Source organism: Astatotilapia calliptera, chromosome 11, assembly GCF_900246225.1.
Source record: "Astatotilapia calliptera chromosome 11, fAstCal1.2, whole genome shotgun sequence".
Taxonomy (NCBI): domain Eukaryota; kingdom Metazoa; phylum Chordata; class Actinopteri; order Cichliformes; family Cichlidae; genus Astatotilapia; species Astatotilapia calliptera.
This window is the reverse complement of record NC_039312.1, coordinates 17090720-17162808: the sequence shown is the minus strand read 5'-3', so window position 1 is coordinate 17162808 and position 72089 is coordinate 17090720. Positions and strand designations below refer to the sequence as shown.

Below are 72089 nucleotides of genomic sequence, written 5' to 3'. Positions count from 1 at the left end.
AAGATGTGGGACTTGTTACCACAATAAATTTGACGTGAACATGCAAAAAAGATTATGAAAAGAAGTCTGCTGCTTCACACACACACACCCTCATCCCCTAAACACACGCATACCGAACTGAACTGCACTTGATATAAGGATGACAAAAAGAGGAAAAGAGAGATTTTTTTCTTCTTCTGAGCAGACGCTGATCTTCTCAAATCCCTGTTTATCTCATGTTAAATCCGTGTAATGTGGATTAAGACCTGTTGAAACATATATACACTTATATCACTGGAACAGATTGAGGTGGACTTCTTTGCCAAATCCTTAACTTGGTTGCCCTGGAAAAAAAAAGGCTTTACTGATACGGGTGATATCAGTTTGACATACTCTTATCTATTCCTTTTGACATCTGTGGATGTTTAGGGCACTATGGCTGGTGAAAGATAAGACGCTTTCATAGTACTAAAAATGTATACAAAGTAACTTTGACTGGTGACACTGATAGCCAACACATACCTTCTTTATTGATATTATTATCAATTAACAAACATTCCAAAACATTTTTGCAAGATTTTCACAGTTATACTAACCACAAATGGCACATTTAAACATTTACAGAGATAAACACTTACATATACAAAGATACATATATAATTTTTACATATAAAAAGTATAATGTATTAATTAAGTATAAAGTATTAATGATTCAAAACACTGGATTAACTTAGTAAAAGAGAGGCGAACACAGTGATTTAAAGGAGTGAGTGCAGTCTGACTGCTAGCTTTATTAGCATAAAATGGTTAGGAATAAACACAAAAGGTAGTACCTGTGCCATATTTTATGATGATATGATGATATATTTTGGAATGAAGCAGACTCAAAGTGAACCAGCAAGCACCTACCTCTTTCAGTATGATTTATTAAAATAGAAATGTTTTCACTGGTAATCCCAGCATAAGAACTGTTAAGGACTAAAGCATAGAGACCTCATATCCTGAGCACTACATTTCATAATTCACGTGATATATGAATATAGTATTTTCTTTTTTTGTTTAAGAGTGAAAGCTTCACATTTAGTTGCTGCTATTTTCAGATTGTGAAGCATCAAAGCTGTCTCTGGGTGCACTTAAATAAATATTAATTAAATATTAATAATATATCATTAGGTCTATAATGGACTGGAAACCTGTCCGGAGGGGGTACCGTACATTTCACCCTTTTGAGCGTTGGACAGTCCCAACGCCAGTCCGGTTATGTTTACTCCGAAATCTTTGAGCTTTAAACATAAAAGTTGGCAGAAACATCTAAATGCAACCAAGTTGGCCTACAGTGAAAATTGCTGTTTGCAAAGTTTACTTTTAGGCAATTCGTTGTAACAAAGCCACACTGACAGCTTCTTAGGATGTGGTGTTAATTAGTTTGGAGCTGAGTCAGAGTTAACGCAGTGCACATGTAAATGTTAGCAAGTTAGATTTAGCACTCTCCACGGGGTTGTGCAACATCAAAGCTGTAACGATATACTCCCCTTTTAAGCAGGTACGCTGTCCCCTCAGTGACAAAACTAATGGATTCATCCTGAAAAACTATTTATGACTTGCACTTTTCTCCTAATGAAACAAACACTGCAGATTGTTCAGCCAATGAGAATTTGCTCGACCAGCCTAATTACGGAAAAAATGTTTACTTATTAAAGTGTGACAAATCAAAACTTCTGTGTCTACAAAGGAGCAATACCCAAACTAATGCTTTGTTTCAGTATAAGAAAAAGTTTATATTACAATATAGCATTCATGCCTTTGTTTTGCATCTTTTCCCATGCATGCATGTCTTCTTTTGCCATATTTCAGGAGTACACAGGTCAGCAAAGCCATTAGGACAAATATTGGTGCAATGCCATCAAATGATAGTGCTTTACCAGGAGGTGCCTCTTTGTTTAGTTAATCTGCAATCTTTTACATTTCAAAAGTGACCTTCCCAACACAGCATGAAGGTATGCAAAATGTGTCTGCGTACACACACACACACACACACACACACACACACACACACACACACACACACACAGACGCACACACACAGACGCACACAAACATCTACAATGATACTTAATCTCTGCTCTGTGCAGCCTGCATCACCCACTGTCCTACTTTAATGGACAGCATTAGGACTTCACCCCACTCCCCCCTCCTCCTTTAGGTCACCACACTTACACCAAAAAAAGATGCATCTAATCCATTACTCCTTAATAACTCTTATCAAGGGACGCCGCTCACGCTCCCTAAAATAAAGTCTTGCAACACGTGATTTTTGAAACCTGTGTTCTTGCTGCTATTATCATATTAGCACTTCTACCACTGTTATGGCTACCTGCTGTAAAAATAGCAATAGTAAAGAAAATCTACCTTGAATGACAAGTAGAGAAAAAAAATCCAGACAGCAACATACTCCTGCTGCAACACACAAGAAAACACAGCAGCAAAGACATGTAAATGTTTTCCTAGCTAGAGAAATTAATAAATAACTAGCTAGTCCTTCCTTACCAAGTGTGCTGAACACCTGCTAGATGCTGCAGTGTCCCAATCTGTGATGTTTTCATCCCACAAATAAATAGCAGCCAGGTTGAAAATAGTGATTTCTCCCGACTCCATCAGGAGACTTCAACATACCAAAAGAGCTCGCAGCTGCCGGTTACAAGTGAGCATAAGGGTGGAGAGCCAGGGATGTAATGAATATAACACATCAGAGTGACTTGTACTTTCTTAGAGTTGCTTGGGATATTTGTATGTATATCACAACCCACATATATACACACACAAACACACACGTTCATACACACACTCCTCACTGTGCCTGATACCTTTTGATCGCAGTAGTGGAAAAATGAGTGAAACTGACAGGGTGAGACAGACAAGTAGATGGAAAAAAGATAGAAAGACTGTGTATGAGAGAGATGGAGAAAAAATTGAGAGTATTTATGTGCAGCTAGGCACTGTGAATATCTCTATTTGATCGGGCACATGGTCCCATTTGCTTTCTGATCCATGTCACGCACAATCTTCACTACACGTTGGTGTAATGCACGTACATTAAGCGTAAGATATGTACGTGTGTGGGGTGGTGGTGAATGAACTGAGCTATTTTGATACAACTGCTGATCCAGTCTTGGCAGGGAGAATGACCGTGCTTATTGAATGGCTGCCTGAGTACTCTAATGAGGTAATATTACCACACCAAATGATGAAAAATTCATGTTACAAGTTGGTGTTGGTGCAGATGGCTCTCAGGAATTTCATTTGTTGTTTGATATTCTGACTTGCCAGCTCAGCAGGCACTATTGTATGATTGGAGCAGGGAAAAAAATACACACTTAAAGCTGAAAGCCCAAGCTATTACCGTGAATAGCCTGTAGACACTGCAACACAAGTGGAAAAGTGTGTTTGTGTACGCAGCTCTGTGCTTTGTGTGTGTGTGTGTGTGTGTGTGTGTGTGTGTGTGTGTGTGTGTGTGTGTGTGTGTGTGTGTGTGTGTGTGTGTGTGTGTGACTTGACTGTACTGTAAGCGTATGCTTGCATTTGTTTGTGCCTTTGTGTGTCTCTGGGCAAGAGTGTGTGAAACACAGGGGCAGTGAGGGTGAAGGCATGCATACTGAATGCTAAGTGATTATGCTGCCCATCTCATTGGCATTGGAGAGCTTGTACAGCTCTGATAAGTGCATTTATGGAAAAGTCAGCACAGCTTTATCTCGTCATTGCAGGTTAGATCACACAGATAAAAAAGGATTGGACTGCAAAAAGTAAATAAAAAAAATTCAAACCTGAGATAAGACTCCGGCTTCTAAGCTATAGCAGCCAGTTTCAGACTCACGCTGCTTTGTGACTGCTCATCAGTATAGTGCCTATCACTAACCTAGGGCTGTGTATGGGGCCTCACTAAGACCTCCGGGGATAGCTCAGATAACGTTCCCCTGAAGAAACTACTGATGTTAGATTGTGCTGCTTAAAGTTGTCTTGGGCTGATTTCTGGCGTCTCGTGCTGATGAGTTTTCCACCCAAGGCTACAGCAGAGCAATCATTCCGGGTAACTTTTGATGTATGTAAATTTAGACAGCTTTACCTTCAAAGCATTTAATCACAGCTGATTTTTATTCTTACTGTTTCTGTTCTCTCGGGTCTCTATTTACCATCCTCGCCAAGCTCTATATCTGCCTTCTTTATCTTTTTAATACTCTGCTTCTCATTCACCTAACACATCCCCCTGAAAACCTCATTTTTTCCCTAATATCACCATCCCTTTGTATGTCCTCAAACCTCTCCGTACCTTCTCTTCTCTATGTGTCGAAATAAGGCTCCAACAGTGAACCCTTAGGGTGATGGTGATGGAATGCATTTGGGGGGGCCAGCAGCTTTCTCTCTCCAACCTGCATGCAAAATCATCCCAATGGGGAATCACTGGCTCCTGTTTACAACACAGAGAGGGGTGCGAGTACCATGGTAACACCATTGCTCTCCCCAGAACCCTTGGCAGATAGGTCTGCACAATCACTCCCAGTTAAAATGTTTCACTGTTGGATAAAGAAAAAGAAAAAAAAAGCTGAGGAGAAGAAAATTGGCTGAAAGTATGCTGGCTCACATCCAGTCACAGTGGAAGTCTGTTTTTTTAATTCCTTTTTCATGTTTCTTGACTTAGAAATTAAATTTATGAGCATGACAGAATGAAAGATGCCTTTATAGTCGCGTAAACACGTACTGTATACATAAATCCTACTCAGAACAAGTCATGCACTGTAAACACAGGCAGCCCAAAAAGTCCAATCAGTACTGCAAAATGCACACCAACTTGCTCACAACAACAACAACAACAACAACAAAAATCAAGAATACACACATTCAACCATGCATAAAAAGAAAAGTCTCTCACACACACTCAGTGCTGGCAGAAATTGCTATTTTTTTCACTCTGGCAGAGTGCTCAAGAGATTAAGCTCAGGGTAATTTATAGTATTTTTGGTGAAAATAAATGCTTTAGCCAGGTTTCCATTTAAAAAACCAATTTATTGATTTCCACTGTGGATTTTTGCTAAGTGACCCTGGCAGTTAAATATTCATAAGCCATTAAAAATAAAAGATGCACATTTTGTACATTTGACCTGCTGTTATGTACAGCACAGCCTATAATCTGTTCAATCCGGTATACTGTCCCACTCAGAGGTGAAGCGAGCACTGTTTTGCAAACAGAAAAACACCATTAGTTTCCCACATGTTCAGCGTTGATTAGAACTGGATGAAAGAGACTGCAATCTCCTCATTTGGTAGACAGAGAGGCCCACAAATATCTCCATAACATTATTCTGTTGCTGTTGTTGTTCCAAAAAATGCTGCTTTTCTTTTTCTTAAGATTTTGAAAATTGCCCGCCGTTGCAGCATTTAGACTGAAAAACTGAAGGGAAACAATGAAAAGAAACTTGGAAAACCCATAAAACCTTTAATATGTTTGAGAAGAGAGTGCATTCATGTGAATCCCTTTTTGTAAAATGAGGGTGATGGTGAGGGGAGAAGGATGTACAACAAATAAGGGATAGAAAAGCCCCAGCTCTTTATCCAATAATACACAATAACTTAAAAACGTGTTCCATCTGAGTGTAAGAGGAAAAAGGTCAAAATTTTTTTCTTCTTCTTCTCATCTGCTCAATATTGTCTTATTTAGCTCTTCAATAAGCTTCTCACATGTCTGCCATTGCAGGATTGGGATTCACTTGCTCAGTGTGAGTCCCCCCATCTTGAGAAATTATGCATTGGCTGCGATGCTCCCTGCTGAATCCCTGCTGGGGCTGAGCGGTGTTCTGGGATGCAACCCAAGTCTAATCATCCGCTACAAGTTTAAAAGTAGCCATGGGTAGTTTTTCAGTGGCGGGGAGGAGGGACCACCGTGAGGGGACCCTGCAGAGATGCTCTGCAGAGGCCGCGGCTCTATCCAACTGTCCTCAGATGAAGCAGGCCAGGTAATGAAAAGCAGAGAGAGAGACAGACGAGGGAACTGAGTGAGGTATTTGTTTCCGCAGTTAATAAAAGCTCTCATTCCACATCACATTCATCGCATTTTCTCAGAATGTCCCTATCCTGTGTCCATTTAGAAACACTTTGTCCATGTCAAGTGTCTCCCACGCAGGATGTGACCACTTGTGCATCCTGTGTGACCATGCAAATGTGTACACGTTTGCATATCCAGGAAACTGCTTTGGATCTTCTTTGAATCAAGCCTCTCTCCACCATTTACAATGTCATTTGAAGTAGGGTTTGCATACTTATTCCCTTAAACATCCATTCGTCCATTTTCTTAACCACTTAGGTCTAATTCAGGGTTGCTGGGTTGGGGTAGGGGGTTTTGTGGGAGTGGTTGTTTTCCCAACTGTCACTGAGGGAGGAGGTGGGGTACAAGTCTTTCTTCTTGTTATTGTAGCTGTTTGCCATGTTTTGTACTATGTTGTTTTCCTAATGTTGCTTTGATGGCAGATTAATGAGCTTGAAATGTGTTGCTAAACCCTGAGAAAGGTTTGACACCAGGGTCAACTCTGATTGCTTTAAATGTTCGGAGCTCACCCAACTGCTACACTTCATACTGGTGATTCTGCCCCTATCCTCGGTCCAGTGTTTATACTAGCGGTTTCATGCATTCCTGTGCGCGAAGCTCAGGGTTTCACTCAGAGAAAATAAGTATTCTAAAATCTACGCCCTCAAGATCTTTCAAGGCTCTTTGCCATCAAAACATCCAACTAGCCCCTGCACTGCCTGCAGTAAAGCAAGACAAGAAGACAACACCCTTCCCCATTACTCCCCAATCTCCTATCCCTTTATCCTCTTGTCATTTACGCTTGATCCCTGATTTCTTCTGTAAGCCGACTTCAGCTGGATAACCCCGTAAATGCTTTGAAATTCAATGAGGTTATCACTTCAGAATATGCTTAATTACAGGAACAGTTGTGGCTAACATGTAGGTGTTTACATGAAATTGGCAGATGAAAAAACAGAAAGAAATAGAGGAAGAAGGAAGTTACAGAGCACGACTTGATGAGAGATCCCTCACACGTTTTTAGCGGATCTAATAAATGGAGAGAACTTTGCACAAAACCCTTTCTTGACCACGAATGCAAATGATTCTATACAACAGTGAAGTAATAACCTGATGGGAGGTTGTGTTTGTTGGGAAATACAGCCTGTGTTTTGGGGTTGCTGTGATTAGAAACTGGAGATGACTGCTTATTCCCTCCGAGCTGGAAATTCAGTTGTAATAAAGCAACACGCAGCACTGCTTCCTTCTGCTGTCCACTCACCTCTAAGCTGCAAACACAAGCTTTTAAGGCTGAAGAATGTTTTAGCATTGAGGTGTTGGGGTACCTACATCCTGTTGTGTGCACTTCCTCAGAAATGCAATTATAGCACACATCAGGGCGAGAGGAATATGTTTGTGGGGCCGAAAGACTTGTGACTGACCTTCGTGAACACTTTTCCTCTACAGGTTTGCAGTGCTGCTGGTATTAGTTGATAGGTTGGACAACACAAAGCAGGTGAAGGAAGGGTAAGTAATTTTCTCCTTTGCTGCAACGCTAGACAGATGCCTATTTTCTTATTTAGCTAAGCTATTTCGAGCTCTAACCTTCTTTGTGCTGCATTTGTCATTCTCCATCGAGTGAGTGAGTGACAGTAAACACGATTAGTTCAGGTGCATAAGAAGCAGGGAGATAATGCACAATATATCAACAATGTCGTGGTGGCACATTCGTAACTCTATGCCTCTGAATGCATACGTATTGCTTGGATATTTACACTGTGGCTATTACAACAGCACTGCATAACTTAGCCTTTAGTTTGTTCATGCTGGGGAGGCAGCTGCTCAGTAGAAGTGGGCATGTTAACCCCACAAGTTATTTTGCTGTTTTAGTGACTTTGGTTTCTTTTTCACAGCAGCAGCCCTGACATATGGAGCTTTACTAGGGAGAACTAACAGAAAGTTAATCTGCCCCTGATTCCCATGGCTTGGCCAAACTACCCCCCCCCCCCCCCCTTTTTTTTTTCTTTTTTTTTATAAACTAGGTCACAACTAAGCACAGCCAATCTAGGAGAAGAAAAAGCCCCACCAACTAAAAATAAACAGCATGGTACAATGAGGAAAGGAAAAAAAACAACAACAACATTAAGAAATCAAAATTGGATCTCTTTGTTCTGAATTTGGCTCATTCACATTTTTTTTTTCTTTTTTCCACTATGCTACAGAGAGGCGGAAGCTGCTCGCAAGCCAGCACAATTGTCTTTGGACTAGACAATAAAAAAAGAAGAAAGCCCAGCACAGCCTACAAGCACAAGCCAACCCAGAGCCTTACACGTGAACACCGAGCTGGTGTAATCCACTATAGACATAAGCTGCAGAATGTAATTGAAACAGTGCTGACAGCAGTGCAAAAGATGAAAAACAGGCACAACGGAGGGAGGGTGAAAATGGCAGACGGCACTTTTCCTGTGGCTTGTGATGCAGTGAGAAGCTTGTGTTTAGTTTAGGTAATCCTCTGAGCTGGAAATACAGCCTAACTAGTTCCCCTCTCATCTCTGATAACGCAATAGTTAGGCTAGAGCCTCTCAGACTGCTGACCACCTCTCTTCTCCACGTCTATCCTTTCCCTCTCCTCTCCCGGGTCCTTTCTGCACTTTGTCGTGGCAACCCTGCAGGCATGTTGTCTCCCCTCCTGAGCTCAAAGATTCTGCAGCACCTAGGATGTGCCTCTCGTGGGAGAGCAGACTAAAAGAGGCCCTAAGAGCAAGAGGAAAAACTGAGTGCAGGAGATGCAGAAGATGGGATAGATAAGGGGAGAATGAGTTATGTTTTCATGTTCACAGCCTGTCCTTTTGATGTGCGCACCAAAACAACCTGAGGCCCACAGCAACCAGTCCCAGTGGCTAACATGACAGTCAGCTTGGCAGCCAGTCCGCACGCTGGAGACTTTACTCCGCCTTTATTCCCGCCCTGTCCTGCCGAGCACACTGCCATCCGCTCCCCATCTTCATGGCGTCCCCCACTTCCCACTTCCCAACCCTCCATCTCACATGCCAACGCACATTTGGCACCCCATAACCAAGCCTCCCATTTCTGCCAACCAGTCTCGCTGTTATGCCAATGATTTTGGAAGCGACCGTGCACCATGAAAATAGCACACCATATGCAACAGGAAATGCTGCCCACTAACACTAAACTTTCTAAATAAAAACGATAGGCGGGCAGAAGCCTGTGTGTGTGTCTGTGTGTGTATGTGTGAGATATCACGATTGGACGGATCCCAAAATGAGAAAAGAGAGAATGAGGAACCACGCTGGTGCAGACCCACATTCAGTGTGCAGTGTTGCTTTAGCACCTCTGCACACAACACACACATATAACACACTTTAAGCATTATTCATTTTCATTACAATGATAAGGCCAGTGCCACATAAAAATAATTACAACAAAGGAAGGAATACTAATGAAGATATGGATAATCATTATATGCATACATGGCCAGCAGTGCTGTGATCATGACTGTTGTTGTTTTTTATTGTCTTTCATCTCGCTTAAGAGGCGATGAAAATCAATGGCAGGCTCTCCCTGCGGCTTGGCAACCATCTACAACCCACTGTAGAGGATGGAGATGACTCTCTGTTATAGCTCCCTTCTTTAACCCACACTCACAAAATGTGCGCACACACACACACATACACACAGAGTCAGGCGCATCCGCATGTGTACACATTATTGTACACACATACACATAGACACGCACAAACTCCCCTCACCATAGGCTGCAGAAGGAGATTGCTATCGGGGTGAGGCAGGGTTTTAATTGATCTTGGTCACAGTTTAATGTGAGGCAAGGATTAGCTGTTATCGGTGGAAGGGAAGAGGGAGAGGGAAGGGCTTGGGGAGGAGATATCACAGTCCCTGACGTTAAAACCCGCCGCCCTTGATGACAGGAATTCTGTGATGTGACCCACAAAGATGCGAGTGTGCTGCTGGGAAAGTGCTTGTGGAAAGCTGGGCAGAGGAGAGACAGGCGACATCAAGCTGAACTTAATCCAAATTTCCCTGTGACGTTTTGGGCCAGATCTCGGCTATTTCTAGCCCCGTGCGGAACGAGGGATAGAGACGGTGCCAGAGTTGGGCCTGTGCTATTTAGATCCACAACTTGTTCTTAAGCCTTATTGAAGCATACAAGACATGAAAGTGAGCCACGTTTGATTATTGGCAGATGAATCATCAGAGAGCTAAAGGGCATAAGAGAACGGGCCGGCAAGAGGTATGGGACTCCCTTTGCATCATACTCGCACAGTATTGGCATCCAGAGTCAGAGTTTCTGCAGTCCTTGCGATTCCCTATGGTTCAATAAAACAGGAGATAAATAAGGCAAAGGGCAGAAAGGGTCAACATTAATCACCAAATCACACAGGTTCAAAACATAGCGGTGTGTCTTGTGGCCACCACATATCAGCAGGGATGGATATAAATTTTTTTTTTAAGCCACAGATTTCAGCGTGCTTTCACTGCAGCTTAAATGCCAGGGCAACATGAAAAAAAGCAGTACAGTGTGCCAGTTGGTGAAGCTTCAAACTGAATGAGGGAGAAAAACATCACAGCTCAATGGCTGCTTCGTTGTTTCTCTGTACAGTTTTTTTTCCTACCAAAGAGAACATTGTAAAATTCCTAATCAGAAAGAAAAACCAGACAACTTAGGAACAGAGCACAAAAAACAGAGAGCATAAAAGCTGCATAAAGCAGCTTCAGCACTCCAATCTCATGACTCTGTGCATGGCAAGGAGCTATGATTGGTTTTGTTCAATTGTATTTCATTGATAGTGGAGGCTTGTGGCTTCGGGCGGTATAGACAAGCAAAACAAATCATCCTAGCCATGAATCTGTTGCTTCTTGTGCTTCTCTTTTCTTCTCTTTTGGACAGTTTTCTCATTCAGCGCTCTTCACTGACAGTAGACTATAGTTCAAGAGCCTCTTAACAGTCTCCCTCACCCCACTCCACCCCCAGCCGCCTGCTTTTCTCCGAGTTCCCAAGACAACACTTAACCCAAAGGATGGATGAAAAATCAGAGGCAGCAGAATGTCCAATTTCTCCACAGAGGATCCGGTAAATGAGACGAGGTTTGATTTGAGAGTGTTGTCTCGCATCAGAGCCATTTGTAACTTTGTTGTATAAATGGTAAATGCAGTGTATAGTATTGCCATCCTATGGAAAACAAACTGAGGAATGATATATCATCAGCAATCAACGCCTTTTCTTACACTGAGCTCCTGATTTATGGTGTATAGCATGCTGAACATGATTGACATAATGCTTATTTTTACGTTGTATAAACTAATTAAATTAGCAGTGTTTTATAACCTCAGGTTTAAAGCTTCATACTGTAAGGTCTAACAAACACACACACACCTTTATGAGCCCCAAACATCTCTGTGCCCCCACTCATTCAGGACCATAAAAACATATTTATGAGAGCATCAGGCCATTGAGCCACAGCAATGTTTGCCATTTTCTCTGCGCTCTATGATTCCATCCAAGCGTCAAGATTGATTCTTAGAGCTCCTACTGTGTCACCCTCCATAAGGAATATGTATAATTCAACAGCCTGTTTTTTTCCCCTTCTGTTTTTTTTTTCTTTTTTTATAAACATACACTCATACTATTACCAATCCTCAGCGACGAAGCCATCCAAGGAAAAAAGAGGATTGTCTGCTTGGGGGACAGAGCGGAGGGGTGGCGGAGGAGTTGCTGGTGGATTGGTGCTGCTTTTTATTCCCCTCAATGCCCAGAGATGCTGCTAACACAAGTCCCATGTTGTTCTTCGTGCAGAGACACTAACAGACTGTCACATGGTAGGACACTGCCAGCTGAACACTCACCAACACCAATCCTGCCTGGCAATTGTCAGCCTGTCTTTCTAATGGCCACAGTGGGCCAGGTGCTCGCAGACGAGGCAAGGCAGTCAAACACACGCAGCAGCCCGAGCTTTGTACCTGAGCCTAGAAGGGAAGTTACTGTTGTGTCTATGTGGCTCAGTGTGGAGGCACTGGTGTGTACTCTACTCTTTAGGGGAAACAACTAAGTGTGTACAGTACAAGTCGTGTTTCTTTGTCTCTTTTGTGTGTGCATGTGTGCATGCATGGATGTGCAAGGGCTCTGTGTGTGTGTTTGTGTGTGTGTTTGCATGACTTTGTGGACTCCAGTATGTGTGCATTTCTGTCAAGCATTTTTTCGCGGCGACGGAGGGCTCGCTGGGCTAGGCAGGACTACAGTCATTACATCCACACTCTCGCACAAGCAGATGGCAAAACAGATGATCCTCGCTCATCTCACTCATGACCATCCATATTTATTTCATGGTTGCTGGCCCACAGACTCCCCATGCCTATCACTTCTCCATGAGTGCCTTGGCAGGGAGAGGGTTGCCGACGCACACAAGTGTTTGGATAACAAAATAGGCATGAAAAAGTAAGCGAGTGAGAGCGAACGCAAGAAAAAGCTGTGAAAACCAGGAAGGAAAACAATGGTACTTGCCAGGGGTTGCCCATCAAAGCCGTTAAATAACTTCACATTGATCAAAGATAGCAGCAAATCCATGTGTTGTTGTGAGCTACTGTTCATGACTAAGACTCTGGTCGATGCTCGTTGACGTGATTTATACCGCTTCTTGGAGTGCCAATAAATGAAAGGTCTGATTGGCTCAGTGTAGAACTGGACAGAATAGCTCTTCACTCACAGCCTTTGATCTTCTGCTACTTACTGGGGAAATGGGGAACCTTGCCTAAGATGAACTCTCAGAAAGCTACATACATTACCATCCTATCCCCTGGAGCTAGGCCAGAGCTAAAAAGCCCAAATTGGTCCGCACCAACGTTGTTTAATGGAACCTAGTCTGATGAGAGGCCATTTTTAAATCCACTTGACCAGCTCAATACGGGCTCTGTGACATCAATGCAGTATAGCTTTTGCTGAGACAGTAAAGTTGGGCCTTTTACCAGGTATCCTAATTATCTCCATTCTCTCCTCTCTGTTTTATCTATAGACGCGAGTATTAATGGGTGGATTTATTCCTGCGTAATCGTCACATCTTACCTTAGCCTCCTCCTCACCCCTTTTCTTTCCCTCTCCTTGCTCATTTATTGTTGATGTCTCAGCGCATACTTCATGGCCTTACCAGATCTGGCAGCAGTCCTGGACGATAGTTGAAATGTAGGTTAATCATAGGAAGTGACACAGAGGTGTCCCCCAGGGCCAGTGGCTGAGTGAGCAACTCAATTAAGAGTAAACAGCCTCAGACAGGGCCACCCATGTAGGCTGGATCTCTGTGAGCTTAAGGGGAAAGGGAAGGGAGATCTCAGCGAAAGTCTTTTGCCTTCTCTTTGCTCTCCCTGGGCAGGCCATGGATTCTGCGCTGGCACTGGGAAGGCAGAGCCAAGGGGCACTGTGGCCGTGTGCTCCAGTTGCTCCGTCGCAGATTATTCACCATAACTGCGGGGGGGCTTCGAGCGGGACATGTGACACACACAGATGAGTGGAGAGCAGCTTTGTTCCATTATCAGTCAGGCATGGGATTCTGAGAATGACGGCTGTAAAGAAGGAAAGGGCAGCAAGAGTGGGAATCATAAACATCATCCAAACCACTGTTTTCCATTTTCCCTCCCCTCCCTTATCCTTGAGCCAGACTCAGAGATGGGGCCATGGTGGGGATAGTGATAAGGACAGATTGTGGCCATACTGTTAGCAGGGGTATAGAAAGAGCCAAGAGGCTCAGAATAGATACCTAGGTCTATCAAGGCTAAGGAAGGGCCCTTGAGTCTAAGTGCTGTCATTTCCAATAGCAACAAGCAGATAAAACAGCTGGTGCCCATGGAAAAGTTCTGCTGCTGATTTGTTTAACCTCAGGACAGGAGACAGGTGAAATACCAAAAAGTTGTGTTGCCAGAGTAACCAGAAATATGTAAAATTTTCATCACTAAAGATGGATTTTTTTTATGCTTTGGTGTAATAATGTAGCAAATTTGAGCTTGTGTTAGAAAAAAAAATCACGTGTCTCATGAAGCTTTATAAAATCCTGCTCGTGGTTGTATTATTTAAAGTATAAGAATCAAGGAGTTGATTGAGCAGGTAAAGTCCAAGTTACAGGTAAAGTTAGCGACAGTCGTAATTAGTTTAGTTGGAGATGCTGGGCATGAGTTTTCTCATCATGACACATAGTATGCAGTGTTTCCAGCGGAGAGAATGAAGTCTGACTGCATTGCACAGGAGGCACGTGAACAAAGAGTGCAGGGTGCCCGGGATGAAGGAGCAGCAGGGGGTTTCTCCAGTAGAGGAGGTGCTGTGTTCGCCTGGGCTGATTGTGAAAGCCAGACCTGGAAAGTGCTTTGGCATGTATATTATAGTTTTTGCAGCCTCTTCATTGCATCCTTTTTCATCATCTGTGTGAGAATAATATTATATTCTCCAATGCAACACCCTCTGGAGCACAATCAGGCCTCTCACACCTATTACAGTAATAAACACACACACAGAAGATCTCCAAATGAGCAAGAACTGTGAAGTAAGATGGGTCCTGTTAGTCTTGGTTTGGGTCCTTTTATGTGCCTCTTGTAAGATATTTGTTTGGGTTCTTTCCTACATACCAAGAGCTTCGGTTATATGAGCTTAGGTTATTGCCCATGCTCCGCCCAGCCGCTAAGTTTCTGAAAGCTTTTGCTTAATCTTGCTGACAAGCAGATGAAACCAGCAAACAAACAGACAAATCATCACGTACATCCAGCTCACCTCGGAGGATGAAAAATAGTGTGACTCTCTGAAGCAATTTCTAATGGTATTTCAGGCATTCTTTGGACTGTCATCCACGTTAAAAATATGAGGAGCAAAAATCCTGGCTTTTGTTTTCCTTCGCATTAATTTCACTGTTGTTACAAAGGATTTTGAAGTCAATAACAATAACAAATCTGTGATACAATGAAAAGGAAATAAGTAAACAAACAATGATAGCAGGTTCCACTGTGGGCTCTTTCAAATAAAATGACTAAATATTGCCTGAGCCGGGCCTTTTATCAGCTCAGTTGTACCTGTCTCAGGCTGAGGCCCACCCAGCCACCTTAAACTTTGGAGTATTACTGAGTGTTTATAATTACAGACACACACAAATAAATTAAATTAATGTCAAATTGCAGTGGAATAAGTTTCCTGTGCTAGTCCCTGTAACCGGGACATTGAACCAAATCAGGACCAAGGGCAAAATCTTTAAAAACAGTAAGAGCGAAGGTGCGGATGACTTCATTACCACCATCAATCACCCACGCTCACAGTGACTGTCAGATGTCACCTATTCTCATCTCATTCTTGTCATCTCCTCCCTGCTTGTCGGCTGACTAGCAAATAAGATAACTGGGAGGAGAAAAAAAGTAATGTGCCATCTAACGTCACCTTTGAGTTCTGTGGGACGTGTTTTTGTGGCAGTTGTAGAGGGCAGGTTGTGGCGCCCTGACCCATAGTCTCTCCAAAAGGATAATGAGCCCCATGGCTGCCCAAATGAATGGCGTGGGTGGCCAAGGTTCAGCCTGTTTCCCTATAATGAGCTTCCGTCCTTTCAACAATAAGCCACAAGCCTTTTTTTTCCTGCGCTTTTTAATTCCTTCCATAAGAAATATAGACAAAAAGCAGAGTTCAAATATGTAAATAGCCTTGAGCATGATCATGCACACCATTGCGTGGAAAAGTGAGAGTAAACAATAAGAAATGCAACACCAGCTGACATTTTGAGGTCAGCGTCATTCCTCTCTTCATCTCTGGCTCCTCGGCATTCCTGATTAGTTGTAGTGGCTTTGAGGGGGTACAGTCTCACTGCTTGTCCGTGGAGCTAATTAAGAGCGACGCACAAAGCAACAAACAAAACAACATATCAGCTACATTAAATCTCTTCTGAAGGCGCTGAGCAGTACAAACATGCCACTCGCTCAACCTCCCACCCCCCACTCTCAGGTCGTGGTGTGCTTGGCGCTGAGGAGACAGAGAAAGTAGACAGTGCAATGATTTTGGCCATCAAACACATGTCATCTTCCCCGAGTGGGCAGGGAACAGAGGTGGCCGAGGGAGACAGTTTGTCAGCACACTATTGTGTGATGGGTGAATAAACGTAGTGTGTTTGCGTGCACGTGTGCGCTTGTGTGTGTGGCGGGGGCTGAGGGGACCAGATAAGCAGTAGACAGGAGGGAGAGGACAGTCACTCACAGTGCAGGGACTTTTCAAGTGCAAGTCTGTCAAGCATGGATTCCTGTGACAGCCACACTGAACTCCTGGTGAGCTACTATTTCCCCTTCCATGGTCAAGATTACAATGATTGTCCTGACTGCAAAGGCCACCCATAAAGTCACTGAACACAGATGTTTGGCAGTCTGGCTCAAATATCTCTGTCTCTGATGGTATAACATAAATGTGACCTGAGATCAACACATAGAGCTGCGTGAAGCTCACCTGGCTGTCCTGTGGTAAATTATGCAAGCATGCATTTGTGAAGTAAGAAAGTAACAAATGCTGAATTGGTTAATAGTACAAAGACAGAGAGATATTTCACCTGGTGTATTCTATGTCAGTAAAAGCTACTTCTGTTACTCTACAAGTTTGCACTTCGAGATGCAGCCGCAAAGGGATTTGGGTCCTGCTTTAAATGAACAGCTGACCTTTCAACTTGCCAAGCAAATGTGCAAATCGCTACACTATAGAGCCTCACGCATTTTCCCCACGTGTCTTCCGTAAACGAACAACTAACAGATTTATTGGAAACGTAGACTTCACTTGAAAACGTTCACTTGTCTTATGTGAGAGAAAATCATTATCAACCACAGAGGAGAGGACATAAAAGTGCTGAAGGCAGTTCCATTTTTGGGACATGAAGACGCATGTAGAACAGTGATTTTCATACCCTCGTGAATTTAAAACACCTCCCGGTTTCACTTTATTGTTCATTAATTAGCAGCAGAAGCAGGTGTGAACTTTGTCCAGCGGAATGAATAGCGAGTGGCGATTGCTGCTCATGCAGAGGCATCGGTTTCCACCAAGCACTGCGGGGTCGAGGGAAGGTTTGGAACTTGGCCCTGCAGAGTCTCAAACAGCCCTATAATGACAGCTCTCAGCAAGAGTCTAATTTCATTGAGTCTTTGATGCGACCGCTAATGGCTGCTGACAGAAGCCCCTTTCAGACCTGTACTCGTTTCTGTTAATCCGATGGCATCTCAGTGTGTTGGCTCTCTGAGCACCACGGTGACTTTTTTTCTGCAAAAGTTGCGATGGTGCTCTTAGTAGGTCGGCCTCGGTAACTTTTGCATAAAACTTTCAACACGATGGAAGTCTAAACTGACTGCACGAGACTGGCATGGCACACGTCATCTGTTTAACTGTTAACACTTTACAATACAGCCCGCAACTAAGGGCATAATACAGATACTTAAAGGTACTAGAATAAGGGGGTAAAAAGTTGGGTTTTTATAGGAAACAAAGAAATAATTATAAGTAAATTTAAGAAATACCTAAGTACTTCTGTTTGGTTTGATTGGTTTGATTTGATTTATTGATTAGCATTCAAATATCTCAGTGAAGACAGAACAAAGATCTACCACAAAGCAAGAAAGCATGAGACAAGGCTAATCAAAAGGTATTGGCTGAAGCATTTGCTTATTACGCCAACCCTTTTAACAAAAGATCTTTTTGCATGCAGCTCCTGTACACAGGGCTCGAAGCAAATAATAAAACAAAGCAAAAACAAAACAAACAAACAAACAAGAGAAAAAAAAAACTTTCCACCTTAGATAAGTAACTACATCAAAGCAAAAGAATCAAGAGGGGTTTTTTTTTTTTGCTCTTTTCATTCTTGATTTATATATTTTTCTAATACTTTTTAAACATATTTTTAAACAAGGAAAATGAACTACACCTTTTTAAATCACTGTCATAACTATTCCACAGGTTAACTCCTCTAACAGAAACACATCTCTGCTTTATATTTGTCCTCATCTTGTTTTTTTTTAAAGAAATCTGTTCCCCTTAAGTCATATTGACTCTCTCTGACTTTGAACAGCTTCTGAATACTGGGGCAAAGCAAGTTATTTTGTGCTTTATACATTATCTGTGCCATTTTATATTCAACTAAATCATAAAATTTCAGGGTATTCAGATTAATAAACAAAATGTTAGTTGGTTCTATATAGTTTGATTGATTTATAATTCTTATAGCTCTTTTTTGTAACTTGAAAATAGGAAGAGTGTTCGTTTTATATGCATTACCCCATATCTCCAGACAGTAAGTCATATATGGAAGCAACAGAGTACAATAGAGTGTGTATAATGATTTTTTGTTCAGGACATGCTTTGTTTTATAGAGAATAGCAATGGTTTTTGACATTTTTGTTTTCACATGGTTTATATGAGACTTCCAACTCAGCTTATCATCAATTATCACTCCAAGAAATTTATTTTCGTACACTCTTTCAATTTCAATTCCATTAACCCTTATTTTAGATACATTTTCTGTAAGTAAGTTGTGCATAATTTCTCGGGAATTTAACAGAAAAACAAAAAATATTTCCCAATCTTAGATTTTAAGTACATTGTACTTTTCAGGGCACAAGCAGGCTGGAGTTGCCTATCCATCTCCAAGGAGAAATGCACGATACTGTAAGTAATTTTAAGTATAGTGTAAGTAAACAACTGCAGTTGAATAACAGAAAATCAATCATGCACATTAACAGAGTGTACTACCTTGAAATATTTGTAGGAAAAATATAATCAAATTGCAATTTGAAATGATGTAATTGTATTTTTCCACATTGAAATAGAAGTTATATTTAATTCCAGGGGAATTAAGTCTTTAGTTGCAGGCCATATTATAAAGTGTTACTTTGACCATTTCCGTCTGATGTATTTTGTTAATACTGTATTTTTGCTGTTACTAATCTAGGAGACAGAGCTCTCCGTTTGAGCTGCTACAGAGTGCTACAAACAGAGTGACATATACAAACACCCACAGACACTGCCCTTAGTGGCAATGGCACAGCAAACTAAATTTTCAAAATTGTTGCAATGCATTGGAGCTGGTGCAGACATAAATGCAGCATTAAAGGGAAGCCTGGACTAACATTAATATAATTGACCTGTGTCTGAATCAGAGGAAAAGAAAAGCTCACACCTGGCTTATGTCTTAATCTTTTTACAAACACAGGATATGTGGCTTCTAGGGGTGCAACGATACTCGTATCGATATTGAACCGTTTGATACAGTGCTTTCGGTTCGGTACGCATATGTATGAACAATACAAAATACATTTTTAATTTATTTTATCAACTTTCCTTCTGACGATGCTGTCTGTGTTGAGCGCTCAGTGGATCTGCGCTCGACAGTGCAGCCTAGGCGGAGTAGTCGAACGCAGATTCACTGAGCGCAGGGTAAGCTAGCGAGACAGAAGTTAAGCTCTCCTTGCAACATGGCAAATTGAACCTCCCCCACCCTCATTCAGATCTGGCGTTTGGAATTATTTTGGTTTTCATGTGACGTATGACCCTGAAGGTAAGCGTGTCATGGACTAAAGTAAAACAGTATGTTGGATGTGCCACGCAATGCTCAATTACATGGGTGGGAGCTAGTGTGTTAGCGCAGTTAGCTGTTAACGTGTTGGCCGTCCAGCCCCATGCACGGGTGATCTGCGGTAGCTCGTTAACGGAGATTTGCGTGTTGTGGCGTTAACTCATTTCAACGAGATTTACGCTGACAGCACTAGTGGGAACACAACAAATATGACTGCACATTTACACCGACATCATCCTAGTGCAAAGACAAGTGGAAGCAGACAAAAACAACAAACATACATGCTACAAACTTTACCCGAGTCATTTAGTTAGACAGCCGTTAGCACATGATTCTCCTTATGGGGACCTGATATGTTTAATATGCTGCTGAGAATATAGCCCAGAAGAAGCGTATAGTATAGCTTTTATTTTGGAAAGAGACATTTCTCTGTAATAAACTCTCTTTTCCAAAGATGAGTGATTCCTCAATCAGATACAGGGCTCGCAAAATCGCCTGTCCAACATCCCGGGGCTAGCGATTTTTCCAGTCGGGCTACCAAAATCTATCTCTGCCCTGCCCGTTGGGCTATCATAGGAAGGAAAAATATATGTCAATGCTTTTGCATTCTTTCGGAAATGTAGCTGGGTAATTATGTCATTGGCATCGGTGAGCCACTGTCAATATGTGACATATTGAAATCGCATTTGAATTTGCGCTTGTTTTTTGCTTTCACTTTGCAATGTGCAACTGTGTATAGAGAGCGACAGCACTGATTGGTGAGTCATGATAATTTGCGCACCAATTCCTCTGACATCGTCTTATCAATCGTTAGCTTACTATGCAAATATGACAAGTGAAGTCTCCTGCAGCAAGCTTAAACATGTGAGAGGTTGATCACGCAGAGAATCACTGAGCGTTATGTGAGTGCGTGTGTAAAAGCAGCAGGTTATATATTGTAGAGGGTCAGGGCTGTTCGGGGTTCTGTTTGTACAGTTATGTTTTGTTTATGTTGCCATAGTGACGCCCTCTCGCTGCGACGGTGTGTCCTTCCGGGGTCAGAGGGCGCCCTGTGTGTTGTTGTTGCTGTGCTGTTGCCGCGCTTAGCAGTTAGCTAGCGGCAGTGTTCTTCTGCAGATGTCAATAAACGGCTGTGCTCCCTGGCTAGCACACGGGAAACAAGACCAAACGATACCTCCGTCTCCTCCTTGTCTGAGCTCGCCACATTGGTGTCAGACGTGGGATGATGGTGGTACCCCATGTTCTGACCCGAGTGACTTTTCCCCCGCCTGTCGTGACCGGCCGGTGCGCCAAAAGAAGGCACCTGGACAATTGCAGGACTTTGTGTGGGGTAATGGGGTCGTCGGGGACGACTGACCCCTTAGGTGGGGGCTATGTAGCGGGTCAGGGCTGTTCGGGGTTCTGTTTGTACAGTTATGTTTTGTTTATGTTGCCATAGTGACGGGTGACGCCCTCTCGCTGCGACGGTGTGTCCTTCCGGTGTCAGAGGGCGCCCTGTGTGTTGTTGTTGTTGCTGTGCTGTTGCCACGCTTAGCAGTTAGCTAGCGGCAGTGTTCTTCTGCAGATGTCAATAAACGGCTGTGCTCCCTGGCTAGCTCACGGGACGCAAGACCAAACGACACCTCCGTCTCCTCCTTGTCTGAGCTCGCCACAATATTTTAGTTCTGCTGAGCCAAATAAGACAGGTCAGGGTGAAGAAGTGACAGCCAAAGAAAAGCTTACCACAAAACGGAAAAGTTATGACAAATCAGACTATAAGGCAAAAAGAAAGTGCAGCTTTATGGTTTCATGGACAAAAGAATTTCTGTGGCTGCAATATGACAAGCGAAATAACCAGGGCTGCTCATAAGTGGTCCGCAGGTGCGCATTCGCTGTCAAAATAAAAAACGCGCACAAGATAAGAAGTTGCAAGGCGTGTTTGCATACATAAGATTTTCAGGAGGAGGACAGACATTTGTTTAGAACTCTTAAAGATGTCGAAGAAGCAAGCTCCTTTAAGCAATTACTGTGATGTTCCTCCACCTCCAAAGAAATGTCAGAAGGAGTCCAAACCACAAAAGAAGCGCGCATTCTCGGAAAAGTAGTTGCAGGAGGTGAGCTGGCTTCAAACAAATGATGAACGCACATAGATGTGGTGCGGAATGTGCCGTGAAAATTTAATAAATGACAAATTAAAAAGGCATGAACAATTTTTTTGTATCGAAAAAATATCAAACCGTGACACCAAAGTATCGAACCGAACCGAACCATGAATTTTGTGTATTGTTGCACCCCTAGTGGCTTCATAAGTCTGTTTAAATAATGCTGTTATTTTATTCATTCATTTTATAGGTTAGTTGTTATTTAATGTTCCTCTCATCTTCATTGAGTTGGTTTGGAAAAAGCAGCGTTTGCGTTATGAGATTGACCCTGTCGAGCGCACAAATTATAATGCAGGCAAACTTGAGTGCGTTCCAGGAAAAATTCTTGTTGCTGTTTAGGGCGTTCTCCAAAACAAGCTGACTTTGGTGAGTTGCAACTGAATACTTACGCAGTCTTGAAAGTGATAAGCAACTATCACTACTTCATAAGATGACCAGATTTCTCATCTGGACTTAAATCCAGTCAGATGTAGTCATAATCACAGGCAGGAGTATTTCCTCATACTCGGCTCTTTCTTTATTAAGAATAAATGTAATCTGACTTCTGATAATTTACTGAGTTCCCGTTAACGTGAATGAAGAAACGGAGCTTATTTGTCAGTGATCCAACAAAGATGACTCAAGCTAACAAAAGTTTTTATGTCACCATGTACTGTCATTGTTTCTTTGCCTTCAAGGTATCCAAAAGATACAGGGCTGTCTGACTTTGTGCTAGACATCTATGTTGTTTAAAAGTTGTGGCATCTGACACATCATGCTGCACGTCAGCCACAGAAAGCACAATCCATCACGGCATGCCTGGATCCATAAAAATGCAAACAGCCACGTGTTTGCATATTCAGACAAATATGGTAGTGGAGTGTTGCACACACCCTAATTCTCAGAGCAGGATGTTTGCTTATATCTTGCCTAGCCTACTTGAGCTGTGACCTGGTCAGCCAAACATAATATTTGCCATGTGGCAGTCAAAACAGGTTTGACTCTTCATTCGGGCTGTTCCATGCACATTGAGTTAACAGGTTTCAGGTGTAGTGAGGGCATGTCAACTGAAGAATGCAGTAATCAGTCATATTTCACTCCAGGCACGCTTGGGCTAAACCACAACCTACCGTCATCTTCCCTCTCCTCTACATTTCCTCTTTGCTTTGTCTGTGTCTCTTGAGCACATAGTGCGGGAAACGCTTAATGAATCAGACAAGCTGTTCACATGGACAATAATGAGCAGGTTTTGGTTGAGGGGAACCACAATTTCTGCTTTCCACTAAAGTGCTTGAGTTAGTGTTACAACAATAATGAATGGTACCATGGGGATCTCTGTTTAATATACTCTTATTAATAAGGCAGTACTGCACCAGACTTGCATACTGTACATTGGCAAATACAATCGCTATCTTGCTAAGATTTCCAGGAATACAAAGCTAAATCACTGTTTAGGAATTCCTCCTGACAGCCTAAATTAGATTATTCAGTGTAAACAATGAAAAAGAATATATGTAGCAATAAGCCACTTTAGAAGGCTTTGATGTATTCATGGATAATTTGCCATATCCCCCACCCCCCTGCAGTGGCCCTCAGGACAACGTTTAACTGATATAAATCAGCTTTACTGCAACTGGTCAAATTTTCCTTATTCACATCACAGAGCTTTCAAGTGATCATCTATCAGCAAAACTAATCTATTTTCCTCTCAAAAGGGGCCCTTTTTCATTTCAATTCATGGATCCACTTAATTTGAGCACGACCTTTTTTTAATACAACACATATTATGTGGAACAGTTGTACCCTTGAGCAATGTACTTTACCTGCATTTCACTGGTTCAAAGCTGCGCTTTGCAAATGGGTTCCAGAATTTGTGAGTCACTTGGGATGAAAGCCTCTGCCAAGCCATGAAATAATAACACTAATATTTACATAAGGTCTCAATTGCTGCTAATTCTTTTATTCCCCATCACGTGTGACAATATGTGATTGACAATTCCTCACACTATTCTTTAGCTTTTGACAGACAGTAGAGTACAACCTTCGCCTGTAACCCCCTGCCACCCACCCACCATTGTAAAGTATAGTGTAATTAAGTCGCATTGGTAATTGGGGTGTGTCTTGACTAAGGCCTGGGTGGCAAGGGCATGATAAACTTCCTCTAAGGCCCTTATTTTCTAAAAACAGCTCTAATCATGGTGAGGATGTGGCCTTACGCACAGACTAACAGTGAAAGTACAGAGCACACAAGAGCTGAGGATGTGTTTAAGACAAGGATGAAAAATGCAATCAGGAAATACTGGAAGGAAGGCAACTGCAGAGAGCAAGTGGCCAGCTAATAATAGAGCTGATAACAGAGCAGTGTAACCCAAACAGTATGCAGACTAACTCCTCTAAATCTGGTCTTGCAGGAAAATGAGTTAATGATTTGCACGACTCTGGCAATCCCCATGAGCTGAAAATGCAGACGCAATGAAATATAACCAATATTTCATACATCTTAGGGGCCGACACCACCACTGCCACCACCCCCACCCCCACCCCTGCTTTTAAATATGTAGCTTACAACAAGATTAGACGATTCGAATAACAGCTAATTCAGTTTTATATTGTAAAATGATCAAACACATTAAAGTTGTGTGATTTCAATGTGCGCAAATACATTTAGCATTTTGCTGTTTTCTAACCCCAGCAGTCTTCCAATGCAGCCTCCACTGAAAATCATCATTTGTTATTTCCTGCGCTAGGCGAGATCAGGGGACTAACAGGAAGGCTTTGTGGTAAATCAAACCTCCTTTTTTTTGTATCAAAACAACCTTTTCTTCATTCTCAAAAACAATCTGCTAGGCTGCTCTATCTCCCAAGCTGTCCCCAGTAACAGATGCTTATTCTTAGCCTATCGAGAAGAAACGAAGGGATCAGGTGAAAGAAACCAGTTCTCCCAGATGTGTCAAATCAAAACAAGGGCCGTGTTTGTAATGACAGGGGTCTGGTTCTCTTCTTATGTAGTCTTTTCTGAGCGATCCAGTCTCTTATTCAATCAGGAAACAAGCAAATTTGATGTGCAGCTATATAGTTAACGTTGCAGTAGACAATCTCACGGAGATGTAGCTGAAATGTGTTTATTTACATGCCATATTTCATCAAGTTGATTTGCAAGTACTGACCTGTCTGTTGAAAACAGTGGGGGTGGTAGGCTCCTTTAGTCGGATGGAAAAGATCTATCGACCCTCAAGGCAGCTGAGGTGCACTGGTAGATCTTTAGCTCCCTTTCTTGGCCAGTCTTTAGGCCTGAACACAAGGGACCTTTGTGTTTCTCTCTCCTTTCGCTGGCAGCTGTGGGCTAAGCACTCATCCATAGATCTACACATTTGCAATTTTGAAGAAGTAGAAGCAACACCCATCATTTTCCCTCTCTTCTTCCTTTTTTTCTTACCCTTAATTCTAGAAATGTTGGAACGGTGAGCATAAATGGGGGGGAAGTTAATTACTTTACTGTGTTTTTACTTCTGACACACTGCTTCTCCTTTCCAAGAACAAGGAAAAAGACATAGAAGAATAGAAACAGTCAAGCAATGATGGACAGTGAGAGTTAATCAAATAATATGCTGAAATCCAATGGATTCACTTTACATTATATCTACAACGGATGTGAGTGGTTTTTACAATCCAGGGAAACTAAGATACATATTTTTGCTTACAGTGAGCAGAATTTGGTATTGATTTAGAGCATGTGGGCATTAACTTAAAGGCTTTTTAGGCTTAAGTGGAGGATGTATGGATGCCGTGGTATACTTTGTTTATATCTTCCCCCATATTTATACCGGACCGTGAAAGTACTTTGAACAAGTATGCCAAACCATTCCAGATGTTGTATTTGAAATCCTGTCATCTCTACTTAGTGTAAAAGTTCAGGGACTCCATTTAGAGTAAAAGCCCCCTTAAACAAGGCGGTTTTGCAGAGCATTTGGTGGGATCAGCAGTCTTTGATCCGCTCTTCCTCCTCCCTAGCTGTTGGCTCCCCTGACCTTTTTGCAAACCTGATGTGACGTTCATCTTTTTGGAGCGAAGACAATTTGACAAATAAGTGATGACCATCCACATTTTTAATTTAGGAGTATGATGAAAAATTAACCGTGGCCAACTCAAGACCTTGATTTTTAAACAGGTCCACCTGTCTTTCCTGCATTACCTTTTCCTCCCTCTTCACGAGACCTTCACCAGTCAGACATTTTGGGCCTGATCTGTATTGGACTTATGGAGAATTCCTCTGAGTAGACCGAGGATGAATCAGCCCTAACTGCAACGCACTTGATCTAAACAGAGTGACAAGCTGCAGTGTCATCTGTTATTAATTAATTCAATCAATGAAATCAAATAGAATGCTGTTTTAAATGGAAGATACACACTAAGGTGCATATCACATGGCTTCAGGAAGTATTGTTACTTAAAGCCCAGGCATGCTGCAATAAAATGAGTCACTACCTGGCTTAAGACATTTTGGATCCAGTCTGACTCAAGCACTGCATTGAGTTTCTCAGTGGCAACAGGACCTCTAGTGAGCTCTATTCTCTGCCATCAATCTATTTCGCCTTGTCTCAGCTCTTCCTTTGCACCCCGCTTTTGCTCATCTTTTCCTCCAGTATCATTACCCCCACCCCGTCCCCTCCCCCTGCCCCATAACTAATCCTTAAAATGCCTCTCACATAAAATGTGGGTCTGGCATAAGGCTGCTAGGAACGGGGTGAGAGAGAGGAGATTGGAGGAAGATTCTCAAGTTGTAACAACCTCAGTGGCAAAAAGGATGCTCCGCAGACCCTGTTTCCTTTCCTCATTTGGGACTTATTCCATTATATTCCTTTGTCATCCCCTACTCAGCATAATAACTCCTGAAAGGTAGATAACTATTAATAGAGTTCGCACGGCACTGCAGTCATATGGATTGCCCCGCAGCGCTGTGACTAAGTAGAACTGATGTCTCCTGTGACAAGCGCTCATGTTGCTGTCATCCAGGACGTGCAGGCACTCTGCATACATTACTGACTGCTGGCTTCCCCCTCTCTGTCCCCCCTTTTTGGATGGCACCACAGCTGTCCCAAAGTGAATCCCAAATGAGAGGATCTGTCAGGGTTTGTTTGCTGCAGGCCTTGATTTGATGCTATTACTCTGCAGATGGAGAGGCTGGCTCGGTCTGCGGGAGCCGAGAGCTGCTGGTGGACACCGCTTGCCTCGGGCTTGGCCTGGTGGCACCGAAGCACATTTTGAACAAACAGAGCTGAAACTGATATGGAGAGTAAAACAGTTTTTAAGTCCCCCTAAAATAACAACCTCCTCTGATTCTACAACACACCCTCGTGTTTGTGTTCCATAGGCCAAATGACTAAATCTTTCTCTTATCTTTCTCTCATATTCCCCCTTCAGCCAGATGTTCCTCATTCATTTTTCTCAGACGCAGCTGCATGTGTAAATAATCCATGATTTCTCCTGTTGGACGAGTGGACTGGGGCGTATTGTGTGTCTGGTTAAGTAAGCAGTCTCTTCTTTTTGTACCCAGTGTGTGTGCTTGTTTTTTGACTTTAAAGCAACATTCTTAGCTTTTCATGGGTTCTGAGAGCAACAGACAGTCTGTGTCAAGACGATGAGGTCAATCTCAAGCCCTGACAGACCTTAAGCTGAAAGTGCTTTGCTACCTGTTCAAGGCAGATTTCCCACTGCCAGACCAGCGGAGGCTTGCCATATCACCCGTTTTTGTATAAGGCCCCCGGAGAATGTTTTTCTTCTCTGTGGCTACCATCAACTGCAACAACTGAGAGAAAGACTGACAGCCGACCCGCCGAGGAGGTGTGCAGGCAAGTCGACCAGAACAATAACAAAACTGGAGTCAGAGGCAGAAAGGGGGAGAGGACAGACCCTAATAATGGCCAGGCCGTGGCTTGACATGCTATGAAAAGTGACAGTGGACGAGTCATCCATTATTTATAGCAGTGCAGAGCTTGGTTTTTTTTTTTTTTTTCAGCAGCATGAGCAGCAAGGGATCATGGCACAAAACAAGCAGCCAGTCGTGGCCTATTGATGTGATTGTCAGCAGACAGCGAGGCAAGTCCAGTGATGAGGGAACTGTGACTGCAGCCGTGGCCTCGTATGGACGGTGCGTCCAGGACGGGATTCACCTTGACTAATGCCGACTCTGTTTCCATCCCTCACGTTGTCATAGATACGTGGAGTCAGTGTCAACAGTAGGCTGCTCAAAACAATCCGGCTGCTTATGTTAAACTTGACATTTTAATTGCATAACGCAATGTTAAGTGCAGCATTAGAACATAAATGTATATGTTAGATTTTTATTGAGCTAAGTGCATTAATGCTTTGACAGCTTACGATGTATTCACTCCTCCGACCTACTGCGCAGCAACTCATTGTGGAATGGTCTCCAAATCATCGTGGGCTGTTGATAGGGCCAACAATCAACTGACACATTTATCAGGGAATGGCAGAATTGCTGATGTCAGTGTGAGACCGGAGTGACTAAATCTATGTGTATGGATTAGCAGACGTGTTCAATAGTTCTGTCCGGGCGACTGAATCACTATCGTTGTCTCAGCTATTTATCGGAGCTGAGCGGAGAGGAGTGTGCCTGGACTTGGCTTACGGCAGTAGAAATGAGGAGAGATGCCACGGACACCATCAGGGCTTTTCTGGCACACAAGAACGCGCCATGACATCAGGAACAGATGTTGCACATGGTGAGGCCCATCAAGGGACAACAACTCTGCATCAGTCTATGAATATTTTAGACAGCTTACTGCTGTACTTATCAGCGAAAACACACTCATGCCAGGCAAGGACCCAGCCGGTCTGATCTTAAATTCGGGCGATGCTGCAACGACTTTAGTGAAGAAGTGGGGGAAAAATGCACGATAGGTTGACGAAGTGCTGGCTTGCGAAAAGAGGACGAAGAAATTGTGCAAGCACGCATGAGATGGAAACAAAGCCCTCTTCATCCCGGGTCAAACAATGGCGATTCTGTCAAAGCTTTGCTGCTTATTTATCTAGTGTAATATCAGACCGTAGATCTTTTCAATATATGTGTAGATACTGAGGTCAACATCCACATTCCTGTAATCCACACCCTTTTCTAAGCACAGCATGGGCCAGAAGCCTCAACCTCTCCTTGACCCCTGAGGAAAAGAATCCCTCAACCTTATCCCCGGAGAGACTTTCATTACAGACAAAAACAGAATCCATGGGTGGCCAGAGTCATATTCTGATATTAGGGCAGAGGACATGGATTTGATATGAGCCTGGAAATAGTCCTGTAGACTTCAGAGTGAGCCCCGGGTTACATGTTGAGCTTTAATGGACCTCCTCCTGCTCATCAATCATGCGGAAGGAAAATGCTTAATTGCAGATTTCAGACCGATGCAGTAGCCTGACATCATCCTAGCGGAATGGGAGAGAGGAGACAGGTTTTGAATTGCTTGTGAGCCGTGCAGATGGATACCACTTCCTAGTAAAGGTAAATGTCCTCATGAATTATGAGCTTGTAGCAGCATTTAGAGTTATGGTTGACACAGATCAGCTCAACATTCAATATCACAATTACAGTAAGAGCTGGTGTAATGTTTCTCATATGGATAGTAGCATAAACCTTAGACCAGGAACTGAATCACTGCAATATGGACATACACCACAGTATATAGAGCAAGATGTTAATCGCTCTGTATTTCATGACTCAGGTAGGGGAAAATGATTAGTTTGTGTTTGAACTTTTCATATTTTTATAGAAAACGTTTTTATAGCACCAGCGCAATATGTGTTTTCATTGAAAACCACGCAGAGTTTTTCCAGAAGAACAGAAGATTTTGAAGCAAAACACAACTCGCATTCCTCGGCTTTCAGCTCGAGCCGCTCAGAGTTCAGTTTTGATAGAGAAATGTCTTCTTTTCCTCTGGTAGCAATGATGAGGATGATTTTTATTCTCCTTAATATTCATTTGAGATAAACAAATGTTTTGTGTCAGTATGAATGCATTTTCCCCCCACTTGAGCGTTAGCCACTCTCCAGCCAGACAAAAGAGAACGCAAGGGATTGTAATTTTAAAGTGCAACTCCATTCGCCATGACTGACATCTCTCTCTCTCTTTTTTTTAATTGACCCCAGGTAAAATAGGGACTGGGATAATATTTTGTTAAATTATTCTCATTTCCCTGTGAATCACATTTCCATATATCTCCACTTCATGCCTTATTTATTACCTCCCTACAATTACCATGCAAACGATGTCTTAACTGTCACCCCTTTCTCCCTCTGAACAGTTTAGTAAATATCAAACCATATTTATTATTAATAAACCCACAGCTGAAAACCCCCTTTTTATTTATAAATTATTCACAGGCTCAAAAGCTCGGGGAGCAAGGGCGCCCTCCATTTGATGCCACGGAGGCCAATATAATTAAGACTATTGGCTCGAACTGATGCTGATGCAAGTATCATCTGTTTTGCCCTCATCTATCTGTCCATCTGTGCGAGCCATAGGAAATCATACATTTCAATCACAGCAGCATGCCTGGTGACAGACTTTGCACAATGGATGTCGATTTTATTATCACAGCACAACTGGTGGAGACACCCTGCTGTTTTACAGCTCACCCTAACCCTGCCTTCAGTCACTCCATGACGGTTTAACACATGCTCACTATGGCCCAGCAAACACACACTATGTGTTGTGTGTGTGTGTTATTGATGAATGATTTCCTTTGATTATCCTTCCTATACTCAACCTGATTTGCACACTGACACAAGTACAATAAGCAAGTGTGTGTGTGTGTGTGTGTGTGTGTGTGTGTGTGTGTGTGTGTGTGTGTGTGTGTGTGTGTGTGTGTGTGTGTGTGTGTGTGTGTGTGTGTGTGTGCTCATTTACCCATGTGCTCAGTCACTCTAACCTGGGTTGGCTTCCCAGCTGTGCAAGCTGTTTTTTCCATCAACATGTGTTTACTGGCAGGGGACCCTTATGTTTGCATTACAGGGAGGCAATAAACAGGAAGGCCAGCCCCAGGGTTTTAAAACTACTGTTTGGGGAGGGGGGCACCCTCATGAGGCGTGAGCCCTAATCACCGCGTGGTTCACTGTTTAATTAAATGCAATGCTAAATGTCAAAAAGAGAGATTCTTATTTTTGCTGTTGATGCTTTTTTATTTCATTATTTATTTTATTTGTTTATTTATTTAGGAACACATCAACACATGCTGAAGTCCTCTGTGTCCAAGTCTGCACACTTTGATGAATTTTTCACAGTGTTATGGTGCTTCAACCACCTGGATGTGCTAACAGGGCACATGTATTTATGTGTGTGTGTGTGTGTGTGTGTGTGCACACTCACACATGTGTGTGTCTCTAAAGGGTGGATGTGTTAACATTAAATTCATTCTTTGCATGTGTGAAAGACTGATTAACCAGATGACTCCGAGGCCTATTATTTTGGTTAATCAATAGATCCTTGAATAACTAATGAACAACATCAAAGAACAAGCCTACAAACAGCCACAGGCAAGTGATAGACTGCAGTGTTTTCATCTCTTTATAGAAGCCTTAGCGTTTGTTGAAATATGATAATGATTCTGTTCTCTTCTGTTCTCTTTGGTGCCCACTACATGACGCTGAACAATAACTAACTGAAAAAACTTCCATGAACTTATGCTACCTGACTAACTAAAAATCCAGTTATCATTGTAACTGAAATAATAGTGACACATGGCTGGGGTAAAAGTCATCAGTTGTGTGGGAGAAAGTGAGTACATAAAAGACAAAAGGCTCATCAACTAAACTAGTTTACTCTTCTGAAACAGCAGCTGATGGTTTCCGCTATTATTTCATCTGTGTTGGGGGTTTATGTGTCAAGTGATCATTATACAGATTGTCCAAACATCTTTAACTGATTCTTCATACCCATTCTCATTAACTTCTAAATATGTTTCATAATGGAAGGCAGGGATTGATTTGGGTGCTAAATTTGGCCCTTGTCTGACCAAAATAGGAGAGTTGCTGTGTAACTTCACTGAGAGGAAGGAAGATTTTGTGCATATTTAAAATGAAGCCAGTCTTTGGATTTTCCTTCTCACATTGAAATGTTGTCTGTGGCATATAAAGCATTACCATAGCTAATGAATAAATGACGAAGATACAGTTATTGTTTGAAGAAGAATTACATAAATTTGAGTTTAAATTCATTTACTGTAATTAACCACATTTTTTGGAAAGTTGAGTTCACTTTCACCAGCCAGGGTCGATTACTGCTAGACCTGCTGAATTAAGAAAATCCATGAATAGATCCTGTCTGGCGAGGTGAAGTGGCCAAAAGATGTCAGAAAGCAACACATGATGGCCAGTGAATGATGGTGAGAGTCGTTATCCATAAATGGAGAAAACCTGGAATGGTGGTGAACCTTCCCAGGAGTGACCAACCTACACAAATTACTCAAAGAAGGCCACAACAGAATCTAGAACAACATTTACAGAACTGCAGGCCTCATCTGCCTCAGAGTTCATGATTCACCAATAAGAAAGAGACTGAGCAAAAATGGCATCCATGGGAGAGTCCAAGGAGAAAATCACTGCTGACCAAAAAGAGCATAAAGACTCATCTCGCATTTGCAAAACAACATCTTGATCATCCACAAGGCCTTTGGGGAAATATTGTGTGGACTGACGAGACAAAAACTGAACTTTTTGAAAGGTTTGAGTCCCGTTACATCTGGCATAAAATTAAGACAGCATTTCATAAATTTCATACCAACAGTCAAACATGGTGGTGGTAGTGTGATGGTCAGAGACTGCTGAACAACTTGTTATAATTGATGAAACCATGAATTCTGCTCTAAACCAGAAAACCCTGAAGCAGAATGTTTGGCCAGTTTGTACCCTAAGGCTTGAGTTATGGAGCAGGACAATGATCCAAAACACACCAGCAAGCTCACCTTTGAACGGCTCAACAAAACAAATGAAGGTTTTGGAGTGGCCTAGTCAAAGTCCAGACTTGCATCCAATGGAAATGATTTGGCATGACCTTAAACAGGCTGTTCATGCTTGAAAATCCTCCAACGGGCTGAATTAAAACAATTCTGCAAAGAAGAGTGGGCCAAAATTCCTCCACAGTGGTGTGAAAGACTCATTGCCAGCTTACACGAACACTTGATTGAGGTTCTTGTTGCCAAGTGTGGCAGCACCAGTTATTAGGCTTAGGGGGCAATTACATTTTCACACAGAGCCAGGTGGGTTTTAATATTTCTTTTGCTTATGTCATGTAAGCATCATGTTAAAACTGCAGTTTGAATTTGCTAAGATTTGCTTTGTCTAATATCAAAATTTCTTTAACGATCTGAAACATTCAAACGTGACAAATATACAACAACAAAAAAACACACACACACACACACACAAACTTTGAAATGAGGAAGGGGCAAGTGCTTTTGTGCTGTGTATGATTTGGAAAAAGAAACTAATGGCAACAGCAAGAATCTGCATTTTCCCCTACAGGACAGGGAGCACATTGCTTTTCCAGCATCCTATTCTGTGGATTCATATTATTCAAGCGTTTTTTCACCCAAAGCTGTTAGAGCAGTCATTTAACTGTGAATAAGTTTTTTAAATGCCCTCCTCGTGATGCCTGCTCAGCCAATCACAGTCCCTTAGGGGCGGGGGTCCCCCCCCCGGCAAGCATCTGAGGAAGAAGGGGCTCCTCAGGCTCAGCTTCTGCCAGATTTGGCTACCCAGTACCACCACCAGATGACTGTCAGTGCGCATTTCCAATTGGCAGGAGGGAGAGTAAACCGAGGAGACCGATCGGGGAAGAGTGTGTATGAGAGAGAGAGAGAAGCGGGAGTGAGTGTGTTATAGAGGGAACAGAGTGAGAGACTCCAGCGGAGGGGCGAGAGGTAACTTCACCGAGGTTATCACTGCGCACTGTCGAGGAGGAGTGATCGCTTTTTTTCGCGCAGCATGCTGAAGCAGGTTACAAAGTGGACTCTGGATGAACCTTCTGATTGAAACGCCCGATTCTCTAATGGACTGCTGGAGAGCACAGTGAGGCGAGAGCTGTGCCACAGTGGCAAGGAACGGAGACTGGGAAAGAAGCTGATGCAGAGGGGAAAGTTACCAACTGTGGAGATGTATTGCTAACTGCGAGTTTACTGACTGCTCGGACCATTCTGAGTCGTTTCTTTAAACTGGATGCTATTGTAGACGAATCTCCGGTGATCCCGAGACCGGTGCCGCGGTGGACCATAACCAGCTCAGTCGCATAGACGGAGCGAGACTCTTTCCATAGAATACAATCAGCGGCAAGAGCAACTAAAATGTCTTCGTTATACCTCATCTTTTGCGTGATGGTCACAGGTAAGATACTCTTTTGTTTGCTATCATTTAACCACCCGGGTCCTTATTAACGGGGAAGGATGGACCGCGCTCCGTGCTGGCGCGCTGCGTCAAGCCATTCAGTGCGCTGCTGTAGTAGTGTGGGCATCTGATCTGCTGCAATGCTACATTTCACTGCTGTTAATTGCCGGTAAATGTTTAATTAGTTCTGAAAGAGTGATTACATCAGGAGGTTTCTCTGTCTGCGAGCAGTCCTTGATGAGAAATGGCACTGCGTAAGTGAGATTTGCAGTGATTTTTGCCCCCCTGATCTTATTCAAACATCGGAAGCCTGAGCGAAGTGAGCTTTCTTGTTTTGAATGGAAAGGCTCCGAATCATTGTACGAGGGTGCACAGACGGAAAGTTTCACTTATTTGATTTCTTAAATCTGGGGACCGGTTGCGCCTGACCGCAGTGTTTCTCCACACGCGAGTGTCTTTTAAATAAGATGCTTTTTTGTTGTTGTTGTTTTTTTTTAACGAGGCTCGTCAAGAATGCGCATTTAAGCAGGTGATAACAGAACAATTAAAGCTGGGTATGAGACAGCTCATTGCAGCTCCCTGCATCTTTTTTTTGCCCTGAAGTTGGCCGGTGTTGCACACGCTGCATTCCCTTAAACAAAAAGAAAAAGAATGGGGAAAAACACAAAAGCCAGAGGGGGTTTCTGCTGAGCTGACAGGATTGCGTCTAAAGTTTCTTTTCCTTTCATGTGGTGCGTAAACGGGCAAAAACGGACACGGTGTATCTTCCAACGGGGACTGCACGGTCTCCCGAGGACACGCATTTGAGATGGTAAGAGTGAGAGCGGGGAAGAGGGGGAGGCAGCGAGAAAGCAAAGGGGCAGAGAATGAGGGAGACACAAACTAGAGAGGGAGAGCATTTGTTTTTCTTGAGACGGGCAGACATAATGCACCTGTTTCCCCCCCACCCTCTCTCTCCTACACAAACACCACCACCACCCCCTGTTGCTTTTTTTATTGGCAGAACAGAGTTTATGAGTGATTATAACAAAGTCTGCTCATTGTGCCCCAGACCTTCCAGTATCGAGATTTCAAAATGCTTTAATTTTGAAGGAATTGTGAGGAGAAAGAATGTTTTTGATGCACGTCTTGTTTTGAAAATGCGACTTGTCAGCTTTTGTTTTCCCTCCACACTTCAACGTTGTAACTTATTATTAGTTATCCTGTAATAGAATTAACAGAACGATGCCGAAAACAGATGTGTTTTTAGGCTTAAATGCAATTATTACGAAACAAAAACAAAAAAAAAAAAGCAAGCAGGCTTTCTGAACAGCTGCTACAATTTATTTGACTCGTTTTGTGCTGCTCTTGTTGTAGAAAAGACGCTTTCGGCAATTAACACTGAGCAACTGTTGACTTATCAGCATTTTTCAGCGTCGATAAACTAGAGCGCGGTATTAACACTTTGGGATGAGGAAAAATAATAATTAAATTTGAATGCAAGAGAATAGACAACAACCTCGCACTAAACACAGATGTTTTCCAGGGTGAGTGGAGGAAGAGGATCGTGGGGAGGCAGAAAAGATAGCATAATGAAATTGAAATCCTTTAGGCTTTATTGTATTTTCACCTCAGACAGACTTTCACCAAAAGCCCAAGCATGCCCAATGGCCATGTGTTGTGCGTACATCTTTACCTTCAGCGTGGTTTTGTCATCATTCAAGGCTCCGGGGAGGAATGTGAAACGAGTAAACCTCCACTCCCTGATAGACTAGCAACAGCTGGATGAAAAGGAGCAGTAGCCAGACAGTGGCATATTTTCCGGACCCCAACACGCACACACTCACTCTCCCCCCTTTCACACTCAAGCACACAAATAATGAAAATGGTAACAGCTGCCCTAATTAGAACCTAAGAGACCCTAGACCTCATTTATTGTGTCAGTCTTATAAAGAGTCACAGATGCTCAAAATTCTTTGCACTCATAAATGTATTTTGTGGTATCCAAATTTGGCTCCAACACATGGCCTCACTTTGAAATTTATGTATGGCATATTGCATACATTTTGTAAGTATGTAGTCTGTACTACAACACAGATAATTTACTTTCCCGGATAGTCCCCTGGGCTCCCACAGGAATTGGATTCCACACTGAATCAGTATTCCGAGTAATCTTCAGTGAGCTCTTCTTTGGAACCTTTTGCTTTGGGTCGCTTGCGTCTCATCGGGCCAAGTTCAAAGGCTGTGAGCTAAGATTACAAGTTTCTCTCCATTCCTCTTAAGTCGTGTCGCCACTCATGTTTCACTATAGTGTGGCAGTGTGAAAATTTTCCACCTTGCTTCTTCTCACAGCATTTTTTTTTTATTTTTTACTTTTTGCCCGGTCGCAGAATGTGTGACTGTGGAACGCGGGGACAGGAGAGCGTATCTGCTTAATGGGCCGCAGGCAGATGGGAGACTTTCACCGACGGTTGAAAGCCTGTTCGTATTCATACCTCATACAGACACAAACATAGAAATAAACTCAAGCAGAGAAAGTGATAAATGCAGCCCCAGCTCCCTCCTCCCCGCATTACCAGCCTGGGTTTTCCCATTACCAGATTTGTCTTTAAAATATAGAGTACAACGATGCTTGAGGATGCAGTGACAACATGGCCTGGGAGGTTTTGTTTTAGGGAGCTGCGCATATTTTATGAACTGCTGTTTTGCTGCTCTTTGAATTCTTTCGGAGGGGAGTCAGACTGAAGACAAAGTTGGGGGTGGAAGATGGAAGGAGAGTCTTAAAGGAGGGGTAAGACTTGGATGTGTCACCAGTGTCTTGATGATTAAGCGGACAAGCAGCGGGTAAACACAGAAGAAGACCGCTGAGCATTGTTAACCTTTCCCTGTCTTGTTAGTCTTGTCTCTGTCGCACAAACACACACAGAAACAAACCAATGCGCTCTCTTTCTGCCTCCGTTTTACCTCCTCTCCTTGTATCATGCGCCTTTCTTTTCTTTTCCTCTGTGATAAAAAAGATCGGAGATAAAGTAAGAGAGACTAAGTGCCAGAAAGTTTGGGGGTAAGAACTGTAGCCAGCCAGGGAGGAGTGTAAGATATGAGGTTCACCAAGTGCAGACACAGCAGAATCTGAATGCAGCTGACTCTTGAACAGAAGTGCCTTGCAAAATTTGTGAGACAAAGTCAGGGCAAAGATAGATAACATGTGGTCAACTCGACGTTCAGTCCGTGTTGCTCGTTTTTAACGCTGTATCTGAAATTTCTAGAAACTAAACACAAAACGAAAGATTCACATATGCTTTTTTTATATTTTAAACTTTATCCCAACATGTGCATTTTAAGAGTTTTGTCAAGATTACTGTAGGTGACTGGACTGGATGAATAGTTTTAGAGCAAGGCATCCAGTTTTTCTTTTTTACAAATGATGTGGTCATGCAAACACACACACGCACAGGCACACCCGAGCCGGCAGTAATGAATGTCCAAAATCTGCAAGAAAGACCTGTTATTTCCTTTCATCCTGAAGACCCGTCATGCACACGAGGCATTGTCTTTCTGCTCTTCTTCACATCCTCTGAGCCCCCCTTCCTGCACACTCACTTGCAGCATTTTTACGGAAGGAGAAACTGGAATGAGAAAGGAAACAATGGGGCTTCATAATGTTGCTCATCTCTAATCAGCTTTGCCATGTGGGTAAACACAGATAAAGAACTTGGCAGTGTGTCCCGAGGCTTTGTTATCAGCTGTTAGCAACTTAAGTGGATGTGCGCACTGGTATGGCTCAACACAGGAAGCCCAAGTAGCCAGGTAGCAAACTGTTGATGACATTTGGCTTCTTTGTTATTATTTTTACCTCGTCCCACCCATCCTCCTTTTGTCTTCACTCTCTCCTTGTGTCTGTCTCTGCACATCCTCAGCGTGTCTTCCTCTGAGGTGGTTTGAGGAGCCGGAAAGGATATGACAGGGAACAGGACAATGGGAGCTTCCTGCCATTTTCCTAGAGTCTTCTTCCCCAGTTGTGACTCTTCGGGGCTGTGTTGTGAGCATACACACGGGCGGGGGACGGCACAAATTTGTTGACTCTTTCATTCTTCTGTACAAACACAGTAATGGAAAGAATAGAGAGAGGAAGAAAGTGGGATTAATTCTGTGCATGTCATTAGAACAGGCCCCCAAGGGAAAGAGTTGAATTTATACAGTAGCAGCTATTTTAAGAAAGACTTGTATTGCATTTATCTCCTCCCTAAAAATGCAAGTGTCACTTCCTTTTGCAGAGATATATCGCCATTTCAAAAGACCTTAAGCCCAGAAACCAACATACAACAGATGCACTAGACCACACATTCATTTTTATTTTCCAATCAATTCTTGCCCTGCAAGACAAGAATTTCATATCTCCTGCCGAGATGCAGAAACCAACAGCAAATTGAAATTTATCTTCTGCGTTGCAGCAATATCTGTTCCTGTGTTATCTTCACCAGCCGCTTTCCTTAACCTTGTATTAAAGATAGCTTTATTGGAGTAGAATTCTGGCAGCTGGGAAGAGTTTCAGGAAAAAAAAAAAAGTTCAGTTGGGAATCCCATCAGACAACATTTATTTAGCACTAGATGCAGATTTATTTTACTTCTATTTTTACTCTCTTTGCATAAACTATGATTGGCAGTGGCACTTGATTAGAAGGAGATGTGAAATATTCAGCAGAGTGCACTAGGGCTTCTATGGCGTGTGCACATCATCCAGAAATGAATCACAAGGATCTCACGGAAGCAACACCCTGAACACACTCGCGCACCCACAGAGGTCAAGGGCGCACGCTGGGGCTGTGGATGATGAGCCGAGATGAGTGTTTGGCATCTTCAGGGCTGTGTGCTCTTTCTGGAGCGATTAGTCAAAGTCCAACTGTCTAATTAATGATGCTCCAGCTTTCAGGACATGTCACCTCCTTAACCAGCTACGGGTGAAAAACACATTCAAGGAAACAAGAAACTGTCTGCCTGCTGCTCATTTTATTAGATATGGAAAGAGTGTGTACCCTTGTGGGAATAAATATTCCAACTACTTGTTCCTTGAAGAAGTCCATGCTCACTCCTTATTCTCATTTTCATCTGTTCACCCTGTCAGTTGAAACTGCCTGGAACGCCGTGGCTAATATTGTGTTGGTGACTCAACCATTAACCAAAATAGTGGGTTGGTTGTGGCTTGCCCTCGTCTTCCTCTGCACAATGATTGTCCTGTGCTGCTGCTGCTGCTGTTGTTCTTCCTATTGTTGGAAGAGACTGTGTGAAGGATTGGAGAAAGTGTAGCCATGTCTTTTATTTACATTTCTTCTGCAGAGAATTTCAGACAGGGCTGAGAAACTCTCGCTGGGAGGTCTGCGAGAGAAGGCAACCAATTTGCTATCAACTGAGGGATGTCAGTCAAAGCGTATTGATCAAGCCTTTAACTGCAGCTCCCTCAATGGCAAAACATGTTAATGTTATCGAGCTGTGTTGAGACGTGAGTAGCAGCGAAGTGTGTGTGTGGGTGGGTGGGAGGGAGGGTGTTTGGTAGAGGTGGGTGGCAGTTAACTGGTTGAGGGGTGTGTCTCTCCCTTTCTCTCTCCTGAAGTCTGCTTTTGGTGTAAGAAAGCTGATGCAAAAACAACAATGGGCTCAGCATGAGAATAGGGGGAGGAAGAGAAAGGGAGAGGAGGGAGGCAGAGGGGGTCAAAGGGATTTACTGCCAGGAGCCTAGAATTTCAGGTAATGGATATGCTTGTTTCAGTGGAAACCAAACCTGCTGTTTTTCTTTGAGCATGGCAGAGGTGAAAAAACAAAAAAAGAAAAGTTGTAACTGACTGCAAGTCCGAGGGGGATTAATAGCACCTCAGGCTAAACATTAGATCTCAAGTGTACACTTGAATGCAAAGAAAGTGATTGTGTGCATACCTGTGTTTGGGTGTGTGTGTGTGTGAGAGAGAGAGCTGGAGGTGGGCTGGGTGGGGGGAAGCAGGTGTGCGAGAGAGAAGTAAGGGAGGCGTATGCTGGAAAGAAGCTTTTCTGCCACATTCCTGCGAAGCAGCATCAGCGAGGAGGGCAAGAACACATGGCTAAGTGCTTCCCAAGCTGGCTGAGGTAAACCTAACACCCCTCCTGGAGGAAGCAGCCCAACCATTGTTCCAGCACATTGCACCCGTCTGACTGAGGCATCCTAGTGCTGTGCAGATCCCAGGGGGCTGGAAAGAGAACGAAGCAGAGGAGGAGGAGGAGAGGGACTGATTGTTCCCTGCTCAGACTATCCACAGATGGGGCTATGGCACAGGATGCTTGCTGTTTGCTTTAGAGTCCCAAGCGTTTGCTTTGCAGTCATGGTGTACAGAATGCTCTTGGGGATAGAGGAGAAGAGAGTTCTTGCGGAGACAACAGCAGGGGAAGGGAAAGAGACAAGGCAAGAGGGAGAGAAAGAAAGGTATAGGGGAAAAAAGGGAGCCTGCTTAATATGATGTCAGTGTGAATATAGTGTCATTGCCAAGAAGGGAAGACGGATGATACAGCCATACAGTGATCGGGTAGTTGGGCGAAAGAGTGCTCAAGTCCTCCCCTGTATCCAAACAGAGACATATAGAGCCGAAGATAATGGAGAAGGGAGGGAGAGTAAAGGGAGTGATTGAGGAAGAGGAAAAAAGGAAGGGATGAGATGCAGGGAACCCAGGCTGCATCCATCATGTGGTTTGGTGCAGAAGCCATTTGTACCTATTGTTCTCTATAATTTGTTTTCTCAGAGCCTGCAATGGGAGGGGTGAATGGGAGACACAAAGCTATGGCAGCCATTTATTTTTGCACTAATTGCATAAGTGAGACAGCATAATTAGACATATAGCTAAACAGACAATAGGCCGAGATATTCGCAGACGGAGATAGACAGGGAGGTGTAGATAGATCCGAATAGATGAGAGGCCTGGCGCTCTCCATTTCAAATTCAAGAGTATGAGAGAACATGTTAAACGCAGTAAAGGGGATGGAGAGGGATAAAGGGAAAGGAAAAGGGAGAGTAAAGGAGGTGGGCATATAGAAGGGATGAAAGATAAGAGGGGGGGAGGGAGAGAAAAGCCCTCTTCACAGACTGCACTTTGAGGTGCGGCCCAGTGCTGCCGGAATAGTCACCTCATTTAATACACCTGCTCAGCGGGGAGGGGAGGGAAAAGTATAAGGAGGTGTTGTAAAGGAAAAGAGAGAAAGGGCACAAGAGAAGAGAGGGAAGAGGAAACAGATCTCATCTCAGATTCTTCAGATCAAAGGCAGAGAGTGGCTACAGAAGGCTGTTTGTTGTGGCTTGTTTGGGAGGGTCTCTGTCTCTGTGGGGTCATGGGTTCACCTGGTCTGCTATTTTGTTCAGGCAGCATTACGCTGCAGCACAGCCACACACCGAACGCCTTGCAGGCTACTTCATCACCTGAACGATTGTTTTTAAGAGACTTTTTTCTGTTCTTTTTTTCACGAAGCGATCAAGCAGGAGGAACACTGATTAGCAGATGGAGGCTGCCGGCTTCAGAGGACAGAGAAGTTAAAAATTTGTTAAAACTATCACAGTTTAGGAAGAAAAATAAAAGTAGCAATGTTTTCAGCTGACTGGACTGTGATTCCAGCAGATTTCGCTATGTTAGATTCTCTTTGTGTGCTAATGGAGTCGTGCATCTGCCAGGTCCTTGTGTAGGCGGTGCATGGGTGTGCTGAACATGTCATGTAGCCTTTTAGGACTGTAGTACAGGGAAAGATAAATAGGCCCTTAATGAAGCCGCACAATCACAGGCAAGTTAAAAAAACTAAGCGAAGATTGAGGGGCAGTCAGGCCTGATTGGAGGGCTATTGAAGCCGGTCAAGAGAAGCTCTTGCGTCGTCACACTATAGATTAGCCACTCACTCCACTATAGACCTCAGCCTAACTACCCTTCTTTCTCTAAAGCAGTCCTCTGACACTCTATAGTGGCTCAAGTCAACTCCATGATTGTTCTGGGGGAGTTCTTTAAAGGCCAATTTAAACTCAGTTCTTTGTTTAACTCCCCAGGAACTCAAGCTGGGACATATTGTATTGGCCGTGTGTGTTTCTGTGCGACTGAGTGTGTCTGTGCCCCTTTGTGGCTTAGATTTGGTGGTGTTTTTCTGTTTTTTGTGTGTCTGTGTGTGTGTGTGTGTGTGTGTGTGTGTGTGTGTGTGTGTGTGTGTGTGTGTCTGTGTGTGTGTGTGTGTGTGAGCCGTCTTTGAGCATGTGATGTTTAGTTAAAAAAGAAATGGGTGTATCTCGGAACTGGCAGAGACTAGTTTTGTGGGTGAAAGAGGGTGCATGAGAGAAATCAATGGCCCAATTCAACCTATTACAGCCATGACTGTTGCTGTAATGGTGTGGAAATGGACAGTAGTCATGTGGATCCCTTTTATATCTCCGGGCTTAGATCACAAGTGAAGCTGTGATTCATTTCCTCCCAGCTTTGATTTAAAAAAAAAAAAGTACTCTGAGTATTTCAAAGAGTCCCTCACATGATGGTGAGAAAGAAAAAGAAATATCCCTTCGTTTTTGTGAAATGGTGGAAACCTCTTTTTCTGCCAGGTTTGCCGAAGGACAAACACAACACTGGGCTGCAATTTTTTTCCTCAACAAATAATGGCTCTTCCAAACTTCTCTCCTTCCAGCTGTTGCCTCTTTGATCCCAGGTAGCATGTTAACAAGCAATGCCTTCATGGAGTACCCTGAACATCAGTATGTGTATTCACATTAAGGTGTGAGAGTGTGTGCATGCGTTTGCACATGTATGGCTTCAAAGTTTGTGCGGATTTTCACACCAATTAACAAATTGCTTTATATGTTCGCTGAGGTGACGATAGCCTGTCTCCTGTGGGGTGCTGGATTATTTTTTTTTTGCCCACTTCAGTGTTAACTCAAGGTGGGCTGAACCTTCTTTCACACTAACTCATTAATGATACCGGTCTAATTAGTGCCTGTGGCTCCAGACAGGGGGCCCCTGGAGGACACATCACCATTGTGAGCTGGCCTAATCAGGAGACCACTCAAAAGACCGAGGACCCACTGCACCAGTGAGAAAGTTCACACATATAGAGAGACCTGCCTGGACTCGCACTCAAATTAACGTGCTGGTTCACTGGGGTAGGAGAGTATAAAAAAAAAGTGGTTATATTTTCAGACTTCTGACCATTGAGGATAGGCTATTTGCTCATTCCCATTTAGCGCCCTCTCTCCCTCTGGTAGTGCTCCTCCTGAGGGCGATGCAGAAATATGATTTAGCTCTCCTTCATCTCTTCATCCCTCTTTTTCACTCCAGATAATTCAATCTGTTTAATATCAAATAATCTCTCACAATTTTTCACCTTTTTTTCACGTTTTAACCTTATCGCTCAAACAGCTACCTCAGGGAGCTGTGCCTCGTTCCACTGTGTTAAAAAAAAAAAAAGGGGGGGGGGGGTGAGGATGGGGAGCAGAGAGGAAGAGGTAGCCCAGGAAAAGAAGGATGGCAAATAGCTCTCCAAGGAGTGCTTTTAAATGCCTCTGTTTGCCATTCTCATGGGCCATATGTGAAAGAGTGGGCAAATAGATTCAAAGATAGGAGAATACTAAAAAGGAGACAGCGATACCGGGAACGATAAAGGGAAAGACAGAAACAATCTACAAGAATTTAGTGGAGAGTAGGTGATGTGAGTTGTGGAACTTGAGGTTTGGGTCCCTAACTTGTGTCCCACAGCACTTAACATGCCCCTGGCCATCTCTCCTGGCAGTTAATTAGAATCCAATAAGGTTGCCGCCTGTTGGTCATTGTTCCTCCACTGTGTTTACCCTTTCCAGAGGCTCCATTCGCTGCTTAATCTGCCGAGAAGCTGAATGTCAATAGGTGAGGCCAAGACTCCAGAGCCCTGCGAGAGAGGGAGAGATGAAGCTAAAAGGAGGGGAAGGAATGAGAATCAGGGGGAGTGAGGGGAAGAGGTCATTATTCTCGTTCCCCTCAATATTGTTCTCTGACGTTCCATTTCTGTTGAAACCCCATCCAGCCTCCCCCCCATCTCTCTCTCTTGCATCTCCTCTCTTCTTCTATTCTTCTCACTTCTAATCCGTCCTCTTGATTGTTCTAAGCTGCTTTCAGCCCCTGGGAGGGTGGGGGGCTTTGGAGTCTGTTTTAATTAAGATTTAAAAGACGACTCCCTCAAGAAGGGAGATTTAAGAGCAGGATAGACTAAGCATAGTAAATAAGCAAAGGTAGGACAGATTGTAGAGATGTCTCAGCAAATATCAGAAATCAGTAAAAGGAGAATGTGAAAAAGCTATTATTTAACACGCGGGACACGCCCATACATTAATGCAAAAACAGGCAGACACTGAGGCATTTGGATGGATAAGCCAAATTGGATTTTTTTTTTTTGTAATCACACGGCACAATCTATATAGATTGATCTAAACTTCCTGTGATTCATACCATATCCTGTGAGGGTGATATGGGATCAGTGGTAACCAGCAGGCAAGCCGAGGGAGTTATCTCCACACTCTGTCCAATGATCGATCATCTCACACGATGGGCTTAAGAGCCTGTAACGCCTCACTTGTTTATCAGAACCTAGAACTAGAATGTTTTCCATAGATACAATGCATGAAAGGGAGGAGAGAGCTCAGGGGGGCATGTTTTAAAGCTAAAAAATTTTATTTGTAGCATAATCAGATATGGTTAGAAGCTAAACTGATTTTTCTTTGCATTACATTTGGGTATTAGTGTTGCACCTTGCAAACATAAGAGATACTCCAGATTAGCTTACTAGGTGCAGCCTGCAGGAGGCAGGAGACGAGACACCCGCTTGCCTGCTGTGTGTTCTTCTGACTGTTAACCGCACTATACTCACATCAGCTCAACTGGCCATCAAACAGACTTTACACCATCGATCTGGCGGGACCGTATAATGCTTCAACTTCACGGGACAGTTGCGTCCCTCGGATGCAGCGTCATCATCAGTGTCTAGAAAAGTTCTGAGGTGCAGTTGGATGCGTGAAAAGGCCGGGCACTTAACAGTCACATCACACCGTGACAAAAGGAGATTTCTCTCCAGAAGCCTGGCCACCAGAGATACCAGCTTTGCTTTACTTTTACCATGCAAACAGCGTGTTACAAAGTGTTATGCTGAGGAGCGGTGCGTGTCACTGCAGCCCAAGAGCAGACATGCGTTACATGTTTGGTAAAACAGTCACATAACAGCGCATCTGCCTCAACTGCAAACTGCGCATTCTTAAGGGTGAGTAAAAGCAGCTAAGAAAACACACCCCAAGACAAAACACACAATGAAGTGTTTAACTTCATCAAACCACAGACTTCGGTGCAGCCGGTAAGGTGTTAAAGGCCAGGCTAGGGTCGAGAGCCTGACCCATGGCATTCTCTGCTGTGATACATCCCAACACACAGCCACCATATGTCCGGGTTTCACAGTCAATGAGCCAACCCACCCACTGTGACAAAGGCCCATTCACACCCAGTTGACTCTAAGGAAATCTGCAATGCCATGGTATGATTAGGACAGAATGCAGCACTGGCGCAGACCTCGGCCGTTAGAGAAAAACAATAGACTAGAACAAACGCAGAAATAAAAGGACTGTTAGGGAAGAAGGGGTACCTAGACAAAGAACTTTAAAAAGTACTTTGAGCGGATAAACGTAAGTATGATCTTGCCCTCAGCCTACTACAGCTCCATCGCTTGCCTCCATCAAAGCCCCCTGAGACTCTCCCCGGCACACTCTGCCTCCGTCACTCACAACTCTCTTAATAAGGCCAGCAGTAAACGGCAAGAAAAATATGCAGGGATGAAAGATCCTTCTCTCATGTTCTCGCTTTGAGGATGTGTTTCCGGGTGTCAGGGGAAGGTGGAGAAATGCAGCTTTAGTAATGCTGCATTTTAATAGAAACAATAAACTGCTTATAAAATATTATTTTGTGTCCCATATCCTGTTGTGTGTAGCAACAGCTCTGGGAACTTTTTTTGGGGGGGGGCAGACATGAAAAAGCCACCTAGGAGAAAACCTCATGCCAAAGAATAAAGAGTGCAGAGCTCCTGGGGGAGAGATATATCTCACATATATTCTTTCACCGCAGCGATTAATATCTAGGAAAAAAAGGTCAAACCAGACTTGAAACGGTCCAGTATATCACAGTTACATTTGGAGGCGGCATTTCATACATCAATCCCTGCTGTGATGTCTCATCAGCCTGGTCACACTGGGGAGACCCACACCGCAGATTATCAAAGATTGATGGGGTGTCCTAGTTAAAGATAGGGGAGGAGAGATGACTGGTTAGTGGCAGGAACTATACCGTGATCTTTTTCAGAGGTGATGATTGGAGGGCTCGCATGGCAATGCCCAGTGCAAACATCATCACCACATCTGACTTGTGTAGGGCTTTACCGCCGTAACCCAGAGACCTGACCACGGGGGAAACTTGCAGAGGTAGCAGTTTGGAGGAAGGAGGGGAGGGGGTCGCTGCTCCTATGCGAGGCATTGCTGTCTGACTCGGGAAGCTCAAATGAAGCTCTAAACTTTGCATTTCCTCCCTTCCACTTCCATCCTCATTATCATCCCCCTCTTTATCAGAAGACCCAACAAACTGACAGAACAAACAGGCAGATTATCCCAAATCCTTTTTCTCTCTCTCTCTCTAACACACAGCCTCAAAATCTCTTATCCACTGTTCACTGTCATACTACCCATTTCTTGTTCCGAGTGCTTGCTTAATAATTAATTGATTAATTAGTTCGCTCATTAATCATTTATTCATTAATCATGGCCTGATTTTTCTAGAGGAAGTGGTGCAATCTGAAAAAAAAAAACCCTGACTTCACATTTCACTCTAATTATGCTCCTTTTACTAATCAACGCTTAAGAAATGGAGTTTCAGGAAATTAGTTTTCCCCTTCCCTTCTTTTCCTCAGCACAAAGCAGAATGTATTGAGGTCGGCAGGTAACATCCCCCCCCCACCCTCTCACTTTCTCGTGTTCTGGAAGCTCTTAGTCATCAGGAATTTTAAAGGAATGTTTCAAGTAACGGGCAATCTGATGAACAGAATATAAAATTGATGTTAAATTAAAACTCGCACTTTCATCTCCTCTGGATGAGGAAGAAGAAAAAAAAGAGTAGGAATTCTGGTCGCGGACTATCCTGAGACAGTGATTAATACGCGGCAATTTGAAGGCTGTTTGTAAGAACAGAGAGGTGGCAGCATTGTGAATCACACACTTATTCTCTTCACCGGATCCACGGGTCTCCCGGGAGAGGAGGTAATTTGTTTAATCGCTAAGAGTTATGTTCTCCGGACAGAGAGATGGGAAGATAGGATCGTTCAGAAATATGCTCCGCAACGTGGCGTGAGCGCGAGAGGGGGAGCGCAGAGAAATATTGTGAACAGGTTTAATTAGGAGTGTTTGTGTGCCTTTGTGTTCCTGTTGGATGCAGAGTTCACTACAGAGCTCAGCTGCTTTCTCTGAAGAGGCTCTTGTCAGCTGCTGACAAAAAAGAATTATGCATCAAATTAAAGAGAGCTCCACTGAAATGGAGGCAAGTCGGGCATTAACCTCTAAGCTTTAAAAAGCACACATATTAAGCAACACTAATGAGACTCTCACTGAGCTGCCTGTGTTTTATATTCAAACACACACAAAAGTGCGGCTTTGACTTGCAGTGTGCCATTGCAGCTTCTCAATGAGGTTGTCTTTTTTATTTATCTCACCAGCAGCAAACACTGCGTAAGTGAACAATAGCGTAGATGGCCCCTTTACCGTAATAAGATGCACACATTTACAACATTACCACCCTCATTAAAAAATAATAATAATAAAGGGGAAAAAAAGTATTAATTATGAAACGCACTACTTCCTATCGCGAAGAGCCGAGGGGGTTTCCACTGGGCTCAATTAGGAAGAGCAGGCCGCAAATCCCTTGACTAAATTAATTGATACCCCAGAGCATTAGAGCCAGAGTCCCAGTACCGAATCTGTGCAGAGAATCCCTTTGTTTTCATTTCCACTGCATGTTTTTAAAGCAAGATATCGTGGCAATTTTCACATTATCTCTTCATTGTTTTATGGATTTTAATGTGTCATTTATTGATAGATTTGTTTTGTTTGCTTGTTTTATGGCGGCAGCTGAGATTGAAAAGATTTGCAATTTTTTTCCTACCCCCCCCCCCCGACTCCTGTCTCATCTTTGAGCTGCCTCACTGCCACATGTTGTGAACCGCTGCTATTTTATCCACCATGTCAGCTGTTATGCACACACTAAACCGCGGCTTTTGCAAGCAGCGCAAGAAGTTAATGATGTAAAAGCACAGTGAATTATATTGAAAGCCCTTCCATCCAAACACTGGCGAAAATTGTGGGGCGGGGCGGGGCGGGGGGGGGGGTAGACAGAGATAGAAATTGGGATATGACAGAAAGAAAGAGTGAGAGAGAGAGCAAAGACCAAAGAGGGGGTTGGTGACGTGTGGGGGGGGGCAGAGGAGGGCTGGAACTGTGACACAGATCCCGCCAGCAGCTGTCTTGTGTTGGAAACACCAGGGGGTAAGCAGGAGCGCAATGACAAGACTAGCTCAATCAACATCTTGTCAACATTGCTGGCTGATGTGTACAGACAATTTCATACCACTGCCACTGACTCCCTCCCCTTTTTCTCTCCTTTTTATATGGCTTTTTTATTTCCTGTCCTCCTGCCAGCCAGCCAGTCACTTACTATCTGTCTGTATGGAGTCAGCTCTCAGCTCCCCTAGCTCTCGGCTTCAGTGTAGGGGAGCTGTTTAAAAAAGCTGTGTTGGAATTATACTCAGAGAGATGCTTTTGCCCACTAGAAACCCTAAAGATATGGGCCTCTGACACTGAGTGCGCATCAATGTGCTCATGTGAGTGGCAAGTGTGAGAAGACAGTATAAGAATGAGTGTATTTATGGCACATTGTCGGGCACTGCAGCACACTGACTGTGCGAACCATTCACGTGCATTCACACGCTGACTATGTCACATCAGCACTCTTGGGTTCTTACCCAGCCTCCCCTTTTCTTCCCTCACTCCTTCCTCTCCCCGTATGCATACCACTCTATTACACTATCCACTGCATCTGTTAGCAGCTACCCAGGGAGAACCTCGGCTGCTGCTCACCCATGCGATCAGCCTCACTGCTGCCCTGATGTGTGCAGCGCCCTATTCCAGCAGGGGAAAAAACCTCATGGTGACAGCCTCGGAGACAGACTGATTACAGCATTCCATCAATCCCCTCTCAGGCTCCCTCCTTTGCAATTGGAAGCTGACAGGAGCCCACTTTTTCCATTTTTACCTTACCTCAGTTTTTTCTGATCTTTCTAAAATATAGTACCTCTTTTTTTTTGCTCTTGTTCCCCCCCTACTCTGCTTTCTTGAGTGTTGTGTTGACAAGCTGACACAAACCCCTGTGATTTTCACACCAGGGATGCAGAGAGAGAAAAGGGACAGGGGAAGGGGATACAGGATAGAGTAGAGGAAGGGATGGGGAGGGAAAGTGCAAGGGAGAGTCTGGTAAGAGATGACAGCTGACACAGAGTCTGGAAAAGCAGAGTGGTGGCAGGAAGAGCGACAGAGAAAGCAAATCAACAATTAGTAGCACCTTATAGAACTCGCGAGGTTGGGGGGCTGGTAAGTATTGATTTCAGGTATCACGGTTCACTGAGTGTGGTCGTAAAGGTGATGAGCAGAGGAATGAGGGGATTGGGCTGGATTGTGAATGGATGCAGGGATGGGAGAGAATGCCCGCGGTTGGGGTTTCGGCAGAACACCAGGAGGGGGTTGGGTGGATGAGCGGGTCCACTCTCTAAAAAGGGGCCTAGGTCTGAGCCAAGATTTTCACAATGGAATAAAGGCTGAAAGGGGAGGCTAGGAGGATTAAACTCCAGCAAAACAGCTCTTAAAAAGCTGTTAGGCTGCAATTTGGGCACAAAAAAAGCAAAATGGGAGAGAAGATAGTGAGAGTGGGCGGTTGGGAGTGCAGATGAAATGCAATGTGGGAAAGAAAAGATGGAAGAGATGCTCGGTTACATTAAGGTAGGCTAGATGCAGACATCTGCAGAGGCACAGGGTGAAGCTGTTTGCAACAGTTAAAGAAAAATACAGAGGTGCTCACCCATATAGTGTGTGTGATGGGGCGGGTGGCCATACTGCCATGGGCTGGTGGGTGGTATCTGTTGTTAGCGTGTTTTAAGCCCCTTAGAAGTTCTGTGAGAGTCACGGAAATGAGCTTAGTAGCCAGATCAAACATAAGATGGGTGCCGTGTCCCCTTTGGGACATACTGTTTGGTTCAGCTACTACTCAGCATTACTCTCTGTTTATATGCACACACAAGCACACACACACACAGGAAAAGGAAGACAAAAGAGGCTGACTCAAAACAAAGGGATAATAATTCCATACAGAGAGAAATGGAGCTCCCATTTTCCAGCCCGATTTAGAAGCCTTATCTAGACAAGGCACAATGGATGGCATTTGGAGAAAGTGGTTGTTTATTCCAAGCTTGACACTTTTTTGCCAATTGCCTTGTTTTGTAATGTTTTTTGTCTGCTTTGCTTCCTCATTTTCTCATCTCTGGCTCTTATTGTGGGAAAACTCACACCAGCTGGGCTCGGGAGTCTTTGCCGTTAGCATAGGGCTGAAATGCAAGTAGATATCGGGTGCTATTTCTTTTTTTTCTTTTTTTTTAGCATTTTGAATTATTACTGCACAGAGCAAATTGTCCAGTCAAGTTGAGAGCACTTACATTTATAGACCCCACAGGACTGGATGTTGTACTCTTCGTACTGGATGGGAATGAGGACATGGCATAAAATCGGAACTAAAATAAGAACTCTTTGCAAACACTGCCATCAGCAGCTGAGTGTCATCGTAAAACATAGGAAAATGAACAGAGTGGAGTAGCTGATGTTATTTTAGTTTTCATTTGAAGGTTCCAACTTATGCACTTAAATTGACTTTTGTGCCCTCAGATGCTCAGATCATTTATTTATTATTAAAGTTTTTTTTATTTTTAAAAAAATCTTGCTTCTGTAGCCCAGAGGGACTCCCTCATTGATAATGCATTTCTTATCCCCTAGCCTTCACCTTATCCATCACAATAAATGAATGCCTAATCCTAATGGCAGCGTTATACTTTCCACTTTACCAAGTACGAGAGTTATCTTGGGTCCTACTGGTGCAAATTCTGTCATGAGGGCTGAATGCAAGACTCCACAGGGGGTGTCCGAGCGTCCTTGAGTTTGTTGTGACCACAGCGTGTCTACACAGAAACTACAGTACAGCAGCAACAACAACGCTTTCGGACCATGACACTCGTCTGGGTGTTCGCAGTTATCCACGTAACCTTAACTGATGCTATCCCTGAACCTAAAACCAAGTATTAAGCCTCAAAAAGCAGTCCATACCTCTGGGGACCTTGATTTTTGTTCCCACAGGTTTGTGTGCAGTCAGGTTAAAGTCCCCACCGGGATAAATGCACACGAGACACACTCACGTACATACGCACGCTCGCTCGCACACGCAGAATGACTGCTTCAATCTATTTCTATCAAGGCAGATGTCCAGTGGAGGACGGATCATTGCCGACATCTGTCCATCCCTTCCTGATCCTTCCTGATGCGAGCGCATCCCCTATCAGTTCAGATGAAGGAGAGAGAGCAAGCAGTTCCAGGGTCAACGCAAAGCTCTTTAATAGGTTTCGCCCAAGTCGGGGAGGCTGTTTTGCACTTAACACCAACCATGTGACAGAAACAGCAAAGTCACTGTGTCAAAGTAACTGCTAAATGTGCCCTCCAGTGCCTGACAAGATGCTTACCCTATTAACGCAGCCCCAACCTCCACACTCATTCACACACTGAGATGAAACGGCAGACATAAACATACATAGCCCAAACACACACTCAGCGTCAGGCGGAAATGCACGCACACACAGACACACATAAACTTAGCCCCATGTGCATCCAGCGGTGTGAAATGATATTCCATTTTGAGAAATCCGGATTAAAATGTATCTGGCCAAATGTGTTTTTGACCTTGTTACTAGGGGACGGAAAAGCAGTCACGCGCACACATATACGCACAGCAAGGTGAGAAAGAGCGAATATTGCATTTTTGGTGTCAGTGTAACATTTAAGCACGCAACGTGTTGTATAACTAATCTACTCTGCACATATTTACCTGCGTAGCAATCGAGACAACGCGATAAATAAACTCACATCCTCTGCAGAAATGTTGGAATTTCAAGGGGATTCAAGTCTTTCTTTACGAATGCGATTCAACTGCAGCCAATAGACGAGCTCCCCATTTTTAGTCTGCTGAAAATCACCGAAAACTATTTGTGTGTTTTCGTTTGTGTACACGCATGTGTGTATGTGACACTGCAGCACACCAAGAACAAGCCTCCTCACACCCACAGCTCCCTACTTCTTCTGACTGCTTCTCCTCCACTACTTCTTTGTCTGGTTGCGTTCCTCCCTCTCTCCCCGTCAGAAATGTATTCATGTAATTAAGCTGCTAATACACCGTCAAAGAATTGTCTAATTCAGCAAGGAGGAATTAAAGGAATCTGGCATGAGTCATTAGCCAGTCGAGATGTTCTGTTGAGCATTTTCAATAAGGGATCTGGAGAGCAATGAATCACTCATATGGCGTGAAGACATTCTCTACAGCACATGCTCCGTACTCTATATTTGTACGGCTGCATATGCGTGAGTGTGTGTGCGTATGGTGTTAATTGCCATTTGTGAGCATGAGAAATTGTACGTGGGCGAGGTAAAGAGAAGCAATTCAATGCATGTAATCCATCTAAACAATCAACCAATGCAGTGAACTATTACCCATTGTAAACATTTAGATACTCTGGGCAAGATACTTAATTACAATCAATGTTTGTACTGTTGCAAGTACAAAGAGGAAAATCCCCCAACTCGCTTTGCAATGGGAGGAAAATGAAAACGCTCAATAGCTCATAACGGCAGAATGTAAGGGACAGGCGGGCAGACTGTTAAAACAGCATTTTTTTGAAGGTATGACTGGAAAATGCCAGCCTTCGGTAAATGCCTAATGGCCTTCACTCGAAGACGTTTCACTTCTTATTGACGCTCTCAAATTGGCCTCTTTTGATCCCCAGTGCGTGCCACACATACAGAAGTCTACCTGTTTGCACCCACAGCTCAATCGGCTTTTAAAGCTCTTTCATAAAAATGATGTACAGGGAGACGATACTGGAGAGCCGACATGCATTGTTCTCTGATCTTTCTTTTTTCTTCTTTTTTTACATCTCGACTCGATCTATTAACACCTCGTTTGGCCCAGATGGAGAGTAACAGACAATGGGAGCATGTGAAAATGGGTTTCGAGGCAGTTGTCGAGAGCCACAACGGTCTAAAGTGTTGAGCGCTCATGTTCCTGATGAGCTCACTGTTTGGCGGCTTTAATCGTTCTGTTGGATGACAGAGGCAGGAGGGTGCAAAGGGGTGAGGGAGGCGAAGGGTAGGGTGCAGTCCTGAGATGAAGTGGTTAATTGAGTGCAGGATAAACAGTGCCAACAACCACGGAAGCCCCTCAACACACCACCCCTTCAGAAAAGAAAAACTAGAAAGAATGGAGGGTAAAAGAAGGGGAGGATGGGGGGGGTAGAGAAAATCCCAGCTACCCTCTGGGGGGAAAAGCTGCTATTGAAAAGCTATTAAACTTGCATTTAGCAGGATTGATTAGAAATGAAGAGGCCTATTAAAAGAGAGGGACAAGAGGACAATAGCGTGTCTCTGGCCGCCGTATGTTGCCCTCCTTTCAGTGGCTTTCTTCATGTTGGGAGGGAGGGGGGATCCTGTCTGTTTAAGCGTTCCCACCAAGAGAAGCAGTTCGGGGTGGGGGGAGTGGGGGCTTAGCACTGCCTGAATAGAACCCTCTTTATCTTCCACTGTCCCCCTTCCCTTCCATTCTCCACCGAGCAACAAAGAGAGGAGAATGAGGGAGGGTTTTTTAAGTCCTCTTCCCAGCTCACACAGACATCCTACTTAGATAACCAACCAACTGCCTTTCTCCCTCTCACCTCCTGCCTTCCCTTACGAATTAGTTCCCTCTGGAGTGCTGCCGTCTTCCCCCCCCCTGCCAGTGGGGTTTGTAATACACAATCTTAAGCATAGTGGCACAAACTGTAGGAGCTGCGAATCCGTATTCACGCTGTGTTTCTGCATGCGTGTGAAGGCAAGCCAGCCAATCCGGGGAGACTTTGACTTAAACACAGCAGCGAAACGGCGACAGCGGTGGCGGCAGTTGTCTCCGCTGACTTTCAGCAAGCTCGAATGAACGGGTCCCCAGGGAACTTTAATGGAGTTTTGATTGTTTAACATCCATTTTTACAAAAAGCACATTGAAGGAGTGGCTGCGTTTTCTCTCCACAAGCGTGTTTGCTTCATGTCAGTGAGCATGTAACCATATGGTCTTGGGAAAGAGTTAAATAAGTTACGAGTAACAGCTGACTCTTCCTCTTAGAAGACGCATTTGTAGTGGGGGAACAAATAATATTTTCACGCATGTCCATTTCTCCCACCAAGTGCTGTGGTAACAGGAGAGTAAGCTGAGCAGTTCGTGTCAGTCTGCTTTTTTTTAAATAGTTGCATTATTTCGTCAAAGCCCTTACAGAGAAAGTTTCACTTTCCTCGTCATGCGTCTCTGCTGGCACTGCAGAAATCTACTGTGATCACATTTTCTGAATTTAATACATCGAGATTTTATAGCCATATTGTGACTCCGTATGTTTGCCATCAAGGAAAAGGTCAATTTAAAGATTTTAGTTGTTCACGTTGTCTCCTTTTTATTTTTTCTTCCAGCAGCCACCCAAGCAGCCTACTTCTCCCAGCAGCCCCAGGACCAGGTGGTTGTATCCGGTCAGTCGGTGACCTTGCCTTGTGTCATCGTGGGTTACCGTGGAATGGTACAGTGGACCAAAGATGGCCTGGCACTGGGAGGAGAGAGAGATCTACCAGGTATTATCACTGGCTTCTTCTCTCCAGCCCCCTCCTTTTTCTTCTCCTGCCCTCTCTGTGTTTAGTGCTCTCTCTGTCTCTGTCTGTCCTGCTGCAATTAATGCCAGGCCTCATTAGAAATCAAGTCTCTCTCTGTCAACCTTTGGGGTTTTACACAAATGAATGGTGAGTGAACAATGTACTGCAGACAGGTCAGCTACTGCTGCACGCACCGAACTTTAATTTGTTGTTTAGCATTTTAACTCTTGTAAGAAGGTGGATAATCAATTGGCTTTTGCCACACATTGACATTTAAATGTGTGGCTGACTAGCATAAAGGCGAAGAAGCTTCCTCTTGACCTTAGCCACCCCATCTTCAGTGTGCCTGTATTTAAAGGACAGTCTTCCCATGCAGCAGCCTTCTCACGTGTTGCATCTCTAGGCTCACGCTGCTCTGCTAACACAACGGCTCAATGCCTGGCCCTGTGAGGTGCTGCTTGCTTTCATTTGTGTCTTAAAGAGCCTTGCCACGTTTCTTTTGGCTTTGTTCGGGACACAAGTCTGTTCATTTTATAGTCCTTTCATTATGTGTTTGTTGTTGGTTGGTTTGTTTGTCTCTGACTCTATTCTCTGTGCTGGCTTCACGCAGGCTGGACACGCTATTCCTTAATGGGCGACCCGCTATCAGGCGAGCACAGCTTGCAGATCGATTCAGCAGAGTTGGCGGATGACGCGGTGTATGAGTGTCAGGCTACACAGGCAGCGCTTCGCTCCCACCGTGCCAAGCTCACTGTACTAGGTAAGATACACAGCTCACGCATGATCCTCACAGTCGGCCCTTGTGCCAAGGCCTGCAGGCTGGCAGTGCATGGGAAAAATCAGGGGAGTGTCTTCATCGCAGAGCATAAAAGCTTGCAGACAACTACCCTAATAATACATGTTCATCCCCTGAAATGAATCACCTTCAAAACACAACATTAAATGTCTTAAACTTCATAGTTTGTTTGGGTTTGTTTTTTTTCAATCAGCGCTTATAGATAACGTTATCTGTACAGTTTCCAAGTGGAAAACATGCCTTGAAAGCATAATTCAAACCAAATAAGACTCAACCATGAGAAGAAGAGGAAAAAAAAAAGAAACGCCAGCATTCTTAGTCGCGATAATCAAGACTCTCGACGTCTAGGGTAATGTGATTGCTGCAGTCACAAATGACTTGCGTAGTCGCTTGAAAGTCTGCATAGTTAGCACATTTTATAGTGAGCCACAACATTTGTCAACCGCACGGCGGTTTTTACATTAACGTGATGTGAGTGATCTACTTCTTCACACAGACCTTCAGAGGTGGGGTGAGGTGGAGCGGAGTGGGGTAGGGATGGGGGAGTACGTGGAGGAGGAGGAGGGGGGCCGGATCTTTTGGGAATTGGAGTTGACATAGTACTGCTGGCATCTGGTGGCATGAAAAGGAATATCACTCTATAAATTAGCCCTGTCAATTGCCCATAAATGGACCTGCAAGGCAAGCATTTTTCATCAAGAAAGGAAAACTCAAAGGGAACAATTATAGAGATCTGTTGCTGCAGCTTATGTGAACATTTCTCCACAAAGACCCTGCTGTCACTGAATCCATCCGTTGCGTGGAGGTGTCTGTTCAAAGTCACTGAGGCAGAGTGACAAGTGGTGCAGATAGCGCAACAATGGGAGGGCAAATTGAGTGGTAGGTAGAAACATTTCAGTTAAATGAACAGAATCTGAGGACTCACCCGAGCTCATCTGCCCACCTTTATCTGTCTCGTGTCACCGCCAAAAGCTGCGCAGCGTAGCACGAAGCAGTGCGGTCGCCACATGCCCACACACATCCAGAGAGTGTGTGTGGAGGCAGTCATGAAAACTTGATAAAACTGCCTCTTCAACATTAAATGCACTCTCGAAAGACCAAGGCCGACACCGTGGCTGGTGCTTCATGAACATTATGTGCATTTCATAAACACATAAATGAAATCAGATGCATTGCTCATGTTTTTGTGTGGACATGAGGAGGGAGCGTGCGCCTAACTTGTGAGTGTATGTGTGTGTCTGTGTGTGCGTAAATCAATGTGGCCAGATGAGACCAAAGCAATCCTGCACAGTCAAAGGAGTCAACGGTGGGAGTGCAGTCAGGGGAATCGGCATGGAAATTAAAATCACCTAGCACTCGGATTCCATTAGTGTCCGTGCCGCGACAGCGGAAGGACCTCTGACAATTCAGATACACACAGTGAAATTGGTTCGGTAGAGGGTGCAAGAAAGGCCAGCACAAACCCCATGTTTACGCCTTCCCTTATTGGTTGGGGAGATAGACGCCTTCATCAGGGGTGGCACGCTTGGCTTGACAGTGGTGCGTGCGAAACCATGCAAATAAATGAACAAATAAGCAATTCAGTTGAAACATCACTCTGCAACAGTAAGAGCAAATAGAGCAATAATGCTAGCCCCAAGAAAGGAAATAAATAAGTTTGAGTGTGTGTGTGCTTTTTTTTTCTTTCACCAAATGACAACAGCTCTCGGCCTTTTCTCCTGTCTGAAACTACACCTTGTTAAATAGACACTTGGCAATAAGAAGGTATTGTTATATATTGACGATGGGCTAAGAGCAACAGCAAGCTCAATATCAGTAATGCGTCTTTGCGGTTCTGCGCTCGCCCGGAGCTGCAATGAGTCTTTTTGTCTTGAGCTGTATGTTTGTTTCTGCATTACAGTTCCTCCCTCTGACCCTGTGGTGGAAGGCGGCCCCGTTGTACGTCTCAAGGCCCACACACCGCACAACCTCACCTGCAGAGCCTCGGGAGCCAAACCTGCTGCTGAAATCACCTGGTACAGAGATGGAGAAGTCATGGAAACTGCAATTTATTCCAAGGTACAGTGAGAACAGATCCGTGTTTTGCATTATCATTCAATCACCACACACCTACACAATATTACAAACTGTAACAGCGGGCAGAAATAAATGCAAAGCTATTCAAAAAACAGAAATATTTTCTCTCGGGGTATAATACTATCTTTTTCCTCATTTCTGTTTGGATGCTTTTTTCTCCATCTATCTTTCACGGTATCTCACACTTTCTTTTTCCATCGCCACCCTTTCCTCACAAGATTTGTTCTCTTACCCTCTGCAGTCCCCCTTCCGCATCCACTCATTCCTGACCCCCCCCCCCACCACCCACCCCACCCCTTCCACCCTAGCTTCTCTCCCCTCCCTACACCACCTCACCCCACACCACCTCAGCCCTCTTCACTCTCTACTCCCTCCCCTTTTTTTGCTCACTAATGCAGCCACACTACAGCATAACTGGAGCATGCCAAAGCTCAGACAGGCATGAGTGTTTCATACAGTAGAGTTTCTGCAAAGAAGAAATCACCCACAACAATTGTAAAAACACAATGGGGATGCGCCAGAGCGTAAACCAGCCGCGGCTGGGAAAGTGTCACATTTTTCATGCTCTCTGACCACGCTAAACGATGCTAAACGCCACATTTAAGGAGGCGAGAGCCCACAGTGAGGAGGGAAGGAAGCGGGCTACAGGGGGAGAGAGAGGAGATGAGATGAGATGTGAGGAATGTGGAGGAGAGGAATAGAAAGGGGTGGAGGGGAGTGAAGACAGAGCAAAGTGTTGTTAATAGCTTTGTGAAAATAAAAAAAAAAGAAAGAACAAGAGAATTTCCAACGTTTAGGAGTGAAACTGGGGGTAGGCTGTGCTCTGTCCAAGTGAGGGCTGGCGACAGGGAGGGATGTGATTTGATCTAGCATAAAAATGCTTTTGGTGTGTCTGGCTTAGAAAATGGAAGACCTGTTCCATTGATCTGGCTGTCCAGGGAAAAGGTTCGGCTCGCCCCTGCTCTTTTCCAATGATGTGTGACACCCCTCCCTCGCTGTCACCAACCAAAAAAAAAAGGACACGCAGGCAGCTCAGCTTTCACTTTCTTTTTTTTGTTGTTTTTTTTCTTATGTATGAGGAAGAGAGGAAGAAAGTGAGAGAGCAGTGAGCCATATCCTCAGAATCTGCACCTTTCCTCACTTAGGCGTATTGATTTCTGTGAGCAGTAAATAGATTTAAAAGATGATGACAAACAAGGAGCGCTGACTGGGAACACTCTCAGAAATGTGGGAACAGCACAATATCCCCTGCTGCATCATAAAATATATGATTTAAGTGCCATGCCAAGGAACAGGATGGCAATTTTTAATGCTTCACGCATGGAAAAAAATAAAATAAGACTGGCAGTGTGTAAATGGTGAAGTCGCTAATGACATGCAACTTTGTTGTGTGACGCTGAGCTGATTTTTACTCACCTCTTCGTTTTTGTCCTTCTTCATAGTCCCTAATGGAGGATAGGAAGAGGGAAACAGCTGTCAGTATGCTTCCAATCATTCCAGAGGACAGTGACTCCGGACGCACCTACACCTGCAGGGTTGTTAACCCAGCTGCCCCTGCTGGACGACAGACATCAGTCACTATCAATGTCCAGCGTGAGTCCAGCATCCACCTGCCTACAAACACTCTGAAATTATCAACGTGCAGCATGCAGTCACCAGTGTTCTGTGGAGACCAATGAATGCTTTTGCAAAGTCATGCATGTCAGTGACATGAATGTTTCTGCTTCTCACAGACCCCCCTTCAGTGACTCTGTCAGTCCAGCCTCAGACTGTACCAGAGGGAGCCAAGGTTCTCTTCATCTGCTCTGCCTCAGCCAATCCTGAAATCACTGGATACAGGTATCTGTCTTTTCTGTGTCCACTCTAAACCTCTGCGTTGCACTGAGACATAAAAGCCTAATAAAATGAATTTTATAAGCTGCAAAAATGTTATAAACTGAGACAAAAAGATGCCAAGTAGACTCCGTGGATTAAATGGGCTGTTTGATTGGCACAAGCCACAAATCGGCTAACAGCCACTTTGATACGCATCGCACCGTTCCTTACCAGAACTAATGGAGCTGTGATCATTCATTTGTTCCAGGTGGTCGAAAGGAGGAGTCCCCATCTCCGAAGCAAATGGGGATAGCCTTGAGGTGACAGTGGACTACTCCTACTTCACAGACCCCGTCTCCTGTGAGGTGTCCAACTCTGTGGGCAGCACCAATGTCAGCACTCTGGTTGATGTCCAGTGTAAGTTTAACTGAAGGCAAACACTGTACGCGGTGTGGTCTGTGTTTTCAGATATTGAAGGTAGAGCAGCTTTTTAAAAAAAGTCTCTTACTGATTCTAACTGGCCGCCTGCATTGCTTCCCTTCTAGTTGGCCCCAGACTGCTGTCGGAGCCGAAGCCCATGACAGTGGATACAGGCATGGATGCAGCCTTCACTTGTGCGTGGACTGGAAACCCTCCTCTGACCCTGGCTTGGACCAAGCAAGGCTCCAGTGTGGTAAGGCAACAACAACAAAAAAAAAAGCCAGTCACCAGCATATTTTCTTGATGCTAAAGCTTCAGCACCACACCTCAGCACCATTCCTCCGGAGAGAAACATTCACACATGGCCTTGAGGCATGAATCCCTCACACTTTTTCCCACACTTCCTTTTTTCAGGCAGAAACTTCAACACCTCCTCTAACCACTCTCCCTGAGGGCTAAAGCCTCTGGCAGAAAACTGCCTGTCCTATGACAGATTCATAGAGCACCATCAGAGCACACGACACGTTGTCACAATCCCGACTTAATCAATCGGTCAATCAATCACTCATTCAAGGGGAGAATCACTACTTGTACTTGTAACTTTTAGAGCAGCATCTCCCGCCTCTCGACAGCACAAAGGCCCAGCTAGGCTTGCGTATCTATCTCCTTAAAGTCAATTTTGCAGGTGGAACAAATGGGACACTTCCACCTTCACGTTACATCATGCTGGTAAAAGTGTTCTAGCGTGCACACCATTAGTGGGGGCATCCCATAGGAGATCTCTCTTGGCAACTAATGTAATTTCTGAAGCTATGCTGGAAAAAGCACCCCCGGTCAAGAATGCTGTGGGATGGCATAAGCAATGCTGTCATCTTAAAGAGAGAATGCTTTCAGCCACACTCAGGGAATGGTGCAGACATTTTTTCTAATCCACCCACTGCCACTGTCCCTCACACAGCCATGAGTAATAGATTAATTGGGTTACTCCATAAGCGTGGTGAAATTAAAAAAAATGTAGAGTGAGAGGGAGATGTGAAGATGGAGGGAGGGAGGAGGATGGCGCGGGGGTAAATGGATTAATCACAGCTTGATGGAATGACAGGATCAATGAGCTAAGGAGTGAGTGAGTGTAGCAGCTCCAAAGGCTAGGGCCCACTCACACATGCTTCGTTCTGTCCCCACTGTTTAATTGCAACAATCTCCACAGCAGCACGGTCACTCAGCGGTGGCTGGAGTGCTTAATGCTGTGATTAAAGCTCTTCACAATGAAATTAAACTCAAACCACCAGCATTTGTTACAATGGTCAGCCCACCTCTGTGCTGCCTGCACAGTGAGTGGGCCACTGATAAAGGTCCCACTTTGCTTTCGCCTGCCTCTTCTGCTCACAACCTTGTTCTTTCTGTCTCTTTCTGTCTCTAACATACTTCTCACTTGTCTCCCTGGATTTCTCACTAGGTGCTCAGTAATGGTAACACCTTGCAGCTGAAGGCTGTTACTCAGGAGGATGCTGGCACATACACCTGCAAGGCCATTGTACCCCGTATTGGAGTTGCAGAAAGAGATGTCACTCTAACTGTAAATGGTGAGAAGTTTCTTAAAGAACAAAAGAAAAAAATAAATCACTTAAGTATGTTTTTTTTTTATGTTAAATTTACTCCTCATTACTTTAAAAACCTATATATATATTTTTCTTTTTACTCATTCAGTTGACAACTGCTGTGTCTAGTTACTTGTTTAGTTAAAACATTTTTTTTTAGTATTTTCAATAGTTTCAAACACCAAAGCAGAGTTTTCTCATGAAACATTTCAGAAAAAGAGCAAAGATTACAGAAAAGTCATGAGATTAATACATACCAGATTTATCTTTTGTGCCAATGGATGGGCCTGATATAGGAAATGGTTACTTAGTTATTCATCTATATTTCTATTTCTAACACCACTTTACTGTCTAGTTTTTTTGTATGCTTGCACTTGTACGTCTTTTTTAAAACTCTCTTTATTTCCTTCACTTTCTTTCATCTGCCCACAGGTCCACCTATCATCACAGCAGAGGCCACACAGCACGCTGTCAAACACTCCAAGGGCAAGCTGGAGTGCCGGGTGGGAAGCAGCCCCCCACCTGATAAGATTGTAAGTGATCCTCTTATTTGTGTTGTGTGTTGTCATTCACTAATGCTTATTAGCTCACACACTCAGTTTGTACATACTCCCCCTTCCTTACCCCGCCCACATAAGCAGCATCACTAACATGAGCTTTACCCCTAACCTCACCTCTACACCTTTGCACCAGCACATCTCCACCTCGTTTGCTAAAACAAAACATATACACAGACACTGACCGGAATGATTGTGGAGTTATCGGAGCTGCTGAAAGAATGGCTTCCTGCAGGTTTCAGCCAGACCACATTCAATTAGCGGCCCAAGAGGCATCAGTCGTCTGACCCTGTTGAACTGCTGAATGTACGCTGGGCTGAGAGAGGATAATTAGGGTGCGAGGAGAAGTGAGAGACAGGTGCCCTGCTGGCTCTGTGCTAGACACGGCAAAAAGTAGCCTTGTTTCCCAGTGTAGCTACCTAACCCTCCTTAGGCTTCACCTGTAGGGCAAACGTGGGAGGCAGCTTAAACATGAGTCCGTGAGTTGTGTCAGACACCGAGCACCTCAGAGGTCAGCAGGGAAAAAGCACAAGAGAGAGAGAGCCGGCGTTCACACAGCAGCAGGCAGGGATCTAAGGATAAACAGCCGTGCTGGCTTCTGCTTTGCTCACAGGTGAAGGATTCTTTATAGAACAATTCCTTACCCCCTGTTGTCTATTCTCTCACTCTTCTCCACAGGTGTGGACCTTTGGGGACATGAGCCTGTCCTCCGGCTCCTCCGGTCGTTACTCAGTGCAGACAGTAACCAGTGACCACGGAGTCGTGTCGTCTCTGGTGCTATCTGAGACTCTTTCACAAGATTTCCAGCTGCGCTACAACTGCACTGCTTGGAACCGCTTCGGCACAGGCACTGCCCTGGTCACGCTGAAGGAGCAAGGTACACACGGGCCAGAGTAATACTCCTGCACAGGAGTTATAGCGATAGTCTCGGTTCTTGCTGTGAAGATTGGGTAAAAGTAGTGCCCCCGTCTCGTGCTTATCTTAATTATGCTCTTCTAATCGATATGATTTAATCAGCAGATGGCTTCTTTAATGAATATGTTTGCCCCATAACATAGATATTGATTAGGGACAAAAGTCAATTAGAGGAAGCCACATGTGTTTGCAGCTGGGATCATAGTCTCTATCAATGTCTTATAGCCAAGCTCAGCATCTCAGGCTGCAGGCCCCTTAAGTGGTTTTAAAATTAAACAGCGGTGGTACGACTCCACTGATGCTAGGGGAAACCTTTGTTGCAGTAGACACCAAAAATGAGGTCCTCGCCAGTAATTTACATCAACGTAGCAGAGCAGGGTCTCCAGAGAAATGGGCAGCGCTATCTCCTGGAATCTCTAATTAGATTACTGTCTATTGCTTCATTGCATGTCAGGCCTTGTTACCCTTCTTTCAGAGAGATTAGAGACAATAGCCAGGCTGTGAGATGCTGGATTGCCCACATGAGCATATGTTACAGTCACTGTGAGAAGATCAGGGCTTACTGCAGATCAATTTATGGGCACTAGAGCATTTTTCAGATTAGCTAGGCAAGAAAAAAAAAAAGAGAATAGAATCTCTTCTGTTCCTTTCATTTGCTCCAATATGCACTTTCCTAGACACTTATGTTCTGCTATCTCTGATTTCATCCCTTCCCCATCTCTTGACAAACCATCGACCCTCACCCTCTTTGCCACGCATTTCTTCTGTTACCATTGTTCTTGCAGAAGCACTGCCGATGTTGATAATTGTAGGTGGGGCAGTAGGTGGCGGCTGTGTCCTGCTCATCTGTGTCATCACTCTGGTCTCCCTCTGCTGCAGGCACACAGGCAAAGGTGAGCTCAACGGTTAGTATGGGCAGGAGGGTCAACAGCCAATTCTTCAAATCGAACATAATAAAGTGCCTGCGAGCTGAAAATTGAAAAGATTATGTTCAATTTTGTGCCGTTTCACCTTGAGTTTGAATAGAAAGCTTCGTGTAAATTGGATTTACAAATCTTCCTCGCAATGTTGAGTGAATCTGTTCTCATTTCCCATAGGCAAAAGATGCACTCGTCTTTCCAAGAGTGACATCAGAGTTCAGATTGTTCACAGCGATCACAATGCTACACGCGGCAACGACGACGAGGAAGATGTCAAAGAACCCATGGTAGGTCTATTTTGTTCAGCTTCTCTGTATGTCAAACATCTCCATGGACTGTGAGAGAGAAATCAGTACTATTATAACGTAATGTTCAGACTTTCTTTTGTTCTTATTCTAGTAAGGTCTTGTTCATCCTAATAATTCTTGGTCTTCCCTCAGGCTCCAAACAGCAGCGAGTCTCCCGGGACATCGCGCACAGAACACAGCGACCTCCTGGAAGAGGAGGAGGACGAAAGATCGGACATCAAGGTAAAACTGAAAAACACTTCCTTGAAGAAACTCTCAAAATAGCAAGCATGCTTTTTTTCCACATGATACTGAACTGAAGTCAAATTGATGTTTTTTTCCCTCTGTTTTTTTCAAAGGATCCTACCAATGGTTACTACAATGTTCGTGGCCACGACGACCGTCATATTCGCGGCAGCGGATTTTCTGAATACGTGCCCAATTCTCGGCCGGTCTACACTCCATCGCAGCTGCCCTCCCCCAGCCCCGTGTACGGTCAGCACGGCACCCAACCCCGTGCCTATGACTTCTCCCACCGATACGCAACCACCACAGTGAGCAGAACCTCATACGAACAGCAGCAAGCTGCCCAGCAGCAGCCTGCCCAGCAGGGGGGAGTTTATCCCACTGACCCCCTCTACAGTGGCACTGCTTACCTACCTGCTACTTATGGCCACGCCTTCACCAGTTATGTTAAGCCTGCTTCCTATGAGAAGGTGGATGCGTACGACCAATCAGATCAGGCCAGCAAGGTCTCGAGCTCATCTCGCTTCTCTTACGCCTCGTCACAAGTGTCCTCCCAGCAGTCCGACTATGGCCGGCCCTCGCAACGTATGCAGACTCATGTCTGATAGGGCCAAAAAAAAAAAAAGAGTAAAGAAGCAGTGAGTAGATAACTATTTGTCACCACATGTGTGGGCGGACTAACATGAACTTTCTTTACTCGGACAGTCCTGCAAGGATTTGTTAGGACAGTATAAGAAGGGAGGCATGATTTCGGTTATGAATAACCAACCTGCGATGGACGGCAGCATCTACAGTAATGTGAACTTGTAGAGCTAGAAAATTAAGCAGATTGTGATGTTCAAGTCAAGCATATGATGAACATTACAGTGCGATACCTCACTAGGTTGTCTCTACATGATGACCACCCAAACTTGTGGAGATGTTCTGCGAGTTCGTGGGCCAACCAGAAAATAAATCAAATGCATCCCTTAAATTTGGGTGGCCAAAACGACTGGGGTAGCTGTTTACCTGCATTCCAGAGTTTACTTTGTGTCAACACTAATTGTAAACATAACCTCGTAAATACTTTGAAAGAAGACAGTACGAGCTGACACGTACAGTATTTGGGGGGGGGGGGGTAAAAAGGTGTGAAGAACCTTTGTTGTCTGTCATTTTGATGTTTTCGTTGGCATGCGAAAGGAATTGTAAGCACATTTGTGTCTCTATCATCTACAAATGACTGAGCTATCCACAGAGACAGACATGAACTATTCTGCACAACAGGCTAGCTGCACTAACCAACAAGTGCTACAGGCACTCTATTGTAAGTGGAATACATCTGGACTGACCTGTGTTTCTGGAGCCTCTCGTGATAACCTTAACACGTTGGACACAAAGTGTTGTCTGCCAGTGGGGAGAGAAGAATGTGCATATTGCCTTCGTTTTAATGGAGGACTCTATGTTGTACTGACACGGACGAGTTAAGGCAGTGAAAACCCAAAGATGGTAACAAATTGTATAGGTAATAAAAATAGGGGCTGATGTTGAAAACTGTTGATCTACCCCTGCATCGTTTCCTGCTGTACTTTCTGATTGTAAAATCAAGGAGTAGGAACCAGAACAATCAAAAGTGGTCTTTTTTTTTTTTTTTTTTTGGAAAATGGTGGCAATCTTGAACTTGAAATAAACTTGAACGCAGAATCAACTTTGGCAGGCTTAGGTGGGGTAAGATGTGGAAGGCGGTCCTGACGGGGGACCACCCGCTCTCAAGTTTTACAACTCAACTCAATCAAATCGTCTCGCTATGTTTACAAGAAACAGTACTACCCTGAAACTGAGTATCTGTACAAATGGCTAAGTCCATACTTTCTCTCTGTTGCATGCAAATGATGTGTCTAGTGAAACTCTTCAGCGTTTATATTCATGTCCATTTCATGTTCGAGACATCGGTTACTGCACCTGACCCGGCCGCATTCCACTTCCTGGGCGTTTTTGGTGTGGACGCTTGTACTGCCATTTGTCTAAAAATATAAAGAAAGAAATGAAACGTTCCCAGGCAGCCTAATGAGAGAACAAATGTCACTTAAAGTGAGGAGGCAAACATCATCGCTTGTCTTTATTTTTCTATTTTGTATACGCCTTAAAGTACAGCGTGTAAGCTGCTCTACTGTAAAGTATCTTTATATACATATGTATCTATCTCAGTTTATTTTATTTGGTATTCACACATTTTCTTGTCTGAGTTGTTCATCATTCCTCTGAATGCAGTTACCATGCTTTGGAACACAACTAATTGCCATTTTGTTTGTTCATTCTTTTAATATTGTATTAAGAATTTTATTTGCTAAAAAAAAAAAAAAAAAAGAGCTATTGTTGCTTGTACCTTTGTACACATATTTATATTTAAATAAAACCATTTCCGATAAAGAACACGGCTCGTGTGAATCCTCTGAGTTAATCAGTCTGGTGAGCTGCTTCATTGGGCATGGGGAACAGTGAAAAACAAAGCCTCCCATGTAGCAAAAATGATGAATACATAAATTAGCAGCACTGTCTATGTTGATTTTCCTATTCCCCCAGTGGTGTGCTGCTTTTAATGAAGACAGATGAGATAGTGGAACCCCCACTGTATGTGTATCCACCTCCTGAAGCCAACGCGCCTATCTCGAAGGGTAACAGGATAGAGCTGCGACAAAGGTAGGTATTATTTGACAATATGAGTTCGCCCTGTCACCTTTGTTCCCCAGGTAGGCCCGCTGCTCACGACAGGGAGGAGAAGAACACGCTCATTACAAGTCTACTGTGAGAAGGGACAAAGTCTCACAAGGCCTGCATTCATTATGCACAACATAATACAAAACAAGGCCCCATCAAAGACAAATGATACAGGTAATGTAATTAGGTGCAGAGGAATCAGATAAAAGATGTTTATTATCATGACTCATATAAAAATAGATACAAACGCACACACACACACACGCACACAGAATAAAAGGTCCATTATCCAAGTCACAGTTTGTATACAATGCTTATGAAAATATCTTCTAAAATTTGTAGCCTCTCCCAACTTTCTACATACATATTTTGAAAAAAAAAAAAAAATACACATTAACATATGTATATAACCCTGCCAATTGTTTATTCTAATATTTCCTCCCCTTCAATAAATAATCCTTGGAAAATTCTAGTTCTTATCCTGAGTGTAACAGTTGCGTTAGAATAAACCATCGGGTCAGATATGTTGCTTAAGGTGAAGTTGGGTCGTGATCAAACAGAGGAAGCTCTCACGGTGAAGAATGGATTGCATTGCTCTTGCAACTAGTGAAAACCGCACTGATTTACACTCAGGCTGTGTGATTGAAGACCCCAGTCGCCCTGAGCTTAACTGCAGACATGTGCAAAAGCCAGCAAGACCTAAACACCACCCTCTGCCCTTCTCTTGAGTATGAGATTTTGCCTAATCATTCACCGGCAGGGCCCTCTATAAATAACAAATAAACTGATCTGGGTTGCTACAACTTTTTATGAATCACTCCAGTCTAACTCTTCAATGCTCATGCTAGTGTTTTTCCTATTTTCAGACTGCTGACTACAAACCGGTGTACTTTATTGCTGGCCATTTTCCAAAGCAAACTGTGGGCTTTTAGATTGATTACTGCATTTTCTACCTTCAAGGCAGTTTTTGGTTTTCATTCATTTTAGTAGGATATGAAAATTCCCCTACCTGGATTTTTGTTCTTGTGTTATTTGTTTTTATTGTAGCTATTGTTTTTTTGTTTTTAAAGAAACTTCTGCCATTACATAAAACCATAAATTTATAGCCACTTACCGCATGAGCTTACTGGCAATATTTACTGCAGCAAGAGGATGAAAGCATCTCACAAAAGAGAAAAAAAAAAAAAAAAAAAAAAAAAATCACATTAAAAACTTTAAAATACAACCACTTTCCAGAGTATGATAATGTACTCAGAAACACTCTGAATCCCTTAAAACAGTCACACTGGACAAAAAGAGTGAAAAAAATAATTCACAAACTATATATTTCATATTTCTCTCTGTATTTACCGCTTAAAGAGGTCATGAATTGATGGGGGTAACTATGCTCATTGTGCTAAAGATTGTCTTTAAAAATTACATAAAATACCATGCCTGAAGTCAAGTAGCTGATGCGAGTAGCTTTGTTCTGATCAGAATAACATGTTTAGTCTGATGGGTTTTTTTTAAAGCACTGATGACCTTGAGCAACAGGATGGGTTAACTCTGCAACCCAGCCTGTTCCCCACACAAACATCAAATATTTGTCTCCTGTTTAATCCATTCTCTGAGCTTGGTGACGCGCGTGTAGACACCAGGCTTGTTCCGACGAGCGCAGCCCTCTCCCCAGCTCACAATGCCCGCCTGGAACCACTTCCCGCTCTCTTCGAAGCACACCAGGGGGCCTCCAGAGTCACCCTGGTGATCACGGTTGGAGGAGAATGGTTGTTAGACTGCATTTGGATGCGATCTGCCCACATCAACAAATTGGGTTTTTTTCCATGCCTTTAGGAAATGTGCACACAATCTCACCTGGCATGCGTCAACTCCTCCAGACAAGTATCCACTGCAGAGCATCCTGGAGGTGACTTGGCCTTCTGTGACCACGTCACACACGGAGTCATTGATGATTTTCACTAATGCTTTCTGTAAAATCTGTGCAGCTTGACCTGCTAGAGTACGACAAAGGGATCAGTACTGTGTCACATGACCTTGCCTTTCAGTGCTGTCATAAAAAAGGTATAAACCAATGACTGTTTTCTACAGTAACTGGTTAACGGGGTAGATTAATGTTAGCTAATGAAGGTTTAAGAGGTGACACAGGAGAGCCGGTGTCTGTGTTAATACATGTATAGGGAATAAAGTAGATTAGAGAAAGGGATACAGGAAGAAGTGCAAGAGGAGTATGTCGTGATTGGAGAGATTAGGAAACGGTATGGACAGTGAATGGAATGTAAAGAACAGAGTGGGTCACCAAAAAATAAATACATAAATGATTTTTTTTTAAATTAAATTTAAAATGACTACAGTTGTTCAGAGAATCACCATTACACTTATAATACCTCCTTCTCGGAGAGCGCCCCAGCCTGTGACCCAGCAGGACATGCCTGCTGGGAAAACATGGGAGGAATCGGGTAGGCAGATGGGTTGTATGGTATTGGCAAATTGCAGAGGTTCACTGAGCTCCAGCAGAGCAATGTCATAGTCAGATGTCATTTGATTGTAAAGCGGGTGGGGGATGATTCTCTTCAATTTGCGGGACTGCACGTTGTCATGGCTGTATTGGTTCTGCATGCCACTGTAGGACAGCCAGCTGGATGGATTGTTGCTCCTGCGGTAGTACAGTATCATGGAGGAAAGTTTGACATTTTTATATATTTAGGTATAAAATAGGGAAGAAATATGAGTAAGCATGGCATAATCTAATGTAATCCATTACAACAGCCCTGCAACAACATTTAAGACTTTAATCACTGCTGTTGGTTCTGTCAGCTCGACCAAAATAAATAAATAAAAAAAAAAAAAAGTCTTGAACTGAAAGCAAAAAACATCTCACATTTTTTGGTGTCACACAAAAATGACCAGACCTGTCTTACACGCTAAACAAAAACTTTTTATTTAAAACTTCACAAATGCAGCTCCTGCTACACTCATGCTTAGTTTTGCATTTAACTTTTAGATTGGATTAAGAAATTATTCAAAAAATAAAATGTGTAGAACTGTTAGGAATACTAAATGCTTTGTATGGCAAATATGTGAAAATAAACCCATCTCAAGCTCAGTCATAATTCAATTGTCTCAGTCTGAACAGTATGCTTAGTGCACCACCTATAGGGCACTCTGATTAAAACATTCCCAGGATACCACCACCACCACCACCAAGATTCCTTCTGCAATTTTTTGCCGAACTCTGGGTTTTTTTCTGCACACTTTGTATGTTACACAGAGAGAACTACAGTTGTGTATGAGTGCTACGGATCTGTGACTTACTCTGAGTTGCTGGTGACAAAACAGTGAGCGGCCGAAAGAAGCCACGTGTTAGAGATGATTGAGGCACCACAAGTCGGTCCGTGGGTTGAGAAGTGAAGGCTAACCTGCCAAGGCCACTCCCCTAGCTCAGCATTCTGCCCTCCTACGATGCGATTCAGCTTGTAAGGCCTGGTGCCACAATCTGTAATTTGACAGAAAATATAACAGAGGCAGAGAGGAAGCAAGAGAGAAAAATCAGAAACTGAGATTAAGTTAAAGCCATCATGATGCCAAACCTGGCTTCAAATGTAATAATGACTCTTTGGAATCTTAATAAAAGGCATACATGCGTAATAGCCGATCCAAAAAACAAAACAAAAAAGAAAAGAAATTAAATTAATAAATACAGACAAAGCCTGAGGCTGAAATGTAGGTAAAAAAAAAACCCCAAAAAAGTTCAGAGATAACAAGAGTTGCTTTCAAAGAATGAAATAAAAGCAGTCGAGGCCTGGGGCTCTTTTCTAACAGACAGCCAACATGCAGCTCAGCCCAGCCTCTCCAATCTAACCTGAATGGCAGTGAAGAGATTAGGACCACTCACAGCAATTTTTAAAAACCCAAATCTCGCAAGGGGTGAAGCAATTAAAGCACGTCTTACCACAAATGGTCTCATCAGAGTTATCAGAGCAGTCCTGGACGCGGTCACATTCGGCATTCACCTTGTTGATGCAAACTCCGCTCTTACACTTGAAGCTATAGTCAGTGCATATACTCGTATCTGTAGTGGGGTGGAGACACGTCCCAAAATCAAAACACGCTTTAACCAGTAAAACAGTATGCAATCAGAGAGGCTTCAAAGTGACGCTTGAATACACAATGCAGAGTGATTGAGGAGCTGATTGCATTGATTGGACATATTGATTGGGGTTCAGGTCTAATATCCCTCTTTATTCTCAGAAGTGAGAATCAAAAGGAAACGCAAGGGTGCCCCCTGTGTGTGTCTGAGTGAGCGAAAGGGAAGCTGATAAAGAGCGAAGTACAGAGTAGGAGGGAATGAAACAAAAAGAAACACAAAGCTAACATAAAATGTTTCGGGTTAAGAATCAGGTCTTCAGAGAAACGTCTTTGTTAAACTGCTATAACTGCTGAGCTGTGGATCAAGGTTCATTATTTAATGGTTTGTGTAAGATGCTTAAAAACAAACAACCCAAATAAATCATTAATGTTGGCGGGATTTTTAAGGGAAGAGAATAACAGAAGACACTCACCAGTTTTACAACCAACCTCATCGCTCCCATCTTTGCAGTCTTGCTTAT

General features: G+C 43.7%; 2 protein-coding genes across 5 annotated transcripts in view; one reads left to right on the top strand and one right to left on the bottom strand.

Annotated features, from left to right (window-relative positions):
- The first annotated feature begins 33470 nt into the window (after positions 1–33470).
- On the top strand, positions 33471–65918 carry kirrel3l (kirre like nephrin family adhesion molecule 3, like). Of its 3 annotated transcripts, none has more exons than XM_026183743.1 (15): positions 33471–34130; positions 54991–55143; positions 55772–55921; positions 57858–58015; positions 59476–59626; positions 59767–59872; positions 60117–60265; positions 60394–60521; positions 61725–61851; positions 62299–62399; positions 63102–63300; positions 64124–64243; positions 64436–64545; positions 64699–64788; positions 64905–65918. In XM_026183743.1, exons 1-15 carry the CDS (start codon positions 34091–34093, stop codon positions 65394–65396), a joined length of 2274 nt encoding a protein of 757 aa, XP_026039528.1. In that variant the 5' UTR covers positions 33471–34090; the 3' UTR covers positions 65397–65918. The 3 variants fall into 3 exon arrangements, with proteins under 3 accessions (XP_026039528.1, XP_026039529.1, XP_026039527.1); XM_026183744.1 differs by having other exon boundaries at positions 54988–55143; positions 64124–64231; XM_026183742.1 differs by having other exon boundaries at positions 54988–55143.
- Positions 65919–68686: 2768 nt separating this feature from the next.
- The window catches only part of st14 (ST14 transmembrane serine protease matriptase), a 19897-nt gene continuing 16494 nt past the window's right edge, over positions 68687–72089 (bottom strand). The window contains exons 14-19 of one of the 2 annotated variants that reach the window (XM_026183740.1): positions 72042–72089; positions 71432–71551; positions 70795–70975; positions 69867–70135; positions 69337–69476; positions 68687–69222 (exon numbers count right to left, since the gene is read on the bottom strand). The exon at positions 72042–72089 is cut by the window's right edge and continues 66 nt beyond it. In XM_026183740.1, the coding sequence (XP_026039525.1) occupies positions 69061–69222; positions 69337–69476; positions 69867–70135; positions 70795–70975; positions 71432–71551; positions 72042–72089 (920 nt within the window). In that variant the 3' untranslated portion in view covers positions 68687–69060. The remainder of the gene's footprint in view (positions 69223–69336; positions 69477–69866; positions 70136–70794; positions 70976–71431; positions 71552–72041) is intronic. The other variant, XM_026183741.1, reaches the window with a different exon arrangement.

Excerpts from the sequence above, each read along its gene's own strand:
- kirrel3l (XM_026183742.1), top strand. The coding sequence starts at position 34,091 with ATGTCTTCGTTATACCTCATCTTTTGCGTGATGGTCACAG. Across the intron at positions 63,301-64,123 it reads GGTCACGCTGAAGGAGCAAG|AAGCACTGCCGATGTTGATA; the intron begins GTACACACGGGC and ends TTGTTCTTGCAG. Across the intron at positions 64,244-64,435 it reads AGGCAAAGGTGAGCTCAACG|GCAAAAGATGCACTCGTCTT; the intron begins GTTAGTATGGGC and ends CATTTCCCATAG.